Source organism: Orbicella faveolata, unplaced genomic scaffold (genome assembly GCF_042242905.1).
Source record: "Orbicella faveolata isolate gen_17 unplaced genomic scaffold, um_ofav_v1 contig_26, whole genome shotgun sequence".
In the NCBI taxonomy this organism is placed as follows: Eukaryota; Metazoa; Cnidaria; class Anthozoa; order Scleractinia; family Merulinidae; genus Orbicella; species Orbicella faveolata.
In genome coordinates this window covers 13,301,979-13,372,437 of record NW_028301554.1, presented here as the reverse complement: position 1 = coordinate 13,372,437, position 70,459 = coordinate 13,301,979, and the positions used below count along the sequence as shown (strand labels likewise).

General features: G+C 39.8%; 6 protein-coding genes and 1 pseudogene across 8 annotated transcripts in view; 2 read left to right on the top strand and 5 right to left on the bottom strand.

The window, feature by feature from the left end:
- The window catches only part of LOC110063248 (ras GTPase-activating-like protein IQGAP1), a 31,420-nt gene extending 28,727 nt beyond the window's left edge, over window positions 1–2,693 (top strand). Inside the window, exons 41-43 of the mRNA XM_020770207.2 lie at window positions 250–381; window positions 884–992; window positions 1,139–2,693. Coding sequence (XP_020625866.2) covers window positions 250–381; window positions 884–992; window positions 1,139–1,252 — 355 coding nt within the window. The 3' untranslated portion in view covers window positions 1,253–2,693. The remainder of the gene's footprint in view (window positions 1–249; window positions 382–883; window positions 993–1,138) is intronic.
- A 2,728-nt stretch (window positions 2,694–5,421) lies between these two features.
- On the bottom strand, window positions 5,422–21,307 carry LOC110063299 (vacuolar protein sorting-associated protein 33B-like). Of its 2 annotated transcripts, XM_020770268.2 has the most exons (23): window positions 21,224–21,307; window positions 20,499–20,579; window positions 18,726–18,787; window positions 17,430–17,479; window positions 17,182–17,249; window positions 16,845–16,890; window positions 15,162–15,256; window positions 14,790–14,894; window positions 13,682–13,778; window positions 12,300–12,377; window positions 11,943–12,016; window positions 11,534–11,620; window positions 11,306–11,399; window positions 10,956–11,030; window positions 10,760–10,824; window positions 10,254–10,308; window positions 9,892–9,938; window positions 9,394–9,462; window positions 8,534–8,575; window positions 8,170–8,271; window positions 7,334–7,424; window positions 6,869–6,976; window positions 5,422–6,055 (listed from the first exon to the last, which is right to left on the bottom strand). In XM_020770268.2, the coding sequence occupies exons 1-23, from the start codon at window positions 21,296–21,298 to the stop codon at window positions 5,985–5,987; spliced, it is 1,737 nt and encodes a 578-aa protein (XP_020625927.2). In that variant the 5' UTR covers window positions 21,299–21,307; the 3' UTR covers window positions 5,422–5,984. The 2 variants fall into 2 exon arrangements, with proteins under 2 accessions (XP_020625927.2, XP_089152473.1); XM_089296347.1 differs by lacking the exons at window positions 9,892–9,938; window positions 10,254–10,308.
- On the top strand, window positions 21,301–26,098 carry LOC110063300 (coiled-coil domain-containing protein 124-like). The gene is made up of 2 exons (XM_020770269.2): window positions 21,301–21,559; window positions 25,231–26,098. Exons 1-2 carry the CDS (start codon window positions 21,401–21,403, stop codon window positions 25,738–25,740), a joined length of 669 nt encoding a protein of 222 aa, XP_020625928.1. The 5' UTR covers window positions 21,301–21,400; the 3' UTR covers window positions 25,741–26,098.
- A 4,265-nt stretch (window positions 26,099–30,363) lies between these two features.
- On the bottom strand, window positions 30,364–37,587 carry LOC110063290 (eukaryotic translation initiation factor 3 subunit J-A-like). Its single transcript, XM_020770258.2, has 10 exons — window positions 37,414–37,587; window positions 37,246–37,331; window positions 37,062–37,125; window positions 35,925–36,046; window positions 35,450–35,499; window positions 34,126–34,169; window positions 33,328–33,437; window positions 32,899–32,956; window positions 32,597–32,670; window positions 30,364–32,055 (listed from the first exon to the last, which is right to left on the bottom strand). The coding sequence occupies exons 1-10, from the start codon at window positions 37,448–37,450 to the stop codon at window positions 31,921–31,923; spliced, it is 780 nt and encodes a 259-aa protein (XP_020625917.2). The 5' UTR covers window positions 37,451–37,587; the 3' UTR covers window positions 30,364–31,920.
- A 3,566-nt stretch (window positions 37,588–41,153) lies between these two features.
- On the bottom strand, window positions 41,154–54,514 carry LOC149108216 (sulfotransferase 1C2-like). The gene is made up of 6 exons (XM_089296351.1): window positions 54,338–54,514; window positions 51,184–51,331; window positions 49,598–49,969; window positions 48,113–48,207; window positions 46,946–47,062; window positions 41,154–41,459 (listed from the first exon to the last, which is right to left on the bottom strand). Exons 2-6 carry the CDS (start codon window positions 51,329–51,331, stop codon window positions 41,244–41,246), a joined length of 948 nt encoding a protein of 315 aa, XP_089152477.1. The 5' UTR covers window positions 54,338–54,514; the 3' UTR covers window positions 41,154–41,243.
- LOC110063224 (sulfotransferase 1C2A-like) lies at window positions 52,659–67,345 on the bottom strand. Of its 2 annotated transcripts, XM_089296349.1 has the most exons (6): window positions 67,215–67,345; window positions 61,897–62,044; window positions 60,027–60,398; window positions 58,636–58,730; window positions 57,119–57,284; window positions 52,659–55,042 (listed from the first exon to the last, which is right to left on the bottom strand). In XM_089296349.1, exons 2-6 carry the CDS (start codon window positions 62,042–62,044, stop codon window positions 54,864–54,866), a joined length of 960 nt encoding a protein of 319 aa, XP_089152475.1. In that variant the 5' UTR covers window positions 67,215–67,345; the 3' UTR covers window positions 52,659–54,863. The 2 variants fall into 2 exon arrangements, with proteins under 2 accessions (XP_089152475.1, XP_089152476.1); XM_089296350.1 differs by lacking the exon at window positions 52,659–55,042 and having other exon boundaries at window positions 56,772–57,284.
- LOC110063225 (uncharacterized) lies at window positions 55,472–56,640 on the bottom strand (annotated as a pseudogene).
- Window positions 67,346–70,459: the final 3,114 nt, after the last annotated feature.

Below are 70,459 nucleotides of genomic sequence, written 5' to 3'. Positions count from 1 at the left end.
GAACAAGGATGGTTAAGGATGGAGAAGATTAACCCGGATTACGAACGACGAACTTGGAATATTTAGGCTAAATTTTTTAAGATGCGCAAACGGTGACGTAGCTCCTTTAACTAAGAAGCGAGTTACTTCAGACACTTGCAATTATATGACAAGTCGTGACAGCGCCGGCCAAATTAATGTACAATTTTTTGCCCTTTGACCACTCTCAGCAATTTATCTATTTACTGTCTTTGTCTTATTAAACAACAGAAAACCCCGAGCCAAACAGCACAAGGGTCAGAAAGGAAAGGATGATGTTTACCTGGGAGAGATCAAGTACACTGCACAGAGACTGTACGAGAAAGGAGTTATACTGGAGATTGAAGGATTACCACCATCACAGTCAGTAAAACTGAAGACCTACTTTATTATCTTAAAATAGCATTCATCGATGAGTGCTCAAAGGAAGTGTCCCAGATAGTCTATACTGAAAAGTGAACGTGAGTTGTTTGAAGTTCGTTTGGAGGACTGTCTGTAATGCACGTTGATGTTCCACAATCCTAACACTCTTTGTTGCTGGGTTCCTATTATTTCCTTCATTTTTATGCAAACCTACTTTAAGGTTCTATCTATGTTTACTTTTTAATGTTGTAAACCTGAGTTAAGAAATCGCGAGGTAGCTCCCTTTGGGTTTTTGCGCAAATGTCGAAATTAGGTTTTTGATGTTACGTTCAGTTCAAATTCACTGGTTCATTGTACACGGCAGACAAGTGACCTAGGGTTGATGCTAACATTTCTCCTGTCAGACTTGTTTAACGTGTTATTGAAGTGGAAAACTGAGTCTTATAGGTCTCCCGACTTTTCCATAACCGAAGCGTGTTTTTGTACTTCTTTTCTTTACTAGGTTTAAGAATGTCATGTTTGACATCAAATCAGGAGATGAAGTTGGAGTGTTTGAGGTGTCCGCTAAATTCATGGGCGTAGCCATGGAAAAGGTGGAGCTTGTGTTTCAGGTAAGACAGTATAGTTTCGAGCAAGTCAAACTAAAAGTAAAGCTTATTACTGAATGTAGTACACACATTGTGGTTTCTGTGGAAATTGGCTTATTTTATTCATCCTTCTTCTTAGTGATAATATGACCATATGTTAATCTTGACAGGACTTGCTTCAGCTTCAATATGAGGGTGTAGCAGTGATGAAGATGTTCGGGCGGGCAAAGATTAATGTCAACCTACTCATCTTCCTGTTAAACAAGAAATTCTACGGCAAATAGATAGCAAATAGAGACAATCATGTTCACTTAATGTGCGGAGTGAATAAACTAAATGGCACCAAGACGATCCCGGATTACTTGGACCTACGTAAAGAACCCCGATGTCACAAAACAGAGAAGCGTCTGAAAAACGAGATCCTCACACAATCAGAGTAATTGGAAGGGAATTCCGCCCCAATGGAATCCCACCGAACGGTCATCTCACTGGCCACTTTTTAGCCTGGAGAAAAATAATCAGTCGTTTGCCATATTCATTTATACATCTACAATATTGACATTGATTGATAAATAAGGTGACGCTTTACCAAGGTACCGCCGTAGGGCAGTAGCGGCTGGGATTGTTGTCTAGTTTCCGTGACGAGTGGAGTTCCTTTCTCGTTAAATTTTGTTCTTTCATGCTCAAGAATATCATTACTGTACCAGATTCAGTAGCACGCGAACTATGTAGAACTCGACCATCGGTTGCGTTTACCACAACTGTCAATTATCTTTGTAAACATCCAACAAGTTAAAGTACCCTGTAACTAAATTAGTGAAACATGGGCAAAGATCATGTTCGTGGGTTGTGACTAGTGGATTTCGATCAAGGTTTTTTGTATTTGTTTTTGTTTTTGTTTTTCCATGGTTCGTTGGTTGTCGTCGTAAAAGGCGATTTGCATGATGACGTCATTTGACTACAGTTCCCAGAATCCTACACTTCATCTGTTTCTTTTATTAATTGCGGCGATTGTGATTTAAACCCCACTGGGACTTCAAAATTTAAATAATAAAGTAAAAACGAAGTGAATTCTGGTAGTTGTAGTCAAATGACGATAACATGCAAATATGCTATTGCAGGGAACTTCACACGCCTGTTTAGAGGTTACGTGTTGTTAACATGCGCAGTAAACCACCAGATAGTATTAAGTTTTGTTTCAGATTCATTTCATTGTGTTACCAAGGAAAATCCGTTTCTTTCTTTTTTTGGGGTGAAAATGCTTTAAGAAGTTTAATTGTGGGTGTTAGTCCATATTGCTGTGCTGCAGTTTGAAGGGATAGCTCACAAAAAAATAAATTTCAATTAGGACTATTAATGTAAAAGAGCATTTTAGAAGTTTCTAAATGCAGATTCTTAATATATAGGGTAGGTATGAATTGCAAGTGAATTATATGGGTGCACAACTGTGGTGCCTTTCTACGATTAGGTTGTTTATTTTCTGGGATATCGTTTGTTATGGCTATTTGTGGACTTATCTTGTACCCTAACAATGAGATGTGAATTTTTAAAGAAGATAGTCAGCTCTAAATGACAAAATAAAACCGGAGCTGCTAGACAATGAACGCAGCTTGGAGTAGTTTTGTTACACGATGAACTTATTATATTTAAAACTTCATTCTATGCACTCCGCGGTGTAAGCTGAGCCAACTAGTCTTCGCTCAATAAAATAACAAATATTTCTGATGTCGTACTGTTTTATAGATGATAGTTTTGTTCAGAGTATTTCGCATAACTGCGTGTACACGGGCTTTTCTTATGAAAATAAACTTGGTTTACATAAATAAATATATCTGGCGATAGTCCACCAGTGCCTAACAACAAAACCGCTACAAAATCCGTTTTTCTTGTGGCTGATTAGCGCTCTAGAAATGCTGTGGGTGATGGGTTAATCATATCTCTGAATTTGATTCAATATTAAAATGAAAAACAACAGTAACTTTAAGTCACAACTGTTAACAATAGGGACTCTGATAGTCATAATGTTCAATATTACGTTCAGACGAGAAAATGGTTGTTTCAGAGGAAGGGTATAGAGACTTCAGAATTCTTTCGTCTAATCAGTCTTTAATGCTAGGTTTCATCCGTCGCACTATCAGCGGGAGCAAATTTTATTACCAACTCCCTTTATGCGTCTCTCGTACGTTCTCACCTCGAGAAATCTGGAGCCCAAAATCAGTTACTATGATAAAAAAAAATAGAAGGGGTACAACGACGTGCGACTCGGCTTATGTTACCCGATTTTAGCTATAATGAGCGCCTAAAACGTTTCAACCTGCTACCACTGGTTTATCGCAGAGAAGTCTAAATCTATATATTATGCTTTCGCCATAGACAGTGGGTCTCACTTGGAAAAATGGATCACACTTGAAAAGGGGGTTACACTTGGAATAAAGGGCACGCAATGCATGCAGAAGCGATGACGTTTTAAAATTTTTCCTAGAAGATTGGAACATGAGCAGACAAACTGATTCTTAAACTTTTGGGTTAGAAATTGTAGGGGTTTATATGTAGGGTAGTCCATTGGTGGTTCATTCAAGTAGTTCATGTACCAGGTCCATCTTGTTAGTCCATGTGCTAGGGGTAAGCGAAATGTACCAACCCAAATAAAAAGCACTCCGCTGAAAAGTTCCTCTCTCTGAAATCAACACCTTATTATCTTTAAAGATATTTGGCAAAGCTAATTACCTCACCGGAAATTAATTTGTTGTTTTAACCATATACTTGTCCAAGAGAAAATCATTTTCTCTTGACTTGTCATATCGCGTGTGCGACCCGCTTGTCTATCTAAAATTGTATATATCGAAGATATGTTATTATGAGTTTGCCCGTGAGCGCAAATTTATCCGACACTGTATAAACCAAATCCACCCCCAAATCTTCGGTTAAAAGCTGAAATTAAAAGCACTCCGCTGATCCTACAAACAGCAAAGGAAAGCCGCAAAGTACAAGTTTCTCTCTCGGAAATCGACACCTTATTATCTTTAAAGATATTTGGCAACGCCAATTACCTCACAGAAAATTAATTTGTTGTTAACCGTATACTTGTCATCAATGAACATTCGTATTGTCTTTACCCTGACAAAACGATTATCGATTGTTTAATCACAACCACTCTTTCGTTGACAGAAAACATAACACAGCACATTTCCAAAACTTCATAAAAAACTGAAAACTGCAAATGAATCGTACCCTGACTACATTATCACTACTGTAAACTATATATTTCAGTGCTCATATAATGCTCATTCAATTCAGTTCAAGACTAGCAAAAGTACAACTGCGCTACCAATCCGTAAATTTTATGTAGACCCTTCAGCTATTGCGTGTGCGACTTGCTTGTATTTCTAAATTTGTATGTATGGACGATATGTTCTTATTACGAGTTTGCCAGTGAGCGCAACTTTATCCGACACTGTATAAACCAAAATCAACCCCCAAATCTTCGTTTAAAAGCTGAAATTAAAAGCACTCCGCTGATCCTACAAACAGCCGCAAAGGAAACCCGCAAAGGAATGTTACTCTCTCTGAAATCGACACCTTATTATCTTTAAAAAATATTTGGCAACACTAATTACTTCACCGGAAATTAATTTGTTGTTTTAACTGTATACTTACTGTACACTCATATCGATTAAAAGCAGTCTGCTGATCCTACAAACGGCAAAGGAAAGCTCCAAAGCCTTCACCTATCGCCTGTGCGACTTACTTGTCTATCTAAACTTGTATGTATGAAGGACATGTTCTTATTATGAGTTTGCCCGTGAACGCAAATTTATCCGATACTGTTTAAACCAAAATCCACAGCTAAATCTTCTTTTAAAAGCTCCAATTAAAAGCACTCCGCTGAACCTACAAACGGTAAAGGAAAGCAGCAAAGGAACTCCCAGAGTGCATTTCGCTTCCACAGGGGGATAAAAAGTGCGCGACATAAGCGCATGGACATAAGCGCGACAAACTATGCGAAATCACTATCCAAAGGAATGCATGCCCGCCAGCATAAAGCGATTACGTCATCGCTTAAAAATGGGTCACACTTGTAAAAACGGTTCATACTTGCGAAAATGGGTCACATCTGGAAAGAGAGGGGTTACACTTGTCAAAAAGGGGTCACGCTTGAAAAAAGGGGGTTGGTCACACTTGGAAAAAAGGCGTCGGTCAAAGTTGGAAAAACAGTCACACTTGGAAAAATGGGTCACACTTGGGGAAATGGGTTTCACTCGGAAGTAGGGGGTCACAACTGGAAAAACGGGTCACACTTGGGGGAGAAGGAGACCACCTAGGAGAGTTGACAATACGACGCGCAGTGAAGTTTTTTTAACGAACGTCGAGGTGTTTTGAAATGCGATGAAATACTCTCTTGAGTGTTTATAAATCTTTTCTTTTTTTCGAAAATAACGGAGAAAAATGGACATATCGTTTCAAATTTTGTATTAATAATGACTTTGACAACATAATTCTTTTCTCTTACCTAATTGATTATTCTATTACAATTTTTATAGCCGTTCAGTACAGCTGTAGAACGGTCTACGTTGAGGTCTCTTTTCAAAAGGTGAAAACATATTCGTTGTAGATCATCAATGGGTGGGCGGTATGCAAATTCTTTTTATTCGTACACTCCGTGGAATTCCCGCGAGTGGTAGTTTCTGGACATTCGCTCAGCCGTATGCTTGTGGCTCCAGAGTATAATGGCGGCCGACTTGTACCTGCCACAAATTGGGACCCCATGTCCCTTGACGGCCAGAACGGAATGTCTGTTTGCTATAATCCCGTCAGAACTATAATCCGTCTACGGTCCAGTTTTACTGTCCTCCAAGTCTAAACATGATTACTATGTAATCGTAGTAAAATGTATCTGATGTGTGTGAAACACCATATGTAAATATCTACAGCAGATTGCTAGGGTTTCGTTCCATAGCACACAAGGGTTTAAGGGACCTCGCCCCTCGGTAATGTAGTACATTTTATTCACCACGCCTAGCAAGATAAGGACTCCAACAGTCGAGTGCCATTTATAATTGCTGTAGTAGCGACTATAATCCGATATCCTGCGGCGGAAAACAAGAATAATATAGAAATTCACTCGTTACTTTCAAAATAATTGTTGAAAGGATCGAGTTAATACAAAAAGAGATGTTACTTTTTAAATAATTTTTGATAGTTCTCTGGTTGATTTTCACTATGAGGCAGCCTCCACACTACGCCGAAGGGATTTGAAAACGCAGCTTTATTTCTGCGGTTAGGCCTGCCGTCCACACTAATCCGTCACGATAAGGAAGCTTTTCGAAAACGCTCTTCAAACCGGAGGAATTTGAAAACACTGGCTTAACGTTTTCGTGTGGAAGGAAAACATTTTGAAAACGGAGCTTTTCGAAAACGATGGCGTCACGATAATCCTGTGATTTCCCTGACCTACTTTTCCTCAAACACAAATCCAAAATGACCGGTGATTGCTGCGTTTTCAAAGTGAAATAGTCGTTTTTAAATTTCCTCCGGCGTAGGGTGGACGGGACTTGAGTTTTAATTATCGACAATACGTACAGGCGCGTTCAAAACAACGTGACCTAAACACCATCTAACCATTTCGGAATGTCTTTCACGCTCTTTAAGGAACACAAAACATCCGCAACTCTCAGTGTTTGCTCCCCTGAAACTGCACTAACTTCCTTCTTTTGACTGTCTTGTTAATATATACCACATTACAATTACAGGTACATGTAATATTTAATCACTGAAGAACACTGAGAGAGATTTATGAAACCCTCTAGCTCCCTCTCGTGAAAAGTACGATTAGGACCCGTTTAGCTGTGTTCCTAAAAAAAATGGACACGTATTTCAACTTTAAATAATAGGGCGACTACCTAACTTGGTGGCCAGAAGCCTGAGCGCTGAAATTTCAGAGAAGGTACACCCGCCAAGAAACATTACAAGTTTACACTTTGATCCTGGAGGTTCATTTGTATTGGAATCTATGGAGAATGAAAACAAGCTTTAGTACAAAACAAAAAAAGCATACCTTAAAAAAAAAACACGGGAATACATAAATAAGGAATAAAGAAAAGCTCCTAAATACACATTACTGTCTAATGTTAATCACGCTTCCTTCTGTAGGAAAAAGAATTAAAGATGAGTTAAAAACAAACTTTTGTTGGATGAAACTGATGTCTTCACAATCATCCATTAACGACAACATCAAAAAAATAATTACACAACAAAAGATAGAGAGGAGCAAATAGTGAAACGATATGGTTTGCCCCAACCAGCTTACGAAATGTTTCCTTTGCTGCGTGGTTCTTAAAGATAACAATGCTTATTAGTTGGCTTACATCTTGCAGAAGGTGCCATTCGCGACGAGTAAACATCGACACTTAATAACCTAGCCATCTCTTCAAAAGCAGGCATTCCAATTGACAGAACCTAAACAAGAAGAAATAAAGAGTTTTGCAAATACAGTGGAACCCCGTTAATCCGGTCACCAACGGGCCACAACAATTTAGCCGTAATAACGAGGTGGCCATAAGGCGGGGTTCAACTGTAGTTTCATTCTAGATCTTCAAAGTCCAATATTAAATACGTCCCGGCCATATTCAACTGTTAATTCATCGTGTATCGCATTAAAACGAAATTTTGAATCGAAACTGATACTATAAGTTAACTTTGTCTACCCCTTTAACCAAAGAAAGCTGGTTTTGGCATGATACCAGTTTTCCAGAGTTGCCGATTGTTATTGTCCAGTCACAAAGCGACGACACAACAATTCTCCCATCTTATTATAAGACGGAGAAAATTACTACTTTATGATTGGCTGAGAGGAGGCCAATTTCTCGTTAATTTTTAATTTGCACGACAGTGAAAATTAATGCGCGCGCTTTCGTAATCTTCCCAGTCATTAATAAATGAGAAATCGTGTGAAAGCTCGAAGCAATGTATATTTCCCTCGTTCTAATTACCGTGTTACCCAAGTGGAACTGAAGTACACTATTCGGGAAGTTTAAAAATTTTTTCAAATTGCACTTGCCTTAAGGCTCGTGCAATTTTGACAGAATTTTCAAATATCACTTGTAAATCCTTAATTGCACACGATTACCTATACAAATTTGACCGAAAACAGTAATTATTGGCCGGCTACTGACTTATCACTGTGTGTAGATAGAGAACTGACCTGCTCCACAAGCCTGCAGGAGATTGGAGTGTAGGCACCACTGAACACATACGCCATCTCTTGTGGTTTCTTTAGGTCAACCTTCTCCACATCCTTTGGCACCTGTTAAAATATGATTACTGCGGTTATATCAAACTTTTCTAAATAGCAATCAAAACAGCAGACGGGTCCTGTGAGAAGCGTGAGTGGAAAGTCTGAAAGATGCCGCATTGCAGTAGAACCAAGTAGTGACACAGATTCCTGGGGCACTTACTGCACAATGTCTGTCTTGGCAGTGGAATATTGTATGTCTCTCTGTTGTAACCGCTTCTAGTCAACCTTACAAATTTTACAAGTTTTAAATGTACAAGTTTTGAATACTTACTAGGTTTAACCGTTTGCTCAGAGTCTTGAATGTGCCTCTTTTCTAATAAAATAATAACAGTGTAAAGTTAACGAAAGTGAAGGATGATCATCGCAGTAATTTTTTATTTTTATTTTTTTATTTTTTTTTTCAATTTAAGCAATTGGAAAGAAGAAGTCTGAAAAAAATCAGGGCTTCAACGGGATTCGAACCCGTGACCCCCGCGATACCGGTGCGATGCCCTACCACCTGAGCTATGAAGCCAAACATTAAGAGCGAGGTCAATCAATTGAGTTCATATCTTCCTGTAAGGAGTGAAATGATGTGAAGTATATATGAAATAATTCATACTTGAACTGCGGCTGTAGATGAAAGTGAAGAATGATCATCGCAGTAATTTTTTTAATTTAAGCAAGTGGAAATACTAAGTACATTAACTTACCAGAGAGAGAAAATCCTTTATTTAGCACTTCCATCAGTCAAACCTTGCATCTTAATTTCGAATCTCTGTACCAGGCCCAAGTGGTTGCCCACACAAAAGAAAGCTATTAAAGAAGCTCAGTCACGGCATTGAAAAGTTTAGCCTTCAAATTCGTCGTTTGTAATCCGTGTCAATCTTCTCCTTCCTTAGCCATCCTTGTTCCTTTATGGTTTATCATTATCTCTTTGGTGTTTTTCTATCTTATTAAACTGTTATTTTCAGGTTTTCTACCATTAAAAGGAAATTTTGTATGTGGCCAAAATAACTCAAAATACCGTGATTGAGCCCCTTTAAGCAGTACTTTTATAAAGACTATTTGTTATTCGATTTTTCCCGAGGTTTTTAGAAGATGCGTCAAACATGTACTTAAAACGTGTTGGGAGATTAATGAAAAACTTACATCAAGTTCAGTGTAAAGTCCCAGTTGTTTGAGAGCACTGAAGGTGAGCATGTGATCGTGACCAAAACTCTGAAAAATAAAACAAAAGAGATGTAAAACAAAAAAAAATACATACATAGACCTTGGAGGGCCAAATACCCTGTGAGCGATTATACATCAAACGTGTTACATACAACTAATGCTCGCAAAAACCTGACTCAGATAAAATTGTAACACATTTTTTTACATGTTTAAGAAATATGTTTGTAACCTTCAAGGTTATTGTCTTAAACAAAAAAAAAAAAAGAACGATCCCCCTAACCTCTAGACAATCGGAGGCAAGGAAGCTTTACATCTTTGCCTTGTTGCTCGCTCGTTGCTAATACCCTAACTGTGATAACTGGTAAACAAAAAGAGATTATCTCAAATTCATGACTGCCACACTTGTTCACGCCGAACAAAGTTGATTAATGTAGCTCCTTGATCGTGCAAGGTGGAAAAGCTCTTCCACCAAAGTACCTGAAGAAACTTGTGTTTTAGGTTATGGTACAGTTTGGCTTCAATCCCTGAAAAGTTAAGAGTAAGAGTCAAAACAAAGAAAGCCAACGAGTAACCCGTATACTACAAACATTTGCTTACATGTAACGTTAAGGTACACTGTAAGAAATAAGGAGAAATAAGGAAGTTTAAAAAACAAAGTTACTTTAAAGAAATTTATTTTCGAGGTTTCTTGGGCTGAAATGCACTACAACTGTACAAGAAGGGAACAGCCTTGTTTCAATTAAACCTCTTCACGGTTACATTAAACAAGCAAAATGTCGGGCACTTTGTGCATATAAGAACGAAAACATACAAATTAATAAATTCCAGAAACCGCTCACCTCCACGAGTTAAAGAGAGCAAACATAAGAGTTGCAGTGTTTTGAATGAATTTACCTGTCGATTACGAATATATTAATTGACATCACAACCATGTTTACACTTGAATTAAAGTTATTTAAAAAAATTCTTTTGTTGAGATATATGTTTCATAAATACATTAATTCCACAGTTTTTGGCACTGTATGTAACTGTATGTAAATCCTCACAACCTTTATTTACATTTAAGAGATGCGTATAATCTAGTTTCACATGTACATTATCTTCTGTTCATCCTGTTTAAAACAAACCTATCAATAAACTCACTAGCTAGAAACGTCAGAATCACAAAAAATAGCTTTAGGTTCACATTACAGTGTAGCCTCATACGGAGATGCTGTTTGGGTTTGTCATACACCATTGTTTCATGTTTTTCGACTGGAATTGTTAGACTGCTACACAACTGTTTTCGTTGCTGAGAGCTAGTTACCAGGAGTAAATGAGTTCTGATATCACAGACTCAACTAACCTGTCTAATAATACATTCTTCAAGGTAATCAGTATCTTCCTTATCTTCTATGAGCTCCAGCATGTCTACAACATGGATGATAGAGTTTCGTCATCAGAAATGGAATCTGCCTCAGTATATCAACACCCTATAAATGTACACTATCAGTCAATCAATCAAATGACAGTGCAACAATCAATTGCAGTGTGAAACATACTGTGCTCAGCTCGAAGTCGTCGTTCAAAGTTCTCCTTGGTCTTTGTTTTAAGCACCACCTCACAAGCACCAATATCTAGCAGATGCACAGATAAACAGTTAGCTACAAATTATACAATTCAACAGGATTTGAAAGCATATCTTTACATAATTTTGTGGCAAACAAGTTGTGCTGTGGGTGTTAAATAGGTTATAAATTAAGAAACTATTATAATTTTAAAATAAAATGAAAAACAAAGCAAAGATACTCAAAAAAAGGAATAGTTCTGCTGGACTTCAAGCCATTGCTCAATGATGGTTTGGATGCTTCATAACTATATTTATTATCTCAATAATGATATAGCAACATACGTATAGTCAGTCCTTTGTGTTGTTCTCGCAGCCCTCTCAGTTCATCAGACACAAACTGCCTCATGTCACTCACAGTTGACAGGTGTTGTCGTTTCTGTAAAAACAAACATTTCCATTAGAACAAGATGCTAGAAACATCAATATCGCACCCAAGGTCAAGGACGAGATCGTTCAAGAAGAGCGCAGTTGTTGAACTCAGATATGCATTTGCATAGCTTTTATACTCACATCATATCCAGACTGAACATCCTTTGCCTTTTGACTGAGATAACCGAACACATTTGAAAAATGACGATCCCTGGTGTCACAGAAAACCTTCGCAGAAAACAGAAAAGTAAGTTTTTGGACCCAAATTAGGAATTACCCAAACAATAACAAAAAATAAAACTCAAATGAACAAGTAGTAATCTTAAAAAAAAGTATGTGTGGAAATAAACTTGAATATACTTGTAATAGTGTGCCATGTGTGATACCCTGATTGCTCCATTTATTTACTTTCAAGATATATTACCTTTAAAGTATAGCAATTTGCACCATATAAACCAGGCAATACAGAGTTAACTTTGCAATGTTGCAAGCATTACAAAGCTAAATAAATAACTACTGATAACATTGCCTTAGTCAAAGTATGTCTTACCCTGTCTTGGTCATTCAATAGCATCTTAGTTTTCTGGTCTTTTCCAGTGACTTCTGTACCAAACTCAACCACACCTTTAGGAAAACATACAAAAAAATTCATTTTAGATAACTACGGTAATATACTTCAGAAAATAGAGTGGAAAATATTATAATTTGGCTAAACACAAGCAGCCCAAGTTTCCAATGTGATTGATTAACTAAAGGCAACTCTGTGTTGATAATAAGAATCAATGACAATAAATCACTTGATGTTAGCTTTAGTTCTCCTTTGTGTCACTTCCTGAAATACCAGTTCTTTGTTTGCAAGCTTGCCTTTTTGTTTGGACAAGATAAAATGAACAGTCAAACAACTTACCACTCCTAATGCCAAATGTGTCATCAACAACTCCAGCATAGGTGACTTGAGAACAGAGTGGAGTAACAAAGTCTACACCTGTTTATAGTGTATAAGAGATACACACATCGAAGATCAGAAAGGCTGCTTTCTTTTGCAAAAGAAAAATGAATGTTTAGGAAACCCTTACAGTTTTACACACTTTGAATTCAAATTCTCCTAAACTTTCTTGTGATGAAGGTTTGCATTGGGCTATGGTACATAAATAACAAGCATCCACAGTCTATTATCTAAGTTTGTAAAGTAAAGCTAACAAAATGTAATATGTCCTATGTCATGACCCTGTGCACTCAGTATCAAACAAAATGACTATACAGTCAACCAGACCATGCATTTAACTGACCAAAATTTTAGTGGAGCTCCTGCACGCCAAAGGTGCACAAGCGGAGCCCCATACCTTACAAAAATTTGGTAACCCATTAATCTGAAATTTTTGGTTGTCACGTGACTGTCCGTGCGTACGTCCGTCCGTCTATATGCCCATACGACAATACCTTGAAAACTAAGAAAGTAGCACCATTACCATAGCGACATCTTTGATTTTGGGCACCCTCACTATTATTAATTGACAGCTGTCACAACAAGCTATCCACTGACCAGTATCACGTGACTATATCGCAGGCTCAGGTTTAGAGCTCATCGAGGTTGCGTGTTTTTTTAAGTTGACCGCTGACCAGTTACTGGTTTACCGATTGGATCACAAGCTGAAGTCACGTTATTTCTCTTGGGGGAGAAGGAAGGAGTACTCGCAAAGGCAAAATTTTGGCACAAAATTGACCCCTGGTGCGCTGTTGACTTTTCTTCTGACACATTCCTTGTACAATCATCTCTTGGAAAGTCCCTGATATATTGCATACTACATAATTTCTACAATCTTGGTTAGGCATGTTGGGTATGGTTTGTTAAAATTTAACTGGAAAAAATATCAAAACCACACACTGAACAATAATATTACAATTGCTCACAATTGATCATTTTTTGAGTTTCTTATTGAAGAAAAAATAATTCTCTTTTTCCTTTATCGTCAGTTATTGCAATCAAGAGCTCCGCTTTTAGGCTTGGCTAAATCTATATATTATATATACCTAGACTGATATGAGCAGTGCACTCCACATGAAGGCCTGACATCTGCATCACTCAATCAAGGAATAATTAGTCAATATTATTTCACTCAAAATATTGTGTACATCTTTCTAATGCTTATAAGTGAGCTATTTGGCATATCCAATCTGCTCTGCATTTGGTGCATGGTTTGATCAAACCAGCATCAACTTCATTGCACTCTAGTGTGATTTAATTATAAATGGTTATATTTAGTGACATAAATTTTATACTTTACTTACTTCTGTCAATGAGGATGAGTGAACCTATCTCAGGTCCATCAACAGGTTTGTACTCTCCTTCCTCTGCTAATGTGTTCTTAATTAGCTCTCCAACCATCTAGAAATTATTAAAATAAATTAACTAAACATTAAGTTTATTGACATCTATTAGGACCCCCTTCAATCCTTAAGCCTTATTATTCATTTCTATAAATTCTCCATGTTGTAAACTAAGAAAGGAAGAAAACATACTGTCTGTACTGGGTGCCCAGGGGGGGGGGGGCACTCCCATATTAAAGGGACAGGTAGCTCATCTGAATTTTTTGAAAAGAACCCTTAAGAGGTACCAAGATCCTGTTTTGTGGGCGTGGCATACCCCTATTAAAGAAGTTCCAATTCTGAAACAACACATTATTTCCTAACATTTTTTTTTCGGCTCAATAGCCTAAAAGGTACTGTAAAAGTTCCTGCTGTGGACGTTTTGAGGATGAACACCCCAAGACGTACCAAAACCATTTTTTTTTTTGAGCCCTAAAAGGTATGACAGGCACCACATCCTTTTTATATGGGAGTCCCCCCCCTCCCTGGGCTGGTTGCCCATGTTCAGTGTGTACTTGCCAGTATTCTATGTATGGCTTAGATATTATATTGGCTAAGAGTAGTTTGAACACTAATTAAACGAGGAATTTCCTTTTTTTTTTCAATTAGTAACGCTTCAAGTAAAACAAAAATTACTTACTGACTGAGTTAGACATAAAAAGTTTTAATTTACTTCTTGTACAGTCTCACCAAACCCACTTTTAATTAACTCTTTATCATAACATCAAGTGAGACCCAGAACATAAATTGAGTCTCAGATGGAGCGGCCTAATAGTTTGTGTATTGGAATTTCTAAACTGAGAAGTCCAGGTATAAGGCTAGCCAGAGTATCTGTATTGTGCTCTATGTCTCTCCAATCCAGTTCCTAGGGTTGAAACACTCTTTAACCTCAAATGCACACACTAAGTGTTGCTTTCTGGCTTTGCAAAACACTATAAAATATCCTTTGTCAAGCTTTGGGATAATGTAATGTATTTTGTTCTTTAATATCTTGGAATTTAGAGAATACTTATAATATTATGTAATATACCTTGGCACAGTTTCCTAATCCATATACCCTTGGGATTGTACCATACAGCTGCTGTAAAGTCACAAGAGAACGAGCCACAAAAGACAGAGACATTTGATCCCCATCCTGAAATATAACATCCCATTTGCTTATAAGGAACGGGTAAATTTTCGGTTAGTCAAGTACTGAGGCTGTAAGACCTTTACAACAACTATTGATTTAATTTCAACTGGCAGAAAATTTTATTAGCACTCAGCTCAGAGGCATTTGACATAAATTCTTGCCTGTAGCTTAGGTTACAAAAACTCTCTAATTCTCCCGAACTTTTTTGGTTAATGACTTATGTTAACATAAGCACCATTTTCTTTTTATTTAATAGACAAGTTTACTTACCAAAAAATAATCTTTTAGAAAGCCTGGCAACTCCAGAGTCAACACATCTTCATCCAGTGGAATAAACTCCAGTTGAAATTCATCAAAAGATATGTCTGAAATCCAAAAAAATAATAATTTACCTATCGAACTGTGGGAGGTACTACAGCAGTACCATAGATTGGATGCTAGACTTCAAGTCGAAAAGACCAGGTTTGAGCCCTAGTTGGCCTGGGTCATATTGACAATGTGTTCCTGGGCAAGACACATACAAACCATTTACATTTACGCTTAATTAACTCAAGATGTAGTTCCTCCTCCCACTCAACTGTACGGATGAGTACTGGTTAGGTAAATTTAATGTGGCTAAATATGATTTAGGCTAAGTTAGACTCAAACCAATGCAGTTAGCGGTTTCCCCTTTTACAGTACGTGACTTACAGGGCGGCCCTCTGGAGATTTGCAGGGCTGTTGTGTCACATTGCATTGCACGTACTGTACTGCCAGCTGATCATTGCGGATCATTTGCTCTGCATTTTGGCGAATCTTTGTGGATTCTCGCCCCTTCCCGTCCCTCCCTCTTGGTTGCTGGTTTCTAGGTAACTATGGGTCAGGTAAGTTGTTTCCACTGATTCATTCAGGGTGATGGTGCCAGTTAGCAGCTGCTTTTGGGGGTGTTTCCCGCTTCCAGGGTTGCCATGGATACCTCCCCTTCTGCTTATGGCTTCTGCTTCCTGCTAACCTTTCAGGCACCAGTTCCCAAGCTCATCTATTTGTGATGAGTTTAAACACTAATACTTAACCCCACAGGAACCAGCATCATATAATGTTACACAATTCCTAACATTAAAGGATTACAAAATGTAAGACCTTTGCATAAATTATACAGATGTATGAAAAAAGCAAAATTTAAGGTTACCGTAAACCTTCGCGGGTGTCCTTAGCGAAAAAAAATATTACCACGCTGTCTTAGAGACAACCACTACAAATTATATATCAATGCAAAGGTTATAGAATGCTCTATTTGATAAAAATTGTTTTGCCTCAATTTTTTTTAATCATAAGGCGAGCGCGACCTAAAAGCGCGAAACGACCAACGTTCCATTGAGCGACTTTATCGGGTATCAAACTCGACCGCATCAACAAAGCTACTGCATTATATCATTCACGAGGCATCAATCATCAAAACCGTGTGAGGGTTTGTCGATATTCCTATTGGTTGTTTTGGAAAATTTCTGTCAAGTTTGATGTCCAAAAATACAGCAACACGTTTTACCGCGAAGGCCATTGCAGGAGATCAATTTTGAAAAACGCAAATCCCCCACACGGTTTTGATGATTGATGCCTCGTGAATGATATAATGCAGTAGCTTTGTTGATGCGGTAGAGTTTGATACCCGATCAATTCGCTCAATGGAACGTCGGTCGTTTCACGCTTTTAGGTCGCGCTCGCCTTATGATTAAAAAAAATTGAGGCAAAACAATTTTTACCGAATAGAGCATTCTATAACCTTTGCATTGATATATAATTTGTAGTGGTTGTCTTTAAGACAGTGTGGTAATATTTTTTTCACTAAGGACACCCGCGAAGGTTTACGGTAACCTTAACATAATTATGGCCTTGGCTAGTTGGATGTAATTTGATTGCATAACAATTAATATTAATGTCATCTTTACAGTTAGGGTTAGGGTCATGTTTAATTACCTCCATAGACTCCCTCCTGCTCTAAAATCATCTCACAGGAATACAACTGCAAAAACAAATTATTTAACAATGGTAAACAGTTTGACAAACATTTTTAGTTAGTTAGGCCATCACGTTCCTGGTGGAACAAAGGGCGGTTTGACAAGTGCTTAGATTTAAAATTATTAACCCAGTCAGATGTCAAAGCCTGCCTTAAACTGAGCCCTGTTCTCAATGCTTTTGTCTGACATCATAGCAGCTAAGCCAACCATTAGCTCTGCTAATCAAACAGTTACATGTACATAAAACAGAGAAAGTGTGCATCAATGATTATCATTACAATCCACATGCTACAAACCCTTTTTGGAACAAATACAACTTTATAAGACCTGCTTCTCCCACTCATTTTGTCTTTGTTAATATGATCTGACAAGGAACAGAAAAGAATTCATCAGAATTACATATACTGAAATTGACAGATTAGAATACATGTCATAAATTTAAGGTTAAATGACAGTAATCATTGTTTCTGCTACACTGTAAGTACTCTTTTTACAAATGAAATTCCTTCCAAGAAATTAAATGTTACAGTTGACCTCTACCCACCGGCCACAAATTTGGTTGACAATAACTCTGGCCTCAACAAATAGATTCTCCTGATGGATATAAAGGTTCACCAGAGTTAGTCTGAAAAAACTCAATAGGATACTGGTTTAAAGTTATTATGTTTAACCTATTGACTCCCGGAGCTTTTTGCCAAAAACACATTTTTCGGACATTTTGGACATTTTTCAGCCTGGATATGGGCCAAATTAGCTGCAATCTACTCAAAAAGGAATGCCTTTCTTTCCACTAGCATCACGCTTTATGACATTTTTGCTCGGGCATGCCCAGAAATCAAAATTTCTTTTGGACGAGAAAGTGACCCAGTTTTTAGGCTTTTTGTCTTTTTTTTTTTTTTTTTGCCTTTCCTTTTTCTCCTTCTCTTATCTTTTTGCTGCAGTGATTGACCTTCTACTGGGCTTGCTTCCCATTGAAAAATTCCAGAGAAATTATCATTGAGATGGGCAATACTTACCATGGAGTAGCCAACTGTACCCAAAGGAAATTTTGCTCCGAATTTTCCACTCAAATTTCCGAACATTTTCATGCATATTTCAGGCTCCATTCACTCTCTCCGCCCACTAGACCCCATCACAGTGATCTGGGTATCATTGGAAAGATCTCTTCCTTCGGCAGAACTTCAGTAGAGATAATCATATGCCAATTTTTAGTCAAAGGTGATGACGTCATGGCCAGTTATGGCCGGCACAGGAATCAATAGGTTAATCAAATTGAGAATGATCTTCCTCGCATGTAAGATTGCATATTAGAAATATATTCTAAATTTTGCAATGTTTGACTATTATTAACTTAACTGATATGCTCAATATGTTGTCACTTTTGACAAATTTCCAGCATTGACAACTAACTATTCACACCTGTACCCAAGCCTGGAGGACTCCCAAGTCAAAATTGCAGGGTAATCATCCGGAATGTTCAAACTCCAAAGAACCCTTGAAAAGTTCCAACCTAAAATCTTCTCTTGTAGACATGGTGTAAGTTTCTTCCACCCTCCCCTTCCCCCACTAACCCAATGCCACCACCTCCCTCACAGGTAAAAAATTGTAAAAGGAGTGTTTATCTAAAGTGAACAAACTACACAGGTTAAGACAAGATACACTGTAGATATCTTGGGATTCCGATTTTGACAATGTATACCAGACTCTTTTTCACTAGATGATAATATATTTTACATGTTAGCTTATTCTCAAAACAAATTCATTCACCAAAATTACCACTATTTACTTTTAATTAAACACTTAATAGGTCTAGCTTTTTTAATCTTATGTATTCACTCACTTGTCACCACCAGCATCAAGACGATCATTTTCCAATTTAAATATCTTATTAACACCATGCTCCTGCCAAACACACCCCACATTAGTATGAAAAAGATATTAAATATAACTGAGTTATGACCTTATGAACTGGTAGAGGGTCACTCCAGATGGTCATTCTGAGAGATTTGTAGTCATTTAGACAGTTTGTTTCATGGATTAGAGAAATTAGCCAAAAACAGCACAAACCTCCCTAAACAAATGATGAAGTTTAGTTACAAACTATTTGAGGTACTCATTAATATTGATGGACTTAAAACAACAACTGAGAATTAGTGGGACAAAAAATGATGATAATGCATTAAGCAACGAAGAATTCTTTACAAGTGGGTTTATAGTGGAGCACCGTAACTATAGTAACAGAATCACAAGCATACATAGAAATATAAAACTATGGAACTCTTTTTTCATGGTCAACATGGCTAGAGGCATCCACATGGATCGCAGGCGTGTGTGCCCAGTGACGGCGGCCATACTACACGTACCAAGTCATGCAGCCTTGGTTTACAGCATACATCTTAAATATTGGACATCCATGTTAAGGTTTATCGACACCTGTCAAAACAAGGTATCCTCTGACCAGTATCACATGACTGTATTGCGGGCTCAGATTTAGAGCTCATCAAGGTCACATGGTTTTTTTAAAGTTGACCACTGACCAAGAACAGGGTCTAAATTGGATTGTGGACTCAAGCAAGTTTAACTTGTGGTAATCAGGACCTTTTATTATATCTCTCAGTTAGTGTTAGTGTTAGTGTTAGTACATGCACTGTGATTGGTCAATTTAGTGGGCTGTACTCTCCTGTACGGCCCACTAAAATTTAAAGTTGGTTTTGTTGCCAAACTGTTTTGTATTTATCACCAAGTGTTCTCAACTTTCATAGCAAGTGAAAGTTTAAAACTTTCCTATACTCTAAATTGTGTAATAAAGCATGCTAACAACTGACTTGTTTTGCTTTCGAGGTGCGTTGGAAATTTGAAGCCTTTCCAAGTCCGCATGAATAGAAATCGTTTCTGAACCCATCAGGCACACAGCAGAGATATAATAAATATCTTACTAACCTCGTCTTCTCAGTCCATACTGTAAGTTACGGATCCTCATTTTTTCCCCTTCAATTTATGACCCCCGTGCTTTGCACTTGGGCCATAAATCGAAGGCGAAAAACCTTGGTCCGTAACTTGCAGTACAGACCTCAAACTTGGTTAGTAAGAGGTATGTACTTTGGAAGCCAGTTAACGCTGACCCAGGATTAAAGGTTAACCAAAGTATAAATTGTTCTCATATAAAAATGTTTTTCACTGCTTATGTTTTGTGTAGTTTGAGGTTATTCAAACTCAAAACAGAAGGCCAAACAATATAAACAGAAAACCTCACCGCAAAGCTACAAAACTCAAATCAAAATTCTCGCTTATCCTGGGTTAAGCTGGTTATTGGGCTTTGATCAACCCGGTCTAATCTATATATTCTTAAATTATATATTGAAAATAGAAAAAACTACACTTTCATCCCGAAAAGCCTGTTTCGTGATCGCTCACTCTTTAGGGGAAATTATATATACACTGAGTACTATATAAGGAGTCTTATCATCCCCCTTTCCTCCCTACAGCTTTGAGAGGTTGAAGAGTTTTAGGGGGTAATATTTTATTACATTGGTATTCCAGGTGATTTTAAGTCACAGTTGGATTGACAGCTATCCTGGGCTGAATTATGATAATTCAAACTTTTAGTGGTCACCTTTAGGAATGAAGCTCCTGTAAAATGGTCCAAAGGTTTCATAAGCTGAGGATCAATCACAAGGTCCTTAATTTCTGGAACCTGCAGGTGAATTATAAGATAAAAATATTATTAACTAACACAAAAAGGAAGTTGATGCTGTGCTGTTCTAGAAAATATCCACCCTCCACCCTTCTCCGCCCCCCCCCCCCCCCTCTCTGAAAATTCCATGCTAATATTAAAAGTTCGTCATCCCCCTGTCCCACCCATCTCAGAATTTCCAATGACCTCTCGATATCATATGAAGACTTTTGTTAAGTCATGAGAAACAGTATCACGAATTTTTGCTGTTAGTAGTTTTTTTTTTTCGTGAACAGAAAAAGTCAGGGATTAATTATACATGACGGATGACATCGACAGTTGCATTTTGCTGAAGACTAAGTCATATGATCAAAAAGTTTGTGTAAGTTTCTTCTAAAATTCTGTGGTTAATTTATCTAAACATTCTCACAAATGTTCCATCTGCAGCTGTCACAAATATATGTTATACGTTTGAATATATGCCATGTTAGCAACAAACTGAGTTAGTTACTGTCAAAATTAACAATAACAGGAAAATATGAACAATGCGAACGTCTCCGGATCCTGTGTGAGGAACAACATTTAAAGTTGTTGTATCAGCTTTTAACCATTAAAACTCCTTCCACCTAAATTTGAAACACAAACTCATTTGATGATCAACTTGCCGATTCCAGAATTTCCACTAGCCTGTCCCTAGTAATCACTTTTAGATGAGAGAATTTTGGTCCTTGGACCGCCATCTTGCCTCGTAAGGCCAGGCTGCTAAGTTGTTCAGTGAACTGCTGAGAGAAATGAAAAGAGGAAGGTTTACTGGAAAAGAAAATACGTCTTTATAGTTTAGGATGCCTAAAAAGTTTAAAGGAGTAAACACAAAAGCTGAAGAAACCCGTGCACGAAGGGAAGCAGTAAAAGTAGCCGAGAGGGAGAAAAAACAGAAGGAAGAAGAGGATAAATTATGGGAAGATAACGATAAACATGTCTTGAGGAAACAGCAAAGAAAGGTTTGTGTAGTTAGACGTTTATTGCAACATTTTGAATTAAAACGCGAAGATTTGATACCAATTTGGTTCATACACATTGTAGAAGAAGTGTTAGACGTCAGTTTTGAACGGGGAGTTGGAGTGTAATGGCTGTGAATTAAACACGGAAGATTAATATAATGTACACTTATTAAGGAACTTGATGTCTAAGCAAGTACTTGTAAATATATAAGGTTTTGCTATTTGGCTATATTTAAAATTCAAATCTGGCGTTGATGGCTGGTAGAAATGAGAAAAATTTCAGTCAATCACACCTAGACAGATGAGCTTAAGCTTATAATTTGTCACAGAACTGATGGATCATGTGTACTCAAGGCACTTGTTGGCCATGTATCAGTCGGGACGAGTGTCATTCAACATATCAGCCCATACTCAATTGATATGTTGACTGGTACTCATTCACCATTTCAATCATTTCTCAGTGGAGACAATCAGTCGTCACTGTCGATCAATTGGCATTTGGTCAGTCTTTCCGTTGACAGTTGGTTGACACCTTGCCTGCTGTGTTACAATCAGCTATCAGCAGCATATTGGCAGACTGACTGTGTTACATTGGCCAAATGTTGGTGGTATGTACATTTGTTAGCTGTTATTTTTCCTGAAATAGTCTGAAATGTCAGTTCCTCTTCCTAACCTGCCTGCACCCAAATTGGGATAGAGTGAGGATACAGCTAACACTTTATATTATTGCTTAAATGGTCATTATTTTGAATTATAATGTGATATGACAAGGCAGCATGAACTCTGAACAAGCACTGAACAGGTAATAAATAATTGCACCTTTCACATAGTTATGGCACAAGACTCCAATCAAGTGATTGTTAAGTGTCTGCCAACTATCAGTAGAGTATTGGCCAAGTGTTGGTGGGTAACTTTGGTCAACATGTGTGTCAGTCAAGAGGCAACTGATATCATCCAACATATCAGCAGAATGTTGATCGACATATTGACCAAGTGTCAGTCAACATGTCAATCGAATATTGGTCAATATATCAACCTATACTTGGCTATTGATATTGACTGATACTCGAGTAACTGGTATATTAAATACACATGATCCAGACTGAATGCTAAGAAGCTCACTTGAATAAATTTGCTTGTTGGATGAAGCATTTGATTTTTTATACTGTAAATTCTTGAATTAGCACCTGGGGTGCTTATTTCAAATTTAGGAGAAGAAGGGGGTTGCTTAGTTGAGGGAGGTGCTTAATTGAGGGGGGCGCTTATTTAATTTTTCCCAAAGTTTGGTCAGACGTGATCAGGATTATGACCAGGGTTAATATATGTATGTGTCAGACCCTCGGAAGTCTCAGAAGGATCCTGTCTCTCATGAAGAACTGCATAATATAACCTCTTAAGCTGGTCTATACCTGCTGCATAAGGTTTGTTGAGCTTTAGGCAATGATCGAGCAAATCTTCACCACCATCTGTTACAACAGTCAATTTGCAGTGCTCGAATGAGTCAATAATCACTTGCTTGTGATTGAAGATGACCAAAACTATACATCCTGTGTTATCTCAATACTCTTCCATAAAACAGGGGGAGGGGAGGGGGCGCTTATTTGAGGGGTGGCACTTGTTTTCAATTTTGGCTGATAGGAGGGGCACTTATTTGAGGGGAGGCACTAGTTGGAGGAATACGGTATGCTCAGTCTCAGTCTCATTTGTACAAGTTTTTGTGTTGACAAACTTTGTAAGCATCTATGCCAATTCTCCCAGATTATCCAGGTGTCTCCTGGATGCAGACCAAATCTCCCAGTCTCCTGTATGGGTCATCAAATCTCCCAGATCCAGAGGAAAAAAATTAAACCAAAACAAGTTGGTTGTTTGTCCCACTCTGCAAAGAGAGGATTGTCTGTATTAGTGGGTGGATGTGTTTCTTACTATAAAGATGATGATGATGATGATTTGCCCCTTAGCTCCAGCTGGAGCATAGGCCATTGACCAGTTCAGTTCTCCATCGGCTTCTGTCCTGGGCAAGCCTTCCTACCGTGTTCCAGGTGTGGCCCACTTCCTCATTTCAGACTCCACATCCCTTCTCCAGGAGTTCCTTGGGCGACCCCTCTTCCTCTTGCCCTGAAGGTTCCAGCATAGCACCTGCCTGGTGAAGCTGTCAGCCAGTTTCCTTAAAGTGTGACCTATCCACCTCCACTTTCTCCTTAATATCTGATTCTCGATTGGTTCCTCGCCTGCTCTTTCCCACAGCATCTCTGTCTGTCCAACTGATTTTTAAAATTCGTCTGAGGCACTTGTTGATGAAGGACTGTAATTTCTGGGTCATTCACTTAGTTGATCTCCAAGTTTCTGAACCATAGAGGAGGATTGCTTTCACATTGGTGTTAAAAATTCTAAATTTGGTTCTCCTTAGGATGACTTGGAAGGACCACACTTTCCTCAACATGTTGAAAGCTACTCTGGCTTTGTTTATCCTGACCTTGATGGCTTCATCGGAACCCCCGTCAATGCTGACTACACTGCCTAGAGAGACAAAAGATGTTACCTCCTCCAAGATGGTATCCCTCGTTTTGACTGGTCTGCTGTTTGTACAGTTGACTTTCATAACCTTGGTCTTGCTCACATTAGGACGCAGGCCTAGCTTGATGGAATTAGCTGTTAACTGTGCTGTTTTGTCCTGCATTTGTTGGTTGTTACTTGACACCAGAGAGATGTCGTCTGCAAACTCCAAATCCTCGAGTTGTTCCCCCAATTTCCATTGGATCCCATTTCGCTGTTCTCTTGTTGTTTCCTTCATGATCCAGTCAATTGCAAGTAGAAACAAAAACGGTACCATCAAACAACCTTGCTTGACCCCAGTGTTACTATAGAGATACCAACCTAAAAAACTCAAAATCCAGAAGATCGCCAATTTTACCTTTTCGATTGCCAAAAACCTTGTCAGATGTAATTTTCCATTAATTCAACCAAAAGAAATGTGTCAAATATTCAAAACATTACCCTGAAAACACCATCTTGCTTTTGTGGTGGTCTTCAAAACAAGAACATGAAATGACTAAATTCTGAGTTTTGGAAAATGTGTTGTTTCAGAAAATAGATCCTTTTTAACTTGTTCTGTCAACATTCTGAAATAAAAATTACCTGCTTAAACTTAATCCTGCCATCAGTTTATTAACCCTTTACAAAGTTGTGTAAGCCTAATGGAAAAGTTCACTGTCTTACTAATGAAATTAATCCTAAATTTTACCGTTACGCTAATTTATAAAATAACTGAGCTACTGCGCGCGCTCTCATTGGTCGATAGGTGTGTTTAGGTGAGAGTATGTAAAAACGCTTGTGACGTTTCATATTCGCGCGTATTTTTGAGAATTATTTTATAAAAGCAACAGAGCACTTTTTCCATGTTTACATAGCCTCATCTAAACACTCGGGGGCTGGGAGAATTCTCGAAAGTTATGCAAACACGAGACGTAGTCGAGGGTTTGCATAACTATCTCGAATTCTCCCAACCCTCCTCGTGTTTAGATGAGGCTATGTAAACACGGAAAAAGTGCTCTATTGCTTAAATAGTCTTCAATAACAAAGCCTTGGACATATTTATAATTAAATATCTTATTTTTGTTTGTGATTTTCAGTATTCACGTGAAGTTACTTAATGTTATGATTTTCAACCCTAGGATGATAAAGACCGCAAACGCCTTGAAGCAGCAGAGCGCAAGGCCGCTAACCAAGAAGCTCTTAAGGCAGAGGAAAGTGAATTACCAAAGCAAAGTGGCAGTGTTCGTGCAAAGAAGACAGTAGCAGAGATTCAAGCGGAACGTGAAAGGAAAGCCGCGGCCGCTGCTTTAGCTGCAGCTAAAACTCAAAAGAAAGAGGAGGAGACTGCCGAACCTCTTGAAGAAAACCCAAATCAACAGATGGCAGCACTGATGGCGGCTGAAGGAGCTGTGGAAGCCCGCTCTGTGGAAGATGCTATAGCCGTGTTGAATGTTGGCGGCACACCGGTGGACAGACACCCAGAAAAGAGGATGAAAGCTGCCTACAGCGCTTTTGAGGAACGTGAACTTCCAAGGCTAAAACAAGAAAACCCCAACATGCGATTATCACAACTGAAACAGTTACTTAAAAAAGATTGGATGAAATCGCCTGAAAATCCCATGAATATGGTACATGCAAAAAAGACATAGAAATCTTCGTTGAGCTTGAATTAACTTTGTCTCATTGATTGCAAATCATAACGGATCATAAAAAGACGCAAATATACCATGCAGTGTTCCAGCTCTGGCATGCAACTAAGTTTTTTGGAAATATGTTTAAAGTATCTACCTGGTATTGCAATGTGGCTCGTGGTATTGTTGGATAGGTTTTTTTGAAAATACCATTTGTTGTTTACGAATAACCAACTTGCAAATTCATCGTCCTGGTCGAGATGGAGAATTCTGGTTTAGGACTTATGACTTAATTGTATTCTTCGTTAGCTGTACGGGACTCATAGCTTGGCAGTAGAAATGCTAAGATAAAAATAAAGTACACAAATTGTCACCATTTTTGTTCCATTTTCAACACACATTGACTTCCAACAAACATTTTTTGAGACTTAAGATATTTTTAGGTAAAAGTCGTGGTAGGTTTATTAAGGTTTCAAATACAGTCGGTTATCGATCGATCAACGGACTTTGTTTGACTTCGTTTATATGCGGGTGCAACAACACTTCTGATCTACGCGCGTAATCGAACAAATACATTTAGACTCAATGGCTCTTTAACCACGCAAATGTTTAGTAAAGAGGGTTAAATGGCGATACTCTACAGGTAAATGCCGTGGAAGGTTTATTATATGTAAGTTTTACAAATACGATCGGCCATCGATCAACCGGCGCATCATCAACGTAGCGTGGGCGGGAAAGAGAGATTGGGGAGAGTGAAATAAACAATCTAAAATGTCACTAACAACCTCACCTTACAAAGGTGACATTTTATTCCTCTAGTAATTTGCAAATACATTTCAAATTACTTTACTGCGCCTTTCAATAACATGCGGACTCTAAAATTCAAAGCTCAACCGACAAATGCGTTTTTCGCTACCGTTGATTAGGCCTTCGCCCTTCATAACTTTTGTTTGGGGCAACTGTGTCAGCTGCAACGGTCATAAATAGGCTAGCGAACTTTTAGACAGGTCATAAATAGGGTAGCAAAAAACGCAGATTTTGGTTATAAATAGGGTAAGAGTTTTGGGAAGTGGGCGGCACACCCCCAACCAACTTTTCTGGAAGTACCCCTCCCCCCCCCTCCGGGCCTGTGGCAACCCTGGTAAATGAGGAAGGGGGAGAAAATCTCTAAGAGGCTGGAAAGGGAATCAACCCCTTATGCGGTGCCAAATGTATTTTTATTATTTAGAGTGGTTATTTGTATATAACCAAAACAAGTATGGTTATATGTAAATAACCACATTGCAGTTTGGTTATTTTTAATAACCAAAACAAGACATTGGTTACTTAACAAATAACCAAACATGAATGTTGTTATTTGTAAATAACCAAAATTGCAAAGTGGCTATTTGCTAAATAACCAAAGCTGAAAATTGGTTATTTGTAAATAACCAAAATTGCAAAGTGGTTATTTGCTAAATAACCAAAACATGAATGCTGTTATTTGTAAATAACCAAAATTGCAAAGTGGTTATTTGCTAAATAACCAAAATTGGAAATGGGTTATGTATAAATAACAGAAATTGAAAATTAATAACCAAACTTGAAAATTGGTTATTTATAAATGACCAATATTGAAACAGTGGTTATTTATATTTAAGAAAAATGGTTATGAAAATTGGTTGTTTATAAATAGGCAAAACTTGATTTTTTCCAGTGTCCGCAAATTACAAATTGGTTATTTGTAAATAACCGAAATTGAAAATTGGTTAGTACTTCCAGGAACAACGGAAAACGGAACACTGGAGCACCGGAACATCCCGGAACATCATGGAACATTCCGGAACACTGGAACATTCCGGAACATCCCGGAACATCACGGAACATTCCGGAACACCGGAACATCCCGGAACATCACGGAACATTCCGAAACACCGGAACATCCCAGATCATCACGAAACATTCCGGAACACCGGAACATCCCGGAACATCACGGAACATCCCGGAACATCCCGGAACATCACGAAACATTCCGGAACACCCAAAAAACCCTGGGACACCACTTAAGACCCAGAACACTCCCCAAAAAATCCGGAACACCTTAGAAAACCAGGAAAAGTGCAAAATCTAAAACAAAAATAAAATAAAAATTAAAAAATGAAAGAGGACGCGAAGTAATATGAAAATAAGAACCATGAATAGGAACAATTTAAAAGACCCAAGACACGAGGCTCTGATTTACAATTGCTCTACCTTTCGTTGGTTTCTTCAATGAAACAACCCTCTCTTGGCAACTTAAACATCTTTTCAGTACAACTTAAAACGTCAAGCACTATCGAAAGAGGAAGCCACTTTAACATCATGAGTTGATCCTAAGATGATTATACAAAAATGTTTCTAAACTTGTTAGTGTTTAATGGAAACGATGTCAAGCAAATTAGTTACAGCGTACAGGTGTTACACGAAAAGATTTGCAAGATATGTTCGAATTCATTTTCATCATTAGTTAACTTTTATTTTTCATTTTTGACTTATTACCATGCAAAACATATCTAAAACAAAGAATAATAAAGTGGAAACAGATATAAAATTGAACTTCAACAGCTGTATAAACCGGTCAAACAAAGCACAGAAACATGAAAAAAATCGATTAATGACATGAATTAAATATAACAGGCTCTCAGACCGAACTCTTTTGTAATGTACTTTTTGTGGCACTCTGTGAGAGGCAATCCGTCGGGGATGACCAACGAACACGGCACAAATGACGGCTCAGCTGCTTGAATGCACGCAACCTGAAGATGATAATGTGCATCCGATTCCCGAGGAGGCATGCATAACATGGCTGTATTTAAAAAAAACTACACATGTACACATCTAAAACTTGCTGTCAATCTGCTTGGATTGTATAAGTATTTACAGTATAGTGTCTGCTTTGTTCACTGGATTTGGTGTTTATTCCACATTTAATCCGCATTTCAACTATATGAAATTAATGTAGTCACAAACATTTTCATCACCTAAGGGCATATTACGAACCAGCAAAATGATCAGCTCCCAGTTGGCTTCCCAGCTCAGTAGGTAGAGCACTGTACCGGTGTCGCAGGGGTTGCAGCATCGCAGATGATGCTATTGTATTGGCTCGATGAGAAGAATTGTAGAGATGGCAGACACAACCCTGAGTGCCTTCTCGGTTTAATGAAGTTGTCAGATAATACGCCTGTTAACTAATCTAAATGTTTATGACTATCTTTTGTATTGTACATTCCACAGTGTTAACGCGTTTTAAAGCAAAATGGGTTTTCCAAGAACAGCAGGAAGATGACTGAATTTCTTATATTAATGAGTATCTTGCATTTTTAACGCTTCAAAGCAAAAGGAAAATATATCTATATTCTGCTTACACTTGGAATTAGTTCCTGTAAGAGAGGATAGACTGCGGGAAGCCGGTAAAAAATATGTGACTGTGTGCGTGGCGCTTGTAAATGTTTTCGAGATTGTGATGGTGAAATTATTTTATGTGCAAACAGTGGATGTAGTTTAGAAAAGCTCACGCGCGCGTGATGTATTTAATTTTTTTAATGTTAACATATTTGTGCAATCTGGTTTTAGAGATTTTCCGCTCTTCTTGGTATTTTGGGAAGTGTTCCAGTTTTTTTGAGGGGGGTGTTCCGGGTTTTTTTTTGGGGGGGGGGGGGTGTTCCGGGTTTTTTGGGTGTTCCGGAATGTTCCGTGATGTTCCGGGATGTTCCGGTGTTCCGTATTCCGGTGTTCCTGGAAGTACTGCATGCCCTACAATTTTAATTATAAATTTTCAATTTTTGTTACTTATAAATAACCCATTTTCAATTTGGTTATTTAGCAAATAACCACTTTGCAATTTTGGTTATTTACAAATAACCAATTTTCAGTTTTGGTTATTAAGCAAATAGGTAAAGTCTGCTTACGAGCCAAGTGGCCCATCAGGCCGGAGCTTATCCCAGTTTCTGTAGCACGAAGCGACTAGGAGTATTTCTACTCCCCCCTGGATGGGATGCTAGTCCATCGCAGGGTTACCCCCAGCATTAAGTTTGCCGGTACCCATTTATACACCTGGGTGGAGAGAGGCACTGTGAGAGTAAAGTGTCTCGCCCAAGAACACAACACTATGTCCCCGGCCAGGGCTCGAACCCGGACCGCTCAATCCGGAGACGAGCGCACTAACCATGAGGCCACCGCCTTCGCAATTTTGGTTATTTAGCAAATAAACACTTTGCAATTTTGGTTATTTACAAATAACCAATTTTCAGTTTTGGTTAGTTAGTAAATAACCACTTTGCAATTTTGGTTATTTACAAGTAACCAATTTTCAGTTTTGGTTATTTATCAAATAACCACTTTGCAATTTTGGTTATTTACAAATAACAGCATTCATGTTTTGGTTATTATAAATAACCAAACTGCAATGTGGTTATTTACATATAACCATACTTGTTTTGGTTATATACAAATAACCACTCTAAATGATAAAAATACATTTGGCGCCCCATAAACCCCTGGGTATTTAATTTTACAGACTGGGATGAGTGATTGGGGATTGATGGGAAACCCCAATCACATAAGTTTAGTTCAAAATGCCTTATGCATTCGTTAACATATCATCTCAATGAAGTACAAGTAATATTCAGTGAAGTTCTTTTTGCTTTAATAATTTGTTAGAAAACTATATTGCTTTTGAAGTTTTAAACAGTTGTGGAAAAGTGAGGGTAATCAGTAAAAGAAGCACTTGTTCAATAAACAGATGAAAATAAAACAGTTCAGATAAGTAACCTGATTACAGTGGAGTATTTCACTGCAGACCGAATCAACGGACCAAAAGGTGAGCAAGAGATATCAGAAGCTCGCTCAGAATACAGCTTTTAAATAAGTGGTAAAACAAAGCTCATATATTATGGACATGAAACTTACAAGGTCACCTTGACATGAGAAATACATGATAGATAGCTTGTTGCAAGTTCACAGATAGAAATGAATGGGTAAATCCTTGAGCTTGAAAAACAGAACGTTCTTGGTTGCTAAGCCTGTTTCCCTTTTTACCTTGTAAATAACTGCTAACCACCTTGCAAGATTGTTTTAAGGGATGCTATTTTGTTGAAGATTATCCAAAAGCCTGGCTTACAATCTGACAGCTTGGAACAGTATACCTAATACAGAGAGACTTCAAATGCATTTACTTGGCCTTTAAAATATACTTTCCTCAATTCAGTTGGGTTATGCAGGCATTTAAAATGCCCTACAAAAACTCCTGGTAGTCTAGAGCATTGAATAAATTTGCCAATTTTCACTTGTTACTTATTATTATTTTATGATTGTCTTTTGTTTTGTAACAAAGTACACAACTTGGTACATGCACTGCTTACTTAATACCAAATTTACATCTATGGATGTCAGAGAACAGGAAATATGAATTTTGTCCTGGGTTAGCCAGTATTGGATTCTACGCAATGCTCTTTCAAATGGTAAGGAGAAGCATTGTGTGACAAGCCAATAATGGTTGTGTTGCTAGATAACTAATGTTCTGAAAGCAGAGTCTCCTTGATCTTCCTCGAAAAATTGGGAAGAAGGAGACTCCTTTCTCTTCCTGATTTTTCTAGGAAGATCAAAGGAGACTGTGCTCGCAGGGTAGATAACACTATGAACTGCCAACATTAATCTCTTCAATTCTGTCACAAAAGCAAAACTGGTCTTCACATATATTTACGGTATGCAGATCAATCTAGCCTTACAGAGATGTCTGCCTTATAATGAGACAAACTATGTAAAAGACTACACCCATGTGCTGGCTTAAGAAAGAAAAGTACTAAGCTACCTGTCATTAAGAAAAAGTTGAATTTAACAAGTCTTCTTGTAGATCATGTTATCTCATGTGAAACACTACTAGATAAATACAGAGCTTTTAAACAAATTATATTGTGTACTGGTCAGCAGACGGATCAGTGGTAGAGAGGGACTTAGAAATATCCCATATCTTCATTATTTTTAATTACTTAATAAATATGCTCAACTTGTGTTGTATTTTTAAGCATACTGCATCAGCACCTAAATTGTTAATTACACAACAGAGATGCTGACAAGAGTAAGAGAAAACAACACGATCCAGGTCAGCATTGACAGCATTTGAGTACTGCCATGTGAGTTCCATATTCTTCAGAGTCTGTGAACTTGATTTGTTAAATCATTTCACATAAAGTCATCAAATTCATCTCCATAATCATAATTTCCTGTACCAAATGCATCCAAGTCCTCTTTTCTACCAGCTTTGGCACTAGTTCCTGAAAGCGTGGCTTTCTTACCAGTCTTTTTACCTTTCTTTGCCTGAAAAAAGAGTACCAAATAACTTAAGACCTGATATTAATCTCACTTGAATCATGTTACATATTAAATGACACGAACATGAATAGCAGTGTGAACAAAATGTAGGTCAATTATCAACTTAATGTCTGCCAGTCTGATTTGTTTAGTCTGATATGGTCTGATGAAACAGCACATGAACACTAAGCAGTTTATCTTGAAGTTGGTAAAGGTAAATTTACCATGGCAGCAAGTTGGTAAAGCCATGGGATTCATTAAGGGCCGTGCACCAGGCAAATTGACAGGCTGCAAGGATGACTTTGCCTGCCTGGTTTCACCATCTAGTGGGGAGTTTTTCTTATAAATAAGTTCAGTTCAAGTAGTGTAGTTTTGCCCGACTGTGAAAACAAGTTACCCTCCTACTGAAAACACTAATGAAACTCTTTGTAAAGCAAGCATTTCAAGATTTAGCCCTTCAGCTCTTTGCTGTGTCATGAAGGGCTGAACTTGAATCCTTACAACTGGTTAATCAATTTGCTCTTTCTCCCAACACAGTATGACTCACCTTTTGTGCTTTTAATTTTTCTGTTGATAAGATATTTATTGCACTACCTAAACGTTTAACATCTTCAGCTTCCACTAGAAAAAAATTATGACATTTATTTAGTTAGAAGATATGGAGATGGTTCCCTATAATTGTTTAGACTATGTCAGAATGGTGAATACATGACAAGTTTTTAAACCTAATTGCATGGCCAAGTAAGCAGCCCCTCTTTTTGTCATAGTCTATTGAGAGTGAAATGATGCATGAAAGAATAATTAGTTACGTGTTCCACAAGGAGCATGCAATTTCAAAGAATTACTTACAGCCTGCACATAAATCTCTAAAAAGCATTTCCAAGAAGGGAACATAATCTGCACTTGACTGAAAAAAAAGAAGCAAGATGAATGTATTCCAAACAGTAAGCATTCTTAAAACCACTCAAGCAACCAATTGCATTTTTCAATTCTCCCAGACCATGAGTGGAAAACAAATGCCAAAAGGAAATTCAGGAACCAAAACAGGGTTGCGCTCTAGAAGCGCCCAGGTGCCACAGGCAACTAAGCCTTTGGACAGCTGGGAAAAGTGCTGGGCACCCAGGATTTGAGGGTTAGAAAACTTTGGGCTTCTCATGATAATTATTAACCACTGCCTTGCAAAATGTGTTTTAGACTCTCTTCTTGGTGTTGAGAAATCTGATCAAACAGTACAGTCTCTCATATTTGATATATTACTTCACAATGTATGACTGTTACCTCATAATTGGATAATTTTCCTACAATTAATTGACTCAGTTCCACAAATTCTTCTTTTGTGTTGGGATTCATTTCATCTATGCTTTTGGATCCTACATCATCCTTTATACCTGAAAGATTTGAGGAAAAAAAAGATAAAACTTCTGCAATAATGATAATACTTTAAAGTGACATAAATCTCATGTTGCCTATGTAGAGTACAAACATATATGAATAAACGTAAATGAATACAACAATGTCAATGAAGGGAAAACTGTCATGCAACTTTGGTAAACACGACCACTACATTGGCAGACAGGCCTCACTGACAGTAATGTGATATTAATTATTTTTACCAAGAACAGACCCTGTAGATGTGAGAACTCAGTCATGTAAATGGCAAATGTAAAATATATCAGCCTCTTGGATATCTCATTTCAGTTGCATTAGTTCCAAGAATATCAAGGAACATAGTTATTAGAACCCGTGATGGTAAATGTTTGGCTCAGTCATACTGTATTTTTTGCATACTTACTGAGTAATTTCTTATTGTAGCTTATCATGAGCATGGGGCAAAGAAAAACTTCTGGGTTCCAAATAAGAATCAAATCTCTGACCTCCTGCAGGAGGTGCTTGGATGCTCTAACCACTTAGATACAGGAGACTTGGGGAGGACTAGGCAATTTACATGTGCAATATCTCCTATACTGCTAGGATGTTCCGTAAATTGTCAGAGTAAATGTCCAGCAAGACAACATGACACCCCAGTTTATGTCTCTCTCTGCTTGATCCTTAAGCATAAATTAACTGTCAACTCACCAAAGGCCTGTTTTGCTATTTCCAAGTCTGACTCCTCTACCAATCTGAAAACACAGGTACAAACAATCATCACTGTTTTGATTTCAACCATTGATCGTTGGAGGTGATGACATGCTGATCAATGATCGTTGTTGCCAAAAACAACATGAAAACTATCAGGTTCAAGTATTCCCCCACTACAGTCGAACCTCGATTATCTGGACTTGTAGGGACCTCGGTGAATAGTCCGAATAATCGAGAGTCCGGATAATCGAAAACATGTTTATTAATGAGATAGAAATGTAAACAAAAGGTATACAGCAAAGAAAACATCATTATAATTGTGAAATCTAAACAGCCTGTATGTATTTAGAAGTAAAAACTTTCAGTTCAGGTATTCACAAAGGTCTAAAATGTTCAAGCATGTTTGTTTGCTTCAAAGACTTCTAGCTTGATCAGGGACTTTCATTTTAATCCTTCGCTTGTCTCGATGCTGTCAGCAAATTTTAGCATCTTGTCTTTGTTCTTCCGTATGTCGGTGATCTGCTGCTTGCTGATGCCAAATACTTGAGCTAAATTTGCTCCTTTCTCTCCTTTATCCAAACGTGAAATAATTATCTGCTTATCTTTAGTCGATAGAATGGCTTGCTTTCGCTTCGTAGACATGTTTTTTGATTTGAGTTTACGATCGATCGTTCGTGTTTACATAACCCACGTGAAAGGAACTAATCAAGCATGAAATTCCCTTGGTAACAACACAATTGAGCCAATCAGATATCAGCTGAATGCATCAGAATACTTCTTTGTGTCGTCGCACTTGTGAATTTTGAAAAGCACACAGGATAATACACTGTTTCAACAGTCTTTTGAAAGGATTATTGGGCTTTTTGCAACTTTGAGTTTTCAAGATCACAACTAATTAATATTCATGAAAAAATTGGGACCAGAGAAAAAAGTCTGGATAATTGAATAGTCTGGATAATCGAGGTCCGGATAGTCGAGGTTCAACTGTAGCAATGTAGCCAATTAATTAATGGCTTCTTGATTTCAATCTTTGACTCTATTTTATTATAATCCACTCTTCAAATTTGAATTGATATCTAGCTTCATATGACATTTTTCATAATTAAAATGAATCTAGGTCAACAACATTTTTTCTGTTTCTCTTCACCAATGACCTTTCGTTATCATCTCGATTACACCTAAATATCTTCCTACATTTTGGTATTAAGAGAGCTTTGCTTTCTAGTTAGCTAGAATGGTACAGGATTCAAGGCAACCATTGATACACCATAATTTCCAAACAAAAAATAGAAATGAAACTGTACAGTATGAAATCACTCACTTCTGTCTTTTAAGCTTTTCTGCTAGTTTGTCTTCTTCTGTTGGTTCCTCCTATAAGAAAGAAAGACAAATAGTTTAGAAAATCTTTTTGTCTTGTTCTGCAGAAGGTCTATTTCACTATGTTCCTAAAACAACTTGTCAGAAAACATCATACTATCATATCACTGGAATCCTTAAAAAAGAAACCAGTCTGTAACAATAATTGTACAAGCTGTATGAAACAGTAATCCTTTCTATGGGTAGGTACTAGCACCAGCTTTTTATATTTATATAAAGACAAATCCTTGGAACTAGGACTGAGAAATATTCAAAACACCTTTGGAAATCTATGAAATGTCCTCAGAAATCTTCAGATGGCTTCAAATATGCATGGTCAGGTCTTCGCAAATCCTGGCACTCCTGCGATAAATATCGCACACGTGTGACTCAGAAAGAGCTGCTGGATATGCTGTGGCTACAATATATCAGTTTATTACCTCTTTCACAGATTTAGCTTCCTCCAATCTTCTAAGAGCTTGATCTTTAGCCTTTTCCTCCTTTTCTTGTAGGGCTTGCTTTAATGTTTTTCTTTTCTTTACTTTAGCTGGAGGAGCAGCTTCTGCATGGTTGGTAAAATAAATCATTATAAATCTCATAGAAGACACAAAGTGTACATATCAGCGCTCTAAAAAGCCAATGAGTGCTAATTTTCATTTTTTTTTTTTCTTTTAATAAAGTTATTCCAGATTTTTTAACCAAATGTTTACATTCCCAATAGAATACCTGCAGCTAGCCTACTCTGGAAAGAAAACCTTCATTATGAACTGTCCAGATACAAACCTCTCTACTATGGACACAGAAAGGACAGAGCAAAGCGCCCATATTAGAGAGGTGTCTGTATTATGGAGGGTACCACAATGATGTCTCTTTTAAGACCTTTCTTTTGACGAAAATAAGTGAGAATTTTGTTGGGACATAAGAAACTGTCTGAAATAAGGGGTGTCTACATTGGAAAAGTGTCTGTAGGGACACTTGATGGGATTTCATTAATTTTTACTCTGAATTGCTTTAAAAATGTCATTCAAATACCTTACTACAACCACAGTAACTATGATTACATACCTGACTAAAAATTCTACTATTTCAATTTAATTTTAAATAAGCGATCTCGTCAATTTGTAAACATGTGTATGTGTGTATGTTTGGCTTAATTATCAATTTATTTATTTAATTATTTAAACGTTATAAGCTTATTATTATAAGTATTCTTCACCTAAAGTTCATGACCATCTTAACTCGAAACCTTTGATTTAAAACAGAGTTTTTCCGAGAAGAATTGAAATTGAGGCGATTTAAATAAACTTAACTTGTCATGCTATCCTTGAGACGTAAGTGCCTCAAATCAATGACTCATTGATTTTAAACAGCCGAGAGCGGCAAAACGAGAAAAATATATAGCCAAATTATATTCGCGCTAGATTTTATTCACAATGACTTAAGAATTGTTTTCCTTGATGTCTGAAGGTGAAATTATCCAGAAAGTAAAATCACAAATGCACGTGTAGGAAAGACGCTCTCTAGAGAGAAGCTTATTATTAAGGAATATTTAAGCTTATCAGAAACTGATCACTTGCCTGTTTCATTTTGTGATGGCGCCGGTTTCTTTTCCGTGTCTTCATCTTCGTCGTCCCAGTTTTCCTAAAAACGATACGTGTTTTGAGTCAATCCTGTCCCACCCTTGTTGATCTCTTGGTAACAAAGAATTCAAAAGGAAATTCTACGTTTTATAAAATACGAAGATAAGAATTTTTCTCTTGCCTTAACATCGTTGTCGTCCTCGTCTTCACCTTCCCATTTGTCTGATTTGTTAACAGAAAATTCCTGCGGCTCAAAGTCCTCGTCATCTGTAACGTTTGAAACAGATTTAAAGAGAATAAGTGAACGGCTAAATTATGTTCATCGTGCTTCATGTGAAACTAAACTCACCCCAATCCGCCATTTTGGTTTCTATTATCGCGCGCATGGCTGTATGGGTATTAGATAATCATTGCGCAATTTTGAACTTCGCGCTGGACTGGTAAAGCGGAAAGTGTGGCGTAGTTCCCTTAGTTTGTATAAGAGATTTTTAGCATGATTCTCTGACGGTTCGAGAATAAACAGTGTCCGAGGACCGTCTGAGAACTGAAGGCTGGGGCTCACAGGTTTATGCAAACAGATGCCATTCCCGCTCTGATTTCACGTTAAGACTCATGTATGGAGTTACCCACCCTAGAAGTTCCTCCTTTCGATTTGACATCACAATTGAGCTGCGTTCGCACCAGTAGAAGATGGAAAAATCAATAGGGCCAGGATAGTTTTCCCTTTTTTATTGATTTGTGTCTTTATTTCCTTTCTCTGCCGTAAGAATTCCAAAGGATCAGCTTCCCGATTTTATTTAGTATTTCACAAGTGCCAAAGATCGCAAATGAGCGTCCCTGTACATACAGTAAGGAGTTTGAGAAAACTTCACTGACGGCAGCGTCACTAAACAAAAAATTTAATGAGCAGAACAATGGCTGTGCGAGTGCGTATAACTCTTGGTAAATTTCTGTGCCGTTCTCTGCAAAACAACAACGTGAAATGACCAAATTCTGCGATGTGGGGAAAACTTGAGCCACGACGGATGACACGTTCTCCTTCAATCGGAAAACGTTTCTGACTTGGGAGGTATAACAAAGTTACCTAAACTCCCAAGTAGTTTTATGAATAAAGACAAACCCACGCACCTTGCTACAGGTGCTTCAGGTGTGTGTTTCCTTGGTTCCCGAGAGGTTTTTAGGCCGATTTATGACAATTAAGCTTGTTTTGGTATAGCCTGGTTCAGATGCTCTATTTATAGCTGGAAAGCAGCCACAAGAACGTTAGCCTTCCCTAAATGTTAATGTCAGTGGTGAGAAGTTGTTGTTGTACCTCCAGATTTCTCTTGTTTATGGAAGGCATCCGTTTTCTGTGGTTTCCGTGGTTGAAGATTTCGGTTGTGATTGGTTATAACACAATAAAAATTCCAGAAATATTTTAGGTGTTCGTGAAAGCTACGAAAATTAAGGTTCGAGCAAATTTTGGGATCGCGTTCAAAATGTTTGGGCAAAGAGTTGCCTCCATGTCAACAGGAGACAAAGGTAAACTATTCATTATTTTCATTCCTTTATTCACTCCCATCCTATTTCACAAGATTGTATGCTCCCTGTGAATAACTGCGCGCGCGACTTTTTAAATCGCGCCACGATGCATAATGTGACAACGACGTTTCGTGACGAAACAAACGAAAGTTTAATCTTACCTAACAGAAGTTAAAATAATGCTCGTAACCGCTTGGTGCAGCTTCCTCGTTGCCTTGGCGTTATTTCATTATTTTTTTCCAAGTGATTTCGAAAAGGCCATGACAAAAGTAAAACCAAGGTACGTCGGACTTTTAAAATTTGATTTTTAATAACAAAAACCCTGATGCTCTCACGCGCTAGAACACAACAAGAGACAGCAAAAACGTCTTTATTGAAAGGTGGAGTATTTCCCAGTCTTGGGTTAAACGCAGTTTGGATTGATCAAGTTAGAGATACGCTAACTGGCGATCAGATGGCAATGATCGTGGAAATGAATCGGGCGGCGAATAAGGAAAACTAAGCAAAGGCCAGCAAGATACATCAAAATAAAGCCTCGCGCACTTAACCATGAAAATCAACAACAAACCAAAAAGCAGCGCCCTAGCCACAAAAAAAAAAATTATGGACTGAGACAATGTCCATGATGAAAAAATTATGATTGAGGCAATGTGCGTGATTCAATTCTCTATCTAGGTATTTAGGGTGTTTATGATGACTATAAACTACAAAACGAAAAAAGAGATTGAGGCAGCTGCCTCGGTTTGCCTGTTAAAGTAACGGCCCTGAAAAGACGACCAATTTAACAGAAATGCATTCTTTTTCACAGTGAAATATCATCAGAAGACAACAAACAAAGCTCCAAAAATGTAGAGGTAAGTCATTCGTATCATCCCAGGTTTTTTGAAATGGATAGAGTTCTTTTCTAGTATAGATAAGATCGAATAAGATGTGCGCTAGATATAAGTTAAGCAAATGCTAGCGCAAATGACTTGAGCATGAAACCAAACGAAAAATAATAAAATGTATTTTTTTCCTCCTTATTCGGCAAAGAAACCTGCCCTGAAAATATAGCTTTCCAGAACAGGGATGGAGAAAGGAATTTTACAGGCACGCAACTGACACGAAAACCGACGCTTATTTCAAATTTTTGCGCCAAAACATTCAAAGGAACAAAACAGCAACCAGCAAAGACACTTTTGCGTATGAATATGACAATACGAAGAGCGTATTTTGAGGCCAACGTTACTTCACATGTTTATCCGATTAGCGGCAGCTTAAAGAACCTGGACAACAAACACCTAAGCTTAAAGGTTACTCAATTTACTTCATTTTTCAACCAGAAAACGTTTTGTACTAATTAAGCTTCTTACTATTAACCGACTTTTTGAATGATATTTGTGACTGATTTCAACCGCACAAACTTTTGAAACTAACCCTAAATGTAAAATCAAATTATCACCCGTTATTTTCAAGAATTATAAGTCGACCGTTATGTTCCTCAACTCACTCGCCCTAAAGGTGAAAAAAACAATAAACTCATAGCATTTTTTTAACCGGGGGTTTTTGTGGTCAACCCGCGCTTGCGGCGAAGACATTTTAAACAATTTTAAGTCCTCGTCATTTTGAGAATTATAAAACCGTTAATCCCACTGCATGTTTCTCCACTCACTCGCCCCAACGGTGAAAAACCAGTAAACTCATATTAGTTTTTGTAACTGAGGGTTTTATTTTTGTGGCCAACCCGCGCTTGCGGCGAAGACACTATGCAGGAGAAACCGTAAAAGTTCTTTGATGTTACTAAGCATAGTAGTTGTACCCAAAAAAAGGAAACTTTTTTCTGTTCTTTTGTTCTGTGATGTGCAGTGGCGGTTTGTCTAATATTTCTGCGACGAATCATTTGAGACTTCGGACAACTTGTTGAGTGTGGCTGCTAAAGTTAGGTCACGAAAAGGTTGGCTCATATCGTCAAAAAATTCCTCGTACTGCTGGTAAAGATCTGATAACTTTTCGTGTTGGGCATGAAGTCCAGAGAAACTAGCTTTGTGAAAATTCATTCCCATGAACATTCACTCCGAGGGTTGTAAAGATCAGACAGAATTTTTGGCGCAGGAAAGGAACTAGAAGGAATTGCTGACTTTGTCAGGATGCACGGAAAAATTGCTTTTTCCATACTCATTTTAAAGTCCAATTTTAACGGATAGACACATGTGCACATCGGGTACCTATTTTAAAAATATGCAGCCTCACTTGTTCAAAATTGTTTGGCGCTAGCACGCTATGCTAGCCGGGAAGAATTCTCCTGACAGAGGGCGAGAAACCGGGTAAGGACAACCGAGAAAAACCAATGAGGTTGCGAGAGTCGTTTCGATTTGTTCTACCCGTTTGCGCTCTGGGCACGCTTCTGGCTATTTCACTCGTATTGGCGAAAGATTGATCTCACTTTTAGCTTTAAAAATTTGCGAACCTCGAATCTAGCTCGTGTTTTAAACACGCAAATGAAGAAACCTAACCATTATTTGCAAACATCGTAATACCGACCGTAAAGACTAGAGTTCATTGTTATCTACATGAACAGAGTGTAATGTATATAGTAAAAATATACAAACTTTATTTACCCAGGGCAGTGTTTATAGCACAAAGGCTAGCAAGGCCGAGCAAACAACTGAAACGAATAATTCAAATTGAACATAACATTGTTAAGGATCCCAACTGGCCGGAGGCAAACAAGTTGGCTATTTGCAAGTGAGGCCGAGAATTTGAACTCGGGGCTACCGTAAAACAAATCCAGGTAGTGGGCCGATCGGGACTAGAAGCCGGAACCGCTGGATTACGAGTCCGACACGCTAACCACGCGGCCACGCCGCCTCCTGTCGGCTTTGCTGACATTCTTTTCTGGGGGTGTAAAAGAACAGGAGGGTATTAATAAAGAGGGGCATTCGACAAGCACAAATAGCTCAAAATAAGTACGGGAGACTGTGAAAAGTTGAATTCTGTCTATCATGAATGACTTTCCAACCAAAAAATTAATAAGAGAGGGAGGAAATTATATGGTCAGATAATTAAACAAACACAGCAAATAATAGCGTTCTTCTTCCCTTCAAAAAAAAACAACCTTTGCATTAAATCGGATTATTTATTTTACGATCTACATGGTTTGGCCAAGTTCCGCTTTTTTAAAGGGTGGTAAACACTAACATTGACAAAACAAACTACGCTATATTGGATAGTGATTTATCCAGCGAATAGACTTATCCCACCTTAGTACAACCAGGACCAGGATAAGAGCAATACGACACAAGGGTTGATAAAAAGCTTTTCCCGAATTGTCTTCGGACTACAAAAAAATTTTCCTCCTGCGAAAATAACATCGTGCATTTGAAAAGTTTTCAGTCTTGCTTTGTTTTCCCAGAATTGTCCTGCCTCTAGCTTTAAGCCTCCGCCTTTCAGAAGATGGCGAAGCGGAACAGTTCTTTGGCGCGATAACAGGTAGAGAATCTAATTCTGAAACCAGTATTTCCTCTGCTACCGCGCCACAGAAATGTTGTCTTTTCGCCATCTCCTGATCAGACAGTTTCCTCTTACTCATCTGTCGACGAGTTGCCTGCAGGCGGACAACCTAATTCTGAAGCCAATTGCTTCTTTTTTCTCAGAAATGTTCTTCAGCGATTGCCGAACAGACATCTACTTCTTCATCTGCTGACCAGACTCTTTCACCATCTGTTGACCAGACATCTGCTTCGTCATCTGTTGGCCAGACATCTGCTTCCTCATCTGCGGACGAGACATCTACTTCGCCATCTACTGACCAGAAATCTCCTTTGCCGTTTGTTGAGCAGACATTTCCTTCGCCATCTGCCGATCAGACACCTCTTTCACACGCTGCCGACCAGAGGTCTCCCTCTCCATCTTTTGACCAGACATCTCCTTCGTCGTCTGCTGATCAGACGTCAGCTTCATCATCTGCCACCCAGACCTATCCTCCGCCATGTGCCAACCAGAGATTTCCTTCCTCATCTTCTGACCAGACATTTCTTTCATCTGCTACCGACCAGAGGTTTACTTCTCCATTTTTTGCCCAGACATCTTCTTCGTCATATGCTGACCAGACTTCAACTTTATCTTCTGCCAACCAGACATATCCTTTGTCTTGTGCCAACCAGAGATTTCCTTCCTCATTAGCTGACCAGAAATCTCTTTCACTATCTGCCGAGCAGAGATCTCCTTCTTTATCTGCAGACCAGAGATCTACTTCCTCGTCTGCCAGTCAGACATGTTTTTCCTTATTTGCTGACCAGACATCTGTTTCACTATCTGCCGAACTGAGATCTCTTTCTTTATCAGCAGACCAGAGATCTACTTCCTCGTCTGCCAGTCAGACATGTTTTTCCTTATTTGCTAACCAGACATGTTTTTCCTTATTTGCTGACCAGACATCTCTTTCACTATCTGCCGAACAGAGATCTCCTTCTTTATCTGCAGAACAGAGATCTACTTCCTCGTCTGCCTGCCGGACTTTTTTTTCCGACCAGAGATTTCCTTCTTCGTGTGCCGACCAGAAACGTTCTGCCGAGCAGAAAAAGTCTTTGTCCCCTTTTATCGCCCAGACATATAATTTTTCCCTCTTCCCTGACCAGGAATGTTCCTCATCGACTTTTCTTGGCCAGGAAAGTTCTATCTTACCATTCGGCGGCCAGTCCAATTCCTCCTCGGCTGTCTATTGCCAGACAAAACTGAGGGGGAGCATTTTTGACAGCAGGCTGAACGTTGAAACCAGCTGTGTTTCCAGGCCTACTATGGAAACGATGGATGAGGCCCCACGGTCCCACGTGTCAAGCCCACCCTGTACCATGCCTTCAGGGCCTTCGGAGTGTCACACCAGACCAATAGAACCCACCATTGATGACACCATGTTTCCTATGTTTAACGAAAGCCCGAGACCTAGCACAGTTAGACAGTCGATAACATCACTCTACGGGCCCGTCAGTGCTGCTATTAGACCATTAATGAGCTGTGATGTTAGGCCTCCAGCCCTTTCAAGTGACGTGAGTATTCAGACCACACCACCAGGGCCCAGCTCTAACGTTGACTTTGATACCATGTTTCCAGCGCCTACTGGATGTTACATACCGGCTAGTATTTTCAGTACGTCAGGAACTTACGGAAATGTTTCCTGCATACCTGGATGTGTTCCTACTGGACCACTGATGAGCTGTGATGTCAGACCTCCAGCCATTCCGACTCTCACGAATATTCCGACCACACCACCAGTTCCCAGTTCTGACGTTAATTTTGACATCAGGTTTCCAACGCCAACTGGATATTTCATGCCTAGCAGTGCGTCGAAAACTTACGGAAACACATTCAGCGTTCCTGGAAGTGTTACTGTTGGACCGCTAATGAGCTGTGATGTCAGGCCTACAGCCATTCCAAGTCTTATGAGTATTCAGACCACACCACCAGTTTCCAGTTCTAACTTTACCTTTGACACCAAGGTACCAACGCCAACTGGATATTCCTTGTCTAGCAGTGCGTCGAAAACTTACGGAAACACATTCGGCATTCCTGGAAGTGTTCCTACTAGACCACGGATGAGTTGTGATGTCAGGCCTGCAGCCATTCCAAGTCTCATGAGTATTCACACCACACCACCAATTCCTAGTTCTAACGTTACCTTTGACACCAAGTTTCCAACACCAACTGGATATTCCATGCCTAGCAGTGCGTCGCAAACTTACGGAAACACATGCTGCGTACCTGGAAGTGTTCCCGCTAGACCGCGGATGAGTTGTGATGTCAGGCCATCAGCCATTCCCAGCCTCATGAGTATTCAGACCACACCACCAGTGCCCAGTTCAAACGTTAGCTTTGGCAGCAGATATCCAACACCAACTGGATATTCCATGCCCAGCAGTACGTCGAAAACTTACGGAAACACATGCTGCGTACCTCAAAGTGTTCCACCTAGACCGCTAATGAGCTGTGATGTAAGGCCTCCAGCCATTCCAAGTCTCATGAGTATTCAGACCACACCACCAGTTCCCAGTTCGAACAGTGACTTTGTTAACAATAGCTTTTACACGCCTACTGCATATTCCATTCCTAGTAATATTATTGCGTCGAGAACTTACGAAAACACATTCAGTGTTCCTGGAAGTGTTCCTGGTAGACCGCTGATGAGCTCTGATGTCAGGCCTGCGGTCATTCCCAGCCTCATGAGTATCCAGACCTCACCACCAGTGCCTTCCAATGACATCAGGTTCTTAAGAAACACTGGCAACAGACGACGTGTGGCTGACTCTATCGCAACTAGTATCCCGAGTCTCATGAGCATCGAAACGAGACCTCCATGGGAGCCCAGACTGCGGCAACCACCAGGTTAGTACGTAAAAATTAAACTGCGGTGCTACACTTTTTTCAGTGTACCTTTTAGAATTGTTTTTTCAGGTAGGCAGTGCCAAGTAGCGCCATTTTTGTACAGTCCTACAACACATATACTGAAAGGTTCTCTTTAACTGGGTTTGGGGTCAGATATGAAAATAAAAGCGACTGTGCTGAACTCCGTATTGATTTCTTAATTTGAAACCACCCTTTTTATTTATTTATTTTTTTTGCTCCATTTGCTATCTCGATGTCGCATGCATTGCTGAGGGATTCTTAACATAATTAATCCAAATCAAATTGCAGCTAAAATGGCATAGTAGACAATTTGGAGGGGGTGGGGATGACGGGTGAGAGTGAGTAAATTAGATGCAGGAGAGATCTTATGTTGCCAGTTGCTGTCGACTTACTTAAAAGTCATGTAATTTTATGCTTTCGTTTTTTAATATTTCTTTGTGCCTTTGTTGTTATTCGAACAGGTAACCCAAACCGGTGAGAGATGCCCTAGTTATTGAACTTTAACTGAAACACTGTATCTCGATAATTTTATAAATTTTGAACATTGATTTGTAAAATTTCCGGAGTTATATTATTGTTTTTATTGCTAAAACCAGAAAAAGATTTTTTTTAAAAAAAAAAACCGTTTATCATTATCGTCGTCATCATCATCGTTTATTTTCCTTAAGGTAGAATGATACCACGGTTTTGTAATTTGTATTTCTGTTGTTTTAACTTGCACTTGTCGTCGGAAGTCAGGTTGGGTTGCCTTTCTGCAACTAAGTTTCTGAATCTTTTATCAAAACTCTTCTGTGTAGTGACGAACGGGCAGAAAGGTAGATTTAAGGCAAATTATTGACAGAATTTGCAGGTTTACAAAATCAGGATCACTTTTGTTTACAATAAAACGGTTTAATTTAACGTGTTTAATTCAGTTCGTCAATGGACCTTACAACTGATTAGCAAACAATGACCAATTCCCTCTTGCTGTATATCCTGCTCATATTTCTAACAGTTCATGACATATTCAAGTAAATTAGCAAGAGAGGGTAAAACAAAAAATATGGTTGGGTATAACTAAGTATAGTTTCAGTTGTTCGAAGATAGACAGATAACGTAATCTTAAATGAGCATTAACATTTTGACTGTACTTTTGCAAAAAATTGTGATTGGTATTGTAGCCTAACTAAGGAATTCTCAGAGAGAAATAAATTGAGAGAGAGAGAGAGAGAGAGAGAGAGAGAGAGAGAGAGAGAGAGAGAGAGAGAGAGAGAGAGAGAGAGAGAGAGAGAGAGAGAGAGTCAGATGTCCACCTCACTTAAGTTTTGGTCAAAAAGAAATTACGTTTTAGCTCGAGGAATTGTCTAACAAAGGACTCTGAAGGGGTTCCGAATATGGAAGTAAGCTAGATTTTAATAACATGCAGAAAATATAATGATACGGGAGTTTTTCCTTCATACCCCATAACCAAGAGATAATGAAAAGTTAGAAAGTTAATCTCATGCTTAGGCCTTATGCTCATATTTTATCCTTATCAAGTTATTTTTAAGGTAAGGTATCCAGTTCTCCCGCGGATAACGTCACCACGCGCGTTGCGTGGACGTTTTCTTTTCGTGTAAGCCGCTTGGTCGGTACACCTGAGAAAAACCCGCCCCACGGGACCGTCTGTTTCTAGATCCTCCTAGGAATTCTGAAGCTGGGAGTGATCTAAAGATGACTGGACAAGGATTACCTTAGAAATAACGTCTCGGGCGGGGGGGGGGGGGGGGGGGGTTACCTCTCTTGGTCTTCATCCTCTCTTACTAAAGCTTACATGTAGGAATACCTGACTCCCGGCCAACCCGGAATTCAAATTCAAATTCTAGTCCAGAGCAGGCCATTTTCTCCGCGTACAAAGAATCAAGCCGCTTGTTTTGTTCTTCAGTAAAGTAGTTTTTCCAGTCTCCCACTTCGCCTTTGCGAATAAAGTCGCCCTTAATCCCATTAATCCATGAGTAATTAACCTTTTCGTCTTTTTTCATGGCGTTGAAAGATGTTTGGTTTACAATGCGTTCCACTATCTCTGGAGGAAGTTCTTTTCCAGTAAACTTGGCAATCTTTTGAATGGCAGCAGGGGAATCCTGCAACGTAAAAAGAAAAAAACAAAGCAAGGTATACGCTGCATCTCTAGCAATCTATACTGAACACAGCCTCCCGTGCATACCTCTTACTAACCGAGTTCGAGGTCCGTACTGTAAGTTACGGACCGAGTTTTTTCCCCTTCGATTTACGGCCCAAGCGCGAAGCGCGCGGGTCATAAATCGAAGGGGAAAAAACGAGGATCCGTATCATACAGTACGGACCCAGAAGACGAGGTTAGTAAGATATTTATTATATCTCTACTGTGTGCCTGACGGGTTCGGAAACGATTTCTATTCACGCGGACTCGGAAAGGCTTCAAATTTCTGACGCACCTCGAAAGCAAAACGAGTCAGTTTGAAACTGTTTTTAAGTCGTTAGCACGCTCAATTACATAATTTAGAGTATAAGAAAGTTTTAAACTTTCACTTGCTATAAAAGTTAAGAACACTTATCAATAAATCACGAAACAGTTTGGCAACAAAACCAACTTTAAATTTTAGCGGGCCGTACAGGACAGTACGGCCCGCTAAATTGCCCAATCACAGCGCGCGAACTAACTGAGAGATATAATAAAATGTGGTCCTGACTTGATTTAGATAACACAGGTACTTCGACACTAGTCGCATTGCGACCATCTAAAGCAAAAAAAACTTGAGTTGGGAATCCCACCAGGGCATGAAAAACGAATATCATACGGAATATCTTAGGTAAATCGTCGAAAAATTTAGACTGTGGATCCACTGCTGGGGTTGTATTACTAGTGTGCTTTGAGGTATCTGCGAGTTAATGCCATTCCCCGCCATGATGGGATGATGACAGCTTTTTTTCTTGGAAACATCGTTGTTTGCAACAGAAAATTTCCAGAAAACGACCAGGTTTTTCACTCACTGCAGGTCAGACAGCCAAGCTGATACACAGCTACTTTGACAATGTTATGACGAAATTCATGATCAATGACATCACAGGCGCATGAAAAACTGACGTAAATTTGTTAACTTTCGTGTTTGATATATTACTTGACAACAATTTGTTAGTCGTGTTACTCTCACCGTTTTCATTTCCTCGTACTTTAACAACAACACGTTTGGATTATCCTTGTGTTTCCACCAGCTTAACACGTGATCAAACCACGAGCCGTAGAAGACTATGAAAAAAATCGAAAAAATAAAGCATTTATCGATGGCTGCAACTTAGTGCACTTGTCAAATCAGTACAAGAATAAGCTCACTTCAATCTACTGACACATAAATATAGGGCAGTAGAAATCAACCCCTTAATTATGCCGTTCACAGATGGCAAACGAAAGCTACCAGGGACATATCTTTTACCTCTGAAAATCATTTGCCAAACATCGTCTTCGTAGTTGTACACAGGGAGCCCTCACATTCGTTTAGAATATGAATAAAAGATTAACCTATCTTTGTCGCGCGTATTTTGTGTTTTGTGGCGGCCATTTTGAACTTTTAATACGCGTGCGGTCTGCTAGCGCGAGGTCTGGAACCGAAATAATTTCGGTTCCAGACTTCGCACTAGCAGACCGCACGCGTATTTAAAATTCAAAATGGCCGCCACAAAACACAAAATACGCGCGACAAAGATAGGTTAATCTTTTATTCATACTCTAAACGGATGTGAGGGCTCCCTGTGGTTGTACTTGTATTTTGGCAGCATCAACATAGGCGTACAGGCACCTTCGAAATAGAGGAGGGGAGGGGAGAGGCGCTGACCCTCTGGCACAAAAACGTAATTCTCACTTCCAATGAAACTGTTAAAAAAGTCTTGGTCTTCGTTCACTTTGATTCTTAAGTCCTTGTTTTATTAATGGGAAACTGGGAATGGAATAATATCCTAATCGCGGATTTCCACGATATACATTTTAAGCTCAACCAATATGTAGCTTTTCAAAAACAGAAAACGATCCTTTATAGTGTACATGTGTTTTGGCTTGAAACTTTTTGGAATGTTTTCTCTCAAGTGCAGTTGTCCGAATCATGAGCGTTTTGCCTGAAATATTTCTCAAGTTCTGAAACTGGGGGACTGCAGCTTCCCTAGCCCGTACGCCTATGGACTGATCAGTTGGCACTGCTGCATTTCAGCAGAACACGGGGAGCGCGGGGCTTATGGTTAGGAGGCGAGATGCAAAGTGCCTGGCTGGGGCTGTGGACAACATTTTCATCCAAGTTTGAGCAAAAGTTCGACGTGAAGTTAACTGCTCTTTTTCTCAAACAGTTATTACCGTTATTGCGTTGAATAGTATCTGTTTATTAGATCGCCGATTTGCTCCGATGTTCTCGTCCCCGCCGAACTCAAGGACTGGACGTGGGAGAGCGGCGGAAATCGAACCTAGTGTTTAGTCCGAGTGTTGGGCTAACTCAGTAAATGTAAGCTACTCAGGGGATGCGAAACATCTCAGAACACCTCAGGTGTCCCTGCCTTAAAAAATCTCGTTCACATGATCTTTTTTATCGCTCCACGGGCGCAGAAGAGGAACAGAGAGATACAACAGCATTGCTTCTATCATACGGACAAAATACCTTCTCCTTTGATGAATAATTCAAAGTATTCGTCCCAGGAGGTGTGTGTTGTTCTAGAGAGAAGCTGGTAATGATGATAAAATGACACAGCTGTATCTTTGGGATTGCGCATGACACAAATGTAACGTGGCTTGGTAGCCTGGTCACGCGGCTTAGGAACCAGGTCATATGGGAGATGAGTCTTGAACACACGTGGTGCTGGAAAGCTTTCAAACAACCTCTCGATCATCAAAGGACTTGATGCATAATAAGGGTTATGGGGCATTGGATGAAGCATTCCGTCTAACCATGGCATTCGTACGTCCAATCGACGATAATCAATATTTCCATTATGGATAATCTGCCAAACCATTTCTTGGATCCATGTTGTTCCTACACAAGAACATGACATAGTGTGTATTAGTACAATGTATCCGTCTTTTGTCTTGCAAGGGTTTGGAGTAGTTGTACACTGTCGACACTGTCTATAGAACAACCCTAGTTGTTCGAAAGCTAAGGTGGATGACGCTATCCACTAGATCAATCACTATCCAGCGGATAGAGTGGTTGCTTTGAAAACACTTGTCCACTGTATAGCGATTTATCCAGTGGATAGCGTTATCCAACCTTCGAATAAGCTTCTTTACTTTAGCAGACTAGCGCAATGAATAGCACTCTAGTCATGTCTTGCTTTCCCTTCAAATAAATGAAGCCAAATCAAGAGGTACTGAGCGGCGAAAGTGCAAGGACATTAGGTGATTAATCTCATCTTTAAAGTTAATAAAAGATCTAGTGGCTCTGACGTTAGATTGAAGGCTCATTCTCGTCCCCAGAGCCCACGATCCTTCTGGCCTGCGGCAGGGATCGAGAGCTCTGGCCCGACCCGATTTTCTGAGCATGTGCAGAACATTCGTTTCGTATTCTCAGCCAATCAGATTTACCAGATTTGACGGGAAGTCCGTGAATCGCGGACTTCCGGTGCTGGACCAGCCCAGAGCTCTCGATCCCTGCCGCAGGCCAGAAGGATCGTGGGCTCTGGGGACGAGAATGATGGAAGGCTACTCCACCAGTGTGTCCCACTGTAGCAGAAACGACGGCAATCGGTACGGGACCTTGGCAGAGCTTATTTGTTTTCAAAACAATAGTCAGTCCGTGTTTGAAGGGTTTAAATAGGCCTTTCAGGTACTCCGGAGACTGATCATTCATAGTTTTAAACATTAATTTCAATTTTTGCTTTTTCTTTCTGATATAGGAATTATCCCATCCTAGCGTAGGGCGGTAGCGCTAGAATAGTAATCAGACTTGGTGATAACCCTAAATGGCGCGATTTCGTAGTTTTTGTAATTTGTCGGCTAACTCGTTTTTAAGACCGTCCCACACAAGACAATAGTAATCGAAATATGGTTCGATAATAGCTCTATATAGCGATGTAGCTGTATCTTTGCGTATAAACGGTCTCAACCTTTTAAGGGGACCTTTATCAGAGGAGATACATTAACATGTCTGGACCAGGTGAATTTTTTCGTGACCTTCTATTTGTATACCTACACACTCACAGTGGGATGAAAATTAACCCGGGGCTGCTGGCATGTTGTTATTATACTTACCAGCTTTTGCATATGTGGCAACAAAAATGTCATTTTGTCTAGCTAACAGCTGTGGAAATGTGTCGACCATTTCATGCGTTGTTCCAGGAAACCAGGGCATCCCATGAATCAGTGGCATCTTAGGCTCCTCTTTCTTCTCGTCTGCCATCTATCATAAATGCATCAACAACTGTAAGCTAATCCTTACCGCAGAACGCTAGACGGTCGCAAAGGACTATCTCAAGGCTGTTATTATAGTCTTCATGAGTTACTGACTTACTCGCTCGCTGCGAAGATTTTTTTACAAATCGTTGGTAGACGGCACTCAAGCCAATTCAATGACAAATTTGCGTGAACAAACCAACATGTTATTTGCCGGCTTAGGGTCGGTCCGTTTAGTGAAAAACTGTGACCTCGCACTTAAAAATGCTACCCCAGGCCTGTGCGACCAAGGGCAGCATTTTTAAGACCTCGGTCACAGCTTTTCACTATACGGGCCTCCCAGCGGGCAAATAACATATAAATCGCTCCAAATCAGCAGAAAAAGTGAACACCAAGAAAGGCAATACACTGTGAAAGTGAGAATGACATTTCTAATACATAGATTTAGCCAAGCCTAAAAGCGCACTTCCTGATTACATTAAATTAATCTGCCTTGAACCTGCGATCCAATCGAAAACCAGTAACTGGTCAGCGGTCGACTTCGAAAAAACACGTGACCTCGATGAGCTCAAAGCCTGAGCTCGCGATATGGTCATGTGATACTGGTCAGCCGATACCTTGATTTGACAGATGTCAATTGACCATAACATGGAAGTCCAATATCAATGATGCTATAAACCAAGGCTGCATGACTTGGTTGACTTATTAGCTGGAGTATGGTCGCCATGTTGCGCGACGTCGTCGTCGTTTTTCGTCGTAGGGCACACGCGCCCGCGATCCATGCAGCTACCCATGTTGACCATGAAAAAAGAGTTGCATGGTAATTGTATGGGAAAAACGGTTATATTCTCAAACCTAAAAAATACGAAAGAGTTTGAATAACAATAAACCCACCTCGCTTCAAGTCAGTGTGTTACGAGGTTTTAAGCCGCGAAGCGGTCGTTCAGAGGTCGCGAGCAAGCGAGCGAGCGAGCGACAAAGTCGTAAGAGGTCATGAATAAACAAGACGAAGGACTTTTCTGAAAGTCTATCTGAAAAGTAGTGAAGCTAAAAACACCTAAATGACCATAAATCGGCCTAGAAGCCTCACGAGAAACAAGGAAACACACACTTGAAGCGAGGTAGGTTTAATTTTATTTATATTTCTTCGTAGTTTTTAGGCTGAAGAATCCCATAAAAATCCTTATATTTCGATTGCTGCGAGCGTAACCTGAGAGCTAATGTATGTACGTACAAGGGAAGCTCATTTGCAAGCTTGGGCCACCTTTGGTCAGACTAGACTCACTGGACTCACTGCGACTTTGTGCAACTCCTCACGCAATTTTTTTAGGCTCTTTTCTGGACACCTTGACACCGTTTTACATTACCTACGGCAAAAGTGTTCGCTTTCTAACATTCTCTAAGCTTATGAAAAACCCGCGCCACCGGTCTTTCCTTTTTCGCCCGATTTTCTTTTCTAGAATATAACGCACTCATTTAAAATCTTCTACCGCGCTGTAATTCTTGTCCGAGTCATGTGGGGGGTCTCTGGTGATGTAATCTATTTTCAGCAATCGTGCAATCTTTCGAAAGCTGCAATCACACCGTATGGCAAATCCAGAAACAAAAGTCATGCAACGTTTAAAATAAGTTTACCATGCAAGTGGTATAAATCATGAAATAATTATGGGGCCTTAGTTTTCGTAATTAGGAAAGCTTACATTACAAAAACTATGCAAGGTGACAGGTCAAAAAATTCATGACGAATGGGACACTCTCCCTCCCCTGTAAAATTCGTCTGTTTCATGTTCCCATCAATTTTTTGAGCAATCAACAAGTCAAAGTTTATGTGACCTCGTCATAAATACTAATCTGTAAATGACTGCTATGGTTGTAAAAAAGGGACAAAACAACAAGATCATTATTTATATGACAATGCAGTGATATATACATCAAGATTTGCATACAGTGGAACCTCGATTTAACGAAGTCGCTGGGGACCGGCCAAATTTGTCGAGGGTTCGTTATATCGATATAACGAATTTGAGGGGAAACGACCAAAATGTTCGTTATATCGAGGCCATAGTTAATGATTGATTTGTAACACAGGTGACTTCTGTCACGCAATTCAATGCAATTTTCGTCACCCAGAAGTGCCGCGTTTTGAGATGCAATTCATTAAGCATGGTGGCTTTCAGTATCAATTATTTTCACTCTTGAGCAGACCCACAGCTTTTGTTTACAAAAGAATGACACTTTCAGAGTAGCGATTTAAAAATGTTGCAACATAGAGGTTATACAGAAAAAATTCTAGGTAAACAAGGAAACATTTTAATTCGTTGTATCGAGGTAGATTTAACGTTTGGGCCTCCGGATTATGTTCGTTACATCGAAGAATTCGTTATATCGAGGTTCTATTCCATACATTTTACTGTAACTTTGACCGGGACATAGAATATCGTTCGTTATATCGAGGACTTCGTTAAATAGAGGTTCGTTAAATCCAGGTTCCACTGTATATACATCAAGATTCGTGTATATTCATCAAGATTCGTCAGCTTAAATACTAATCAAGCATTGTAAATGTACAGGAACATTAAAATTCGTGTATGTACATTAAGATTTGTGCACATTCATCAAGATCCGGGCATACAATGAAGATCTGCAGATACATTAAGATTTTTGTATACATTAAGATTCGTGCACTTCGGAAAGCGTGACCGCTGCATCGATTATCGTGTCTTCAAACGGCGGATCATTATGTACGGGGTTGAATGGAAATCTTTTCTACTAATTAATTCGACTTGAACGACTTAAAATGAAAGACCTAAGAGAAAAACAAAACCCAAGAAACAACCAACTGAAAACAGGAATTCAAAACGCGTTCGTGTGGATAATTCATTCTGTTCTGTCGGCTCTCAAACTGAACACTTCATAGTGTGAAATATTTTGTTCTTAATTTGCTAGATTTCGTGCCAGATATTGAAGGAGGACGTGTCCTTTCGTTTGTTTCATGCTTAAACGAGAGTCTTACCTTGGTGAAGAAGTGTCACAGTCGATTCTGGGGTCTTGCGTGACTGAATGAATCAAACCCAGTCCACGGGGTCTTACCGGCGGTGCGGAGCCTGAGGAGAGTGAAGCTATTGGTCGAGACGGATTTCTCGTCAGGACGGGCAGGTTTTTGACGGCAAACTCGATCAAATTTAAGGCCTGCGAGCACAAGGAGGGAGGGCTACCCTAGCAAGCGGGTTAACCCTAGCTGGAGGGCAAAAGATAGCCGGCCCGGGTTTACAAGCAAAATTTCACAGGTAGGGTAACCCTACAACCTAGGACAACTTAATGCGCGGTTCCACACAAAAGGTCTGGAAACAAGTAGAAAGTTAACCCGAGTAGGCGGGTTAACCTACCTGGAGTGTCTACAGGGGAAAAAGTTAGCCCGCCTGCCAGGGTAACCCTAGTATGCAGATCGGGTAACCCGCCTACCCGGGTAACCCTAACTGCCTTGTAAACACGACGAAGAAAAAAAGAGGAAATGTGTGAGTGCTAGGGTAACCCGCTTGTTAGGGTAACCCGCTCGCTAGGGTAGCCCTCTCTACTTGTAAACAGGCCCTTACTCGTTTTCTTATCCGTCTTCGTCGACCAGTTTGGACAAGAAACAAGTCGAAATCCGTTGCACGGCTTTCGCAATTGGGTGAGTTTCGTGGAGTTTTGGGAGAAAACTGCTTCAAAACGACTGGAACTGGAACGAAAGCAAAACAATCTGGGATGAGAAAATCGACAACTGAGCAAGGGTTCAAAATGGACTGACAGGGCAGGCAGACAGAAATCTTGCCACTGTTCTGTCGTCAAACGAAACTGAGCAGGGAACCGAGATAGGACTTGGGCAAACGGTTCAGAAACTGGCTCTAAAGAGAACAGCCAATTTCTTTTTGTATAACCCGGAGGCAATTTGAAATAAACAAAACTTCGAGCCATTCTTTCTTGCTTTCTGCTGGCTGTGTAACCAGCGCTTCTCAATCCCGTACATTGGTGAAAAACAGTCACCCATGAGTAGGCTCTAAATTACACAACATGACTGCAAGCAAGGTTGGGACTAAGACAGCCTCACAACAATGTGATATATATATATATATATATATATATATATATATATATATATATATATATATATATATATATATATATATAAATGCCTAAATTTGAACATCAATAAGTAGAGATCAATCAAAACAAAATAAACCTAATTACACTCCAAACCCAGACAGTGTTGATGGGATATTGTGAGTGGTATGTAGAAGGGAGTTAGCCATTACATTAACTGATTTTATATAATAATTAAATGAATGCGCGCGCTCTGATTGGTCAATCAGCTCTGGTCTATTGTGCCAGTAAACTCATGGAAATTTCGCGTGTCTTCTAAATTATTATATAAAAGCAATACACAACAAGTTTCTATGGTTTAGAGGCATGATAAACCACTTGGGATGTTGGAAGAGCACCCGAAGAATTCGTAAATCACGAGCCGCAGTGGTTTATCAGCCTATAAACCATAAAAACGTGTGGTCTATTGCTTAAGTAATCTAATGTAAAGGGGTACCGTAAGGTAAAGAAGCACAGCATCAGAATGCCAGGCCCCAAACATCTTAATGAGTTCAATAGGAACGCCGGTTTGGAAAGCAAAGGAGACCTCACCCCTATGAAAAGAATGGGCGGCATAATCTTTGGCTGACAGGCCAAGCAATTGAAGGTTACAGCGCAGTTTGCGGAGCAACATGGGGTAGGTAAGGGGTTTGGGCGTAAAATCTGGAGAACTAAGGAAAGCAAAAGCCTGGGAAGTAGGGGGCGACTGACCTGTAAAGTCCAAAGCCCTTTTGACAGCAGCAACTGGGCAAAGAGGGGACTCCGGGACAGCAGGTTAGGGGAGGTGTACTATCCGTTCCCTAAATTGTATGGTTTTGCTCCACCTTATAGCAAGCAAGGCTCCCCAGAGATGAAAATGAAAATCTGAATGCAGTGGATGTTTGAAGGCATCAAATGAACGTGGGGAACTAACAAGAAGGTGACTTCTCCGATGCATCCCCCAAAAAATGACACTAAGCAGGAGGCATCAAAGCTAGTGCGCAAATTGAGTTGGGAATGAATACTCAACAAAATGCTAGGGGTGATAGGTAGCTTTTGGGAGGGGGGTTCCCCGTGAACACGTTTGATTCCCGTTAACAGCAACTGTAAGGACCAATTGCCTATGAGGGGGCGATTAAATTCTTTGTGCAGGATGCCAATGATATTTAAGTAATTAGGAATGGATGCAGAAAATATATTGATACAGAAGTTTTTCCGTCATAACCCATAGCCAAGAGAAAAAGAAGAGTTAGAAAGTTAATCCCCCACATAGACCTTATTCTCATATTTTATCCTTATAAAGTTATTTTTAGGTATGGTATCCAGTTCTCCCGCGGATAATGTTACCACGCCCGTTACGTGGATGTTTTCTTTTCGTGTAATCCGCTTGGTCGGTACACCTGAGCAAAAACCGCCTCACAGGACCGGCTGTTTCTAGATCCTCCTAGAACTTCTGAAGCTGGGAGTGATCTAAAGATAACTTAGTGAGATTACCTCAGAGAGGGCCAAAGGGGGGGGGGGGGTTACCTCTCTTACTCTTCATCCTCTTTCACTAACGCTTATATGTAGGAATAACTGACCCCCGAGGCTCAAAATTCAAATTCTAGTCCAGAGCCGGCCATTTTCTCCGCATACAAAGAATCAAGCCGCTTGTTTTGTTCTTCAGTAAAGTAGTTTTTCCAGTCTCCTACTTCACCTTTGCGAATGAAGTCGCCCTTAATCCCATTAATCCATGAGTAATTAACCTTTTCGTCTTTTTTCATGGCGTTGAAAGATGTTTGGTTTACAATGCGTTCCACTATTTCTGGAGGAAGTTCTTTTCCAATAAAATTGGCAATTTTTTGAATGGCACCAGGAGAATCCTGCAACGTAAAAAGGAAAAAAAAGCAAGGTATACGCTGCTTTTCTAGCAATCTAAAATGAAAGACAACCTCCCGTGCAATGTGATACTTGATTTAGATAACACAAGTTAGGGTGGACCTAGCTGGGTTGGGGAGGGGAGGGGGAGTTCGGCCGAAACCCTAAATTTAAAAGAAATGACACATTATAACACACTGACTTGGCCTCAGAGTACAGGGAATTTCATTTCTGAGGACCTCAATTTTAAACAGCTTAGAATTTCTTTTACCTGAAGACACACCCCAATAGTTTCTTTAGGAAGTAACACGTTTTGTTCGTATTAATAGCTTCATCGAATATGTGAAAAGGTTCTCTGCAAACAACGTCATCCTGAGTAAAGGGCAAAGCTCATTGGGGTGATTGAGGCAAGAATTTATGGAGTATGCGCAGTAACTGTCACATTGGAAGATTTCTAACGGTCCGTACTCCTGTTTGGCATTAAGTAAAAGCTCTTCTCTTTACGCATGCGTTACTCATGTTTCCCGTTCCTCACGTTACTTCCGCAACTTAAGTCGAGCGGAACAAGATAAAAACAAGCTCGTTTGCGATATTTGCTCGCTTTTATAGTCAAGATTTTGCTTGGAAAGGGAAGTCAGTTTCGATGAAAGCTTGCCGTTTTACAGTATGAAAAACGAATATTATACTGAATGTTTTAGGTAAATCGTCGAAACATTTAGACTGTGGATCGACTGCAGGGGTTGTATTACTAGTGTGCTTTGTTATGCAATTTCCCGCTATGATGGGATGATGTCGGTTTTTTTCTTGGAAACATCGTTGTTTGTAACAGAAACTTTCCATGCTGAGCGGCCTGGCAACTACGCGCGCTGCAGCAACTTTCTCCCCACCAAATGTTAAAATGTTTTTCTTTTCGCGCGCAAAACAACCTGAAGTAGCACTCATTTCAATCATACTAGTATTACATTTACCTGCGATTCACCCAAAGTCTATTTCTTAGGGTTTTCGTTTGGATATCATATTTTTTTTATTCCTTTCGCCGGAAAATAAACTGGAACCGAAACTCTCCTGCTCGAGCAACGAACGACTTTCTTTTGTATTGGTTCCATATTTGACACACGAAACGGACTGTAGGGCGCCAAAGGATTTTTCTTGCCCAATCAGGAAGCAGCATCAATGTAGCCGTTTGAAACTGACTTCGTGAGACTCAGTCTCCTCTCGGGGACTCCTCACGTTCTCTCCTGCTGTTCGGCGCCGTTGTTTTCCTGGTCGTTTCGACCTTACTTCTCTCAACCGCACTGACAGATATCATGATTACAAACATGCTTGAAAACAATTTGTTAGTCGTGTTTCTCTCACCTTCTTCATTTCCTCGTACTTTAAAAACAACACGTTTGGATCATCCTTGTGTTTCCACCAGCTTAACACGTGATCAAACCACGAGCCGTAGAAAACTATAAACAAATCGAAAACAAAAAAAATAATACAGCATTTATCCATGGCTGCTACAACATGGCTGCAACTTAGTGCACTTGTGAAATCAATACATGAGTAAGCTTTCTCCAATCCACTCACATATAAATATCAACCCATTAATTATGTTGTACACAGATGGCAAAAGAAGGCTATCTGGAACATATCTTGATGAAAATCATTCGTCAAACGCCCCCAAATTGCAATTCTCACGTCTAATGAAACTGTTATAATTCCACAGATGGTTATTTTGACACCTCGCATACTCTATGACCTAGATTGACAGCCTACTCCATATCTAGAAAAGAAAAAGTTAATTTTTCCATAATACAAAAACGTCAAGACAAATTTTGGAACGGCTCTTTTCAGAGCCATTACAAAAAAGTCTTGGTCTTCGTTCACTTTGATTCTTTTGTCATTGTTTTGTTGATGGGAAATTGTAAATGGAATAATATCCTTATTGTAGATTTCCATGATATACATTTAAGCTCAACCGATGTCTGGCTTTTCAAAAACGGAAAGCGATTCCTCGTATCGTTTGACTTTGAGTGTGTTTGGCTTGAAACCTTTCAGAATGTTTTCTCTCAAGTGCAGTTGTCCGAATCATGAGCGTTTTACCGGAAAAATTTCTTAAGTTCTGAAATTGGGGGGCTGCAGCCTCCTCGCGCCCCCGTTCGTATGCCTATGGACTCATTAGTTGGCACTGCACAATTTCAGCAGAACACGGAGAGTGCGGGGCAAAAGTTCGTCTTGAAGTTAATTGCTCTTTCTCTCCAACAGTTACTACGGTTATTTCGTTGTATAGTATCTGTTTATTACATCACCGATTTGGTCCGATGCCTTTGGGATTTGCTTGCTCCTGGCGATGTTAACTGGCAGAATTTAAGAGCAGGAAAAACACGATCACATGTTGAGTTACGCTCGATTTCCAGCCACTGTTCGGAAAACGAGCCCGCGTTTTCCCCCTGCCGAACTCAAAGGCCGGACGTGAGAAAGCGGCGGAAATCGAGCTTAGTGTTAAGTCCGAGTGTTGGGCTAACTCAGTATATGTAAAGCTACTCAGGGGATGCGAAACATCTCAGAACACGTCCTTCCCTCAAAAGATCGACATCGTTTACACGATCTTTTTGTCGCTCCACGGACGTAGAAGAAGAAGAAGAAGAAGAAGAAGAAGAAGAGAGAGAGAGAGAGAGAGAGAGAGAGAGAGAGAGAGAGAGAGAGAGAGAGAGAGAGAGAGAGCGATAACGGCATTGCTTCTCATAATACGGACAAAATACCTTCTCCTTTGATGAATAACTCAAAGTACTCGTCCCAGGAGCGGTGTGGTGAAGCAGGCATAACCTCGTAATGATGATAGAATGACACAGCTGTATCTTTGGGATTGCGCATGACATAAATATAACGTGGCTTGGTAGCCTGGTCACGCGGCTTAGGAAGCAGGTCATATGGAAGGTGAAACTTGAACAAACGCGGTGCTGGAAAGCTTTCAAACAACCTCTCGATCATCAAAGGACTTGATGCGTAATAAGGGTTATGGGGCATTGGATGAAGCATTCCGTCTAACCATGGTATTCGTACGTCCAATCGACGATAATCAATATTTCCATTATGGATAATCTGCCAAACCATTTCTTGGGTCCATGTCGTTCCTGCACAAGAACAAGAGAGAGTATGTATTAGTATCCGTCTTTTGTCTTGCAAGGTTTTGAAATAGTTGTACACTGTCTATAGAACAGGCCCGAGTTGTTCGAAAGCTAAGATGGATAACACTATCCACTGGATAAATCACTATCCAGCGGATGGCGTGGTTTGTTTTGAAAATACGATTTATCCGGTGGATAGCGTTACCCAGCCTTCCAACAATCTGTCTTCTTACGGAATGTTGCGTTACTTCTTTGCTTTAGTAGACTAGCGCAATGAATAGAACTCCACTTGACGCCGACCAGTTTACTCAAAGCTGTTTTTTCCTTATTGTTTATATCGTCGTTCAAATTAGCGTGTGACATTTTCTTATATTCTCTGGCTTGTAACCTGTATTCAGCGTGTCTCAGATTCTTGCAAATAAACTCGATTATTGCTGGCGGCTCCCTCCACTATTTGTTGTATTACTTGTATCCTCTACTTATAATAGAAATGTTTTCTATTCGGCTGAGCGAAGCGAAATAGAATAGAAGCTAATTTACATGGAAATACGCCGCCTTCTCATATGCACACGAAATGTTTAGAAAGGAAATAGGACTCGTAGACAGAGGCCCGCCCTTACTAGTAGAATGTCTAGTGACCTCACGTTTGCGTCAGACCAGGAGCCATAATCGGGGACGGAGACCGTAAGTCTTGGGATCCGCGCGCACCTACAACTGAGCAACATCTACACACATAAACTTTATTGTCTCTTATTGGGCCTTGATAAAACATCAAGCGCTGCTTACAATTCAGGCGAAACTCAAACTTGAAATTATTTTCTTTTACTGTTCGGTCGAGATAAACTCTGGTGAAATTCTCGCAAGCGTGTGGCAAGAGGAGGGAAACTTTGAAGTCCTGAAACGCTGCCATATCCAAATATATACAACTAGTGTTTTGCTGTGTTTTGGAAAAGCTGTTAATCTTCAACATATGTGAAACTTAGAGTGGAGTAATGTGGAGCCCTTGTAAAAGAAGCTGCGGAACACAACTTGGTCAGTGATATAAAGCGGCACATAACTAAATTTGATACTGTCTTACTTCACTCAAACTGGAGCAGCTTACGACGAAAACACTGAAGCAAAATTCCAACAGACAGGAAAGTATTGAGTTGTGGGCCAAAAGCATCAAACATTTCGGGAATTTCGGACGCCATTTCCCCGCGCTACATCCGCAAAAATCCTCGCAGCAGGTACGCGCGCGTGCTGCAGGTGATGGCGCAATTTGTTCTAAAAATAGAAAAATTGTCCCATATCATGGGGACAGCTCCAATACTAGAAATGGCGCGCGCTTACGGTCTCCATCCCCGATTATGGCTCCTGGTCAGACTCGAGTCGGCGAGCGAAGTGATATGACAAGACACGAACAAGTGAGCTCTCGCGCCCACAGGAACACTCATTCGCTGTTTTTTCGCCGCTCGTGCGTAAAATTAACGCGGGGTTGCCGGGACTTTAATATTATACCTACCAGCTTTTGGATATGTGGCAACAAAAATGTCATTTTGTCTAGCTAACAGCCGCGGAAATGTGTCGACCATTTCCTGTGTTGTTTCAGGGAACCAGGGCATCCCATGAATCAGTGGCATCTTAGGCTCCTCTTTCTTGTCGTCTGCCATCTATTATAAATACATCAACAACGTTAAGTTAATCCTTACAGCTGAACACTTTAGTAACGGTCGCACTCTACTATCTCAAGGGTCTATTCACAGAATGGCAGGGTCAGGCTCACCTTCGTTGCGTTTCCACGCTATTACCACTGAAAAAGCCTAGACTGTTAAATGGCCCGACAAATTTTTATCCATGAACGCGACTGCAAAATGGCGGTATAGACTACAAGGGGTTGGGACGAAACTCGAAAACCCCTTCTCGGAAAGGTCCTCGCCCGTGTCTTCCCAATCTCTTCCCAAAAGAATCACTCTCTAACTATTTAAGAAAAATAGCCCAATAGTAACAAAAGAATTTTAAAGCAGAAGGATACTACGCTTCGCTGTTGTCGTGAAAGCGTGAGGATTTGTTCCGACTTATTGAAATTGAAATGCAGAAGTGTTTCATGAGGAGGGAATTTGCCGATATTTCAATTCGTAAGCATAGAAAACCTAACATTAATATTTACCAGGTATTTACGATCGCAAGTCTTTCGAATTCTCTCCGCAGTGGAAAAACTTAGGCCCAGGTCAAACGTCGAACTTCACTTGAGACGAACTAAACTGAACAATTTAAGTTCATGATAAGTTCGACATTTGCCTCAACTGGGTTCGTCCGATTGGTCAATCTAAATTCGAGTTAAGATCGTTTGGTTCGACTGAAATCAAGTTGCAATTTAGTTTGGCTTATGTGAAGTTCAACGTTTGAACTGGGCCCTAGGAAGCGATAACTCGCTGAAGTCGCTCCAAATCAGCAGACAAAGTGAACAGAAAAAAGGCAATACACAGTGAAAGTGAGATAAAGCATTTCTATTAAGAGTTTTCTTTTATTTTTATCTCCTAAAACCGATTGTAAATATTCGTTTAAGTCATTTAATTTTGCCGTGACCGCTATTATGCAAGATTATAATCGCTCCCAGCTTGAGCTTGGGCTGCCTGTGGTGAGAACTACCTTACGGTACCTTCTTGCTATGTACCGGCTTGCCTATGATGGCATACGCAGCAGTTTAGGTTTAGTAATCGAACGATTAGACGATTTGCTTAGAGACTTGCATAAATACAGATGTTTTGGTAGCCTGCGAGCGTGCTCTCGTGCGCTGCGGCAAGAGCAGCAAAGCCGCGAGAGATCGGACAAGCTAGTATCCATCAGCAGCTTGATTCGCTCACAGACTCCTCTCCCAGCTTCGCCTCTCGTGTTGCAGCGCATGAGAGCTTAGCAAAACACAATCCACTATCCCGCCTTGGTTTACATTCCGGTTGCTCTACTATTCATGCCCTGCAGCCAGGTTAACCAAGGTGTTTTCCCAGGTGCATGAGTTGCCGGAAATCTGAGCCGAGATGGACAAGTAGCAACATCGGGGGGGAGGGGGGGGGGGACTCCCTTATTTGGCCAATATAGGAACGTGCCTCTGCCGCAGGGTATGGTTTTTGGCCTGACTGTCCTGAACGGGATGTACAATTTTACAACCATCAGTCCTAGTCAGAGTCAAAACTTGTCCTAAACAGGGTACCGTAAAATCCCACGTAAAAGCCCCCCGGTTATAAGCCCCCCCCCCCCGAATATAAGTCCTTCTATTCGCTAACAGAGATATTATTCCGGATATAAGCCCCCGGATATAAGCCCAACTAATGTATAAGTGCGTTCCTCTTGCCTTTCTATACAAAGATCAAAATTTTCAATCGAAAGTTATAGGCTAATAGGGTAATGAGGTAATAGCTCTAATTATATAGCTGGATCGAAATCCAGTAGTGCCAACAGATCTATTTTTTAGTAATTTTTGCCAACTGTCCAAATTTAAAATAAATTGGATAGTTTTTGCTCGAACGTTTAGTTTAGCTTTGAACAAACTGTCCAATTTAAGAAAATCTGAATACTTCCATCAACCAATCAAATGTCAAGATAAATAAAAGAACCGAGTATTGTCCAATCAGGTTGCAGCTATCATCCTGCCATCAAACGTCAGCGAGCGACTGTAGCTCGCTAAGTTTTATCATGTTTTGATAATGGCGGAATTTCTCGACTTTTCTCTCCACCTTTTTGACGTCTCAAACTTTCAAATGGAGTCTTCAGCTGGGTTTCCAGAGATAGATGCTACTGATTTACTCGAGATGAGGAAGAGTAATCAGAACAAGAACACTTAAAGAAGCACAAAAACCTGGGTTAAAGCGTTTGACCTGTGGCGTGCTGTGCGAAGCGAAGTGAGAAAGCTTGAGGCTTGATATTTGCGTTGTTCATCTGTTTGAATGCTATATAATTAATAGGTATACGGCCGAGTCTAATTTGGCAGTCCTCAGAATTTTTCTCATCCAATTATTTCCAAATTGGACAGCTTGTAGTCCTATTACATATACATCGGTCTTGTTTCTTTGTGTTGGGTATCGTGATGACAAGAGTTGAAGTCACTGTGTCACATAGGGACTTCATGATCTTCATCTCTCGTCCTAAACCATATCACTCCTATACCCAAACATGGGTCAAGAAACCCCCTCCCGGGCCCCCTCCCCGGTCACACACTATCTAGAAATGTAATTTTAGAGAGTGATTATGTTTTCTTGGTTCTGAAAAAGGCCGCTGGCGCGTTTAACATTTGCAATGTGGGCCTGAAAAGGTAGGGCGACTATTTGAAAAAAAAAAAAAATGGAAAAACATTTCGTTTTAACTCTTGACATCGTAACGGTTAAGTTACAAAATATCACACTGATCGAACGGAAATACAATCTTTGATGACAAGGCTTGACGAGCATTGGTTAGCCTCTTGCATGGAAACACATTCTGCAATCATGCCGTGTGACAAATCCAAAAACAAAAGCCATGCAACGTTTACCATAAGTGTACCATGCAAGTGGTTTAAATCACGAAATAATTTTGGGGCCTTAATTTTTGTAATTACGTGAGCTTACACCCGGGGGGGCCCGGAGCTTACATTACAAAGCGATACAAGGCGACAGGTCAAGAAATTCATGACGAATGGGACACTCATCCCTCCCCTTAGCCTGCAGAGCAGGCGAGATTTTTTCGAGCAAGCGCTCACATCGTAAAAAGTTTAGCCGCCATCTTGAATTTTTCATGCAGTGGAAGACTGGGGAGAGAAAGAAAGTTTTACCAAGGGGGTGAATGATAGGCAAGAGGAAGGATAGGGGAGGGGTGGAGCGAAGAAAATCTCGCCTGCCCGAGGTCGTTGTTCTTTTAGGAAACTCCGTTCGCCCACGAACGGAGTTTCTGATTGGTGCGGCTTGACCCTGCCTGTCAATTGTCTGCCAGTCAGTTTCGGTAAGAAACATGACAAACTCTGTCGAAAGTGATGTTGTTGGTTTCGATTCCGCTCTCGAGGAATCTCTCAAGCGTTTATGTGAACTTGGAATGTCTCGCGAATTACGAACGGAGCAAAAAGACGCAATTTCCACACTAGTATCCGGAAAAGATCTGTTGGCAGTGCTACCCACTGGCTTTGGGAAAAGCTTAATATTTACGTAAAATGGGGTTGACTAGCCTACACGACTTCTACGGTTCGTGACATTTGCACATTTGCCGTTCTCTGTTCGGTCACTCGACCTTTCTTGTCGCTTCACTCGTGTTCATGAAGGGCACTTCATGTTGTGTAATAAGGAGGAATTTTAAGCGGAGTTGAGCCGTTAGATCGTGCTATGTCAAATTTTTATAAGTCAAAGGTCTGCATGGTTTGCGCTGTTATCTGCATGTCGACTCGTTGAGTTTGACACCTCTGTAATTTGCCATGTGTTTATGCATTGTTTAGGCTCATTTCTATTGCAAGATATGCTTTTAAGTCTCCATGAATTTGCTTTTGAGGGACAAAATATGAAATTTACCGTGAACATGTTGCTTACTTGCATTCTATATTGTGACACCGGGCCCGGCTGTGACTAGAACTGTTTACAAGCACAGTAGGTAGATCCTTATCACGGATATCATATTTGTTCTCGTACGATTTCCTTCGGAGACGCTGTAGCTTTACTTTGAGAAAGCTATACGTTTGTCTAGAGACATTCTTATGTTTCTTGCAGCTATCTGATCGAGCTTATGTTTCTCTTGCTCGATGTATAGGTTTATTCCTCCTTTGGTTGTTCTGGCACCACATGATTCAAGTGTAGCTGTTTACGCGCAAGTCCCGTTAACTGTTTGCGTGTTTTATATGCCATTGTTCGGCTTAGTTCAGGCAAGACCATGGTTTCGATCCTCCATGTGGATCTCATCAGTTGCCGGTATTTCTGAAATACTCTGTACGTCTGAAGTCGCTAGCGCAACACGTACCTCTGCGAGAATGCAAGACATCCTGCGGCTTGGCACAAACTTCTCGTGGTGTGTACCCTTGTGAGACTTCCTGTGTCGAGAAAACCTCATTTTGATTGGTTACCCGCTCATTTCCGGAAATGCAGTGAAGCGCAACTAATCAGGAGGTGTTTTTCGGGCAGGCGTCTTCTCATTTTTCCCCTCCCCCATCCCCCACCGTCTAACATGGCGGTCTAACATGGCGGTCTAAAAAGGCGGTCGCAAGGTTGTAACGCTAACTCGCCCCAATAAGACGCCTGCACTGCAGGCTAGGTTTTACACATTATACCCCAAGTTTTCACTGTTATGTTAATGCTCGCTGCTCAAAAATTCTCCATGTTATGCGCAAACTATGTCACTATTATTCTCCAGTATGTTTACATCAAAAAGGTAATATTTTCCCTTAACGCTTGGTACTATAATGAAGCCTGAGCAACGCCTAAGGTAATCCACCATTGCTCCGGCTTGACTATTACGTAATTATTCTAGTAATGAAACTCCTTGCATGCTGAAGCCCAATTTGGAAACTCTCTTCTGTCTCTTTCATGTTGAGAACAGGTTTCTCTCAGCTTGTCCAAGGCCCAGACCATCAGCCAGTTTTTGTCACTATTATTCCGGCATAATGCTCGATTATTTTGCTTCACTATTATGGTCAAAATAATGTCGTCATAATGTGCAAAACTTTCCCCACAGGAATTCAAAACACGTTCGTGCGTACAATCCATTCAATTCTGTTCTGTCGGCTCTCAAACTGAACACTTTAAAGTGCGAAACATTTTGCTGCTTAATTTCGTGCCAATTTTGAATGAGGACGTGTCCGTTAGTTTGTTACGTGCTTAATCAAAACAGTCTTACCTTGGTGAAGAAGTGTCACAGTCGACTCTAGGGTACAGATCCTGCTAGCGTGACTGAATGAATAGGCCGGTGTCACAGTGATTTGGGTATCCCCGTGTTTTGGGTACCCCCGTACCCAAAACACTGAAAGCGTTAAATACCACGGACTGGGGCAAGTGAAATCATCCATAATTCTGCTCAAAAACCATTTATTTTCTTACAAAGCTTTGTCTCAGTAAATAAAAGCTTTCTTAACCTTGATATGAACACATAACGTCGCTGAAAATAGTCGCAATTTATAACAGACTGTCTGATCCTAGTCCTCATTAGTATAACGACATACAAAACCGTATTCACGCGCCAAAGCTCCTTGTATGAACATGCGCTTAGTGCCTATCGATAACCCTTGAAATGCACGTCATTTTAAACAAGAAAGGCGCATTCTAAACCTCGGATAGTTCGGCCATTGAATAAAATCAATATGCGAGCGAGCACACTGAGATACGGCCGTCACGCAACATGTGGGTCTCAAGCTGTGACTGACCTCTGTGTATGTTGCCTGTCTGAAATAAACCTTGTCTCAGACTTGTTTATTTATCGCTCTTTCCTTGATTATCTCTCCTATTACTTGCTTTTGCAATGTGCCTGCTTCTTATTGTTTCTTTAATTTAGGGTAGCCAAATCTAAAAGGCAAAGCAAACTTACAAAGACGAAATTAATTCTAATGAGGAAAGGACTAGATCAAAATGCTGAAATGTAAGGGATACCCAAATCCCTAGTGATATGGGTATCCCTTTCTAGGGTGTTTGCTTGTTATCGTTTCTTTACTTCAGGCAGCCAAATCGACCGAAGATTAAAAAGGCAAAGCAAATTTTCAAAGGCGAAAGGCGTTGAAGGGGAGAAAGGACAAGAAATGCGAAAAATTAAGGGATACCCAAATCCCTAGTGATATGGGTGCCCCCTTCCAATACGTTTATTTGTGATCGTTTCTTTAATTCAGGGTAGCCAAATCAACCGAAGATAAAAAAGCAAAGCAAACTTGCAAATACGAAAGTCATTCCAATGAGGAAACGACTAGAAATGCTGAAACGTAAGGGATACCCAAATCCCTAGTGATATGGGTATCCCCTTCCAATATGTTTATTTGTTATTGTTTCTTTAATTCAGGGTAGCCAAATCAACCGAAGATAAAAAAGCAAAGCAAACTTGCAAAGACGAAAGTCATTCCAATGTGGAAAGGACTAGAAATACTAAAACGTAAGGGATACCCAAATCCCTAGTGATATGGGTATCCCCTTCCAATATGTTTATTTGAACAAATAAACACACTGGGAGGGGATACCCATATCACTAGGGATTTGGGTATCCCTTACATTTCAGCATTTCTAGTCCTTTCCACATCGGGATGACTTTCGTCTTTGCAAGTTTGCTTTGTTTTTGTATCTTCGGTCGATTTGGCTACCCTGAATTAAAGAAACAATAACAAATAAACACTCTGGGAGGGGATACCCATATCACTAGGGATTTGGGTATCCCTTAATTTTTTGCATTTCTTTTTTTCTTTTCCCCCCTTCTACGCCTTTTGTCTTTGAAAGTTTGCTTTGCCTTTTTAATCTTTGGTTCATTTGGCTACCCCGAATTAAAGAAACGATGACAAACAAACACTTCAGAAGGGGATACCCATATCTCTAGGGATTTGGGTATCCCTTACAATTTAGCATTTCTAGTCCTTTTCTCTCTTGATTGACTTTCGACTTTGCAAGTTTGCTTTGCCTTTCTATCTTCGGTCGATTTGGCTACCCTGAATTAAAGAAATGATTGCAAGCCAACACTTCAGAAGGGGATACCCAAATCACTAGCTAGGGATTTGGGTATCCTACTTTTACTTGTTTCCCCTGTCCAAAGATTTAAGCCTTGTCCACTTTTTTTATACTTATTTTAGATTTCTTCCCAAAACAAAGGAAAAAAAACCTCGTTAAATGGCATAGAGAACTGTTCGCCGGCAGAATCTAATGGGAGGGATGGTCAAGGAAAGAGCGATAAATAAACAAGTCTAAGACAAAATTTATTTCAGACTGAGGCAGCATGCACAGAGGTCAGTTACAGCTTGAGACTAGTGTGCATATTGCGTGACGGCCGTATCTCAGTGTGTTCGTTCGCATATTGATTAAATTTAATTGCCGAACTATACGAGGTTTAGAATGTGCCTTTCGTGTTTAAAATAACGGTGTCACAGTGATTTGGGTATCCCTGAGTTTTGGGTACCTCCGTACCCAAATCCGTAGTGATTTGGGTATCCCCACTGGGAATACCCAAAACACTGAAAGCTTAAAACTGGGGCAAGTGAAATCATCCACAAGTCTGCTCAAAACCCAATTATTTTCTTACTAAGCTTTCGTCTCAATAAATGAAAGCGTTATTTTACTTGATATAAAGACAATACGTCGCTGAAAATAGTCGCAATTTAGAACAGACTGACTGATCCGAGTCCGCAGTATAACGACATACAAAACCGAATTCGCGCGCCAAAGTGCCTTGTATGAACATGCGCTTGGTGCCTATCGATAACCCTTGAAATGCCGTTATTTTAAACAAGAAAGGCACATTCTAAACCTGGTATAGTTCGGCAATTAAATTTAATCAATATGCGAACGAACACACTGAGATACGGCCGTCACGCAATATGCACACTGGTCTCAAGCTGTGACTGACCTCTGTGTATGTTGCCTGTCTGAAATAAATTAGGTCGTAGACTTGTTTATTTATCGCTCTTTCCTTGACCATCGCTGCTTTTAGATTTTGCCGGCGAACATTTCTCTATGCCATTTAACGAGGTTTTTTTTTGTTTTGGGAAGAAATCCAAAATAAATATAAATAAAGTAGACAAGGCTTAAATCTTTGGACAGGGGAAAACAAGTAAAAGTAGGATACCCAAATCCCTAGTGATTTGGGTATCCCCTTCTGAAGTGTTGGTTTGCGAAGATAGTAAGGCAAAGCAAACTTGCAAAGTCGAAAGTCAATCAAGAGAGAAACGGACTAGAAATGCTAAATTGTAAGGGATACCCAAATCCCTAGTAATAGGGCCGGGTATCCCCTTCTGGAGTGTTTGTTTGTCCGTCGTTTCTTTAATTCAGGGTAACCAAATGAACCGAAGATTAAAGTGCCACTGAAACGAAATTTTCGTACTCTCTTTTTTTAGCCCAATTTATAGTTTCAAACGTGCTTAAAATAATGGTGAACTTTATTTCTGTCAAATCCTAACGGAA

Coding starts and splice junctions, on each gene's coding strand:
- LOC110063224 (XM_089296349.1), bottom strand. CDS start 62,044: ATGGCAGACGACAAGAAAGAGGAGCCTAAGATGCCACTGATTCATGGG. Junction 60,399..61,896: donor TGCCACATATCCAAAAGCTG/GTAGGTATAATA, acceptor GTTCTTGTGCAG/GAACGACATGGACCCAAGAA. Junction 55,043..57,118: donor GGGCGACTTCATTCGCAAAG/GTGAAGTAGGAG, acceptor CTTTCGTTCCAG/TTCCAGTCGTTTTGAAGCAG.
- LOC149108216 (XM_089296351.1), bottom strand. CDS start 51,331: ATGGCAGACGAGAAGAAAGAGGAGCCTAAGATGCCACTGATTCATGGG. Junction 49,970..51,183: donor TGCCACATATGCAAAAGCTG/GTAAGTATAATA, acceptor GTTCTTGTGTAG/GAACAACATGGATCCAAGAA. Junction 47,063..48,112: donor AGTACGAGGAAATGAAAACG/GTGAGAGTAACA, acceptor TTTACGTTGCAG/GATTCCCCTGCTGCCATTCA.
- LOC110063290 (XM_020770258.2), bottom strand. CDS start 37,450: ATGCGCGCGATAATAGAAACCAAAATGGCGGATTGGG. Junction 32,957..33,327: donor GAAAATTATCCAATTATGAG/GTAACAGTCATA, acceptor CTTTTTTTTCAG/TCAAGTGCAGATTATGTTCC. Junction 32,671..32,898: donor TAGAGATTTATGTGCAGGCT/GTAAGTAATTCT, acceptor ATTTTTTTCTAG/TGGAAGCTGAAGATGTTAAA.
- LOC110063299 (XM_020770268.2), bottom strand. CDS start 21,298: ATGGCGGTCCAAGGACCAAAATTCTCTCATCTAAAAGTGATTACTAGG. Junction 16,891..17,181: donor TTGTATTTGTTCCAAAAAGG/GTTTGTAGCATG, acceptor TTGTTTTTGCAG/TTGTATTCCTGTGAGATGAT. Junction 14,895..15,161: donor TTCTAAAAGATTATTTTTTG/GTAAGTAAACTT, acceptor GTTATATTTCAG/GATGGGGATCAAATGTCTCT.
- LOC110063300 (XM_020770269.2), top strand. CDS start 21,401: ATGCCTAAAAAGTTTAAAGGAGTAAACACAAAAGCTGAAGAAACCCGT. Junction 21,560..25,230: donor TGAGGAAACAGCAAAGAAAG/GTTTGTGTAGTT, acceptor TTTCAACCCTAG/GATGATAAAGACCGCAAACG.